This window comes from Patagioenas fasciata, chromosome 7 (assembly GCF_037038585.1).
Source record: "Patagioenas fasciata isolate bPatFas1 chromosome 7, bPatFas1.hap1, whole genome shotgun sequence".
In the NCBI taxonomy this organism is placed as follows: Eukaryota; Metazoa; Chordata; class Aves; order Columbiformes; family Columbidae; genus Patagioenas; species Patagioenas fasciata.
The window spans coordinates 6,526,510-6,587,457 of NC_092526.1; the positions used below are offsets into that span (position 1 = coordinate 6,526,510).

Here is a 60,948-nt window from a genome sequence, read left to right on the forward strand (position 1 = left end):
TGACATCTTAGGGTCAGTAGAAAATACAGCATTTAAGTATCTCTCTTTCCTGAATCCATAGCAGAAACCAGCCATCCCTTTGGGATAAACAAGCTGAGAGAAGACTCTCTTTTGTTCTCTTTACCATAACTGAAGCAAAATTGCTTGCACCACTGCAATATGACTTCATTTTAAAGGGGTTTTCTTAATAAATGGAAAGTAGGAGTCAGACTATAGAAAGACAGACAGCGGTAGAGAAGGAGATCTGCAAGTGGAATAAACTTCAAAAGGGTTTTCTCCTGCTGTGTGGATATCACATTCTAATTCTGACATATTCTTCCTCCTCATAGAGTAATTCTGCCTGCAAACTTTTTCCTATCAGCTCTTTTGAGTTTAATAACATTTTCACATACTACGTGATCTTGTGCATTCCAGCCCTTACAGTTTTGTCAGGATGCCTTCCTGTCTCATTTTATTAAATACCCCGGGGACAATATTAGTTGCAACACAAGTAAGGAAGAGAATGTGAAATGGAGTCTTAATTGTGAATTCCCTGACCAGTCTGGTTGTTCAAATAGAAATAAAGAGTATGGAAGAAATCCAAACAGGAGAAGGAGAACAGAGTTTTCTGTGTTTATTCAAAGGATAACGATGTCCTAAGGGAACCAATAAAAGAAAATGAAATTGTACAAAGGACACCTCCAGTACATCTAGTAAATCTGGTAGGAAAACACAACAACAAAAATCAATAATAAAAAACTCTTTGCAAGGATGCTAAATAAAGCAAGCTAGGAACAAGCCCTTTTGAAATGCATATATCGTAGGCTGAGTTCTAAGACTTCAAAACCATTATTCATAATCCAGGTTGAAATTCAATAAAGATGTTTACCCAGTGTTTACACCCTCTTTTATACAACCTGAGTTTATACAAATTACCAGGGAAAGAGGGAACACGGCAAATCTCTTCAGTATAGTACACACCACATACAATTTCTGCTCAAAACAATTTTTGCATTCCCTCAACAGCTGTATACGTGTTTAAGGAAGGTTTAATGTGCCGGTTTGCTCCATTCGCATAGATGGTTACTCCTGTTAAAGCTCGTTGTTTTTATCGAACAGCGAAACAAACAAATGAATTCACATCAACGAAGCAGCACATTGCACCTCTTCACCAACACAGTAAAAACTGCACAAGGCACAACAGTATTCCAAAACCAGTCTGATTATTCTATATAGCAGGCTTGACACAGTGTATTTTTTATATTCTGCTCACCTAAAGGGGATAATGTTTCTATTGAAAGTAAGCACAACAAAAAGGGTCTAAATGGGTTTTGCGTAAGCTGGGAAACAGGATGGGGGAAAGTCACCAAGGGAAGTAGAGCGATGCCTGATAGAAGGGCAGGAATGTGTCTTCAGATGTGCTACAAATTAAACTTATTAAAAACCAAACCAAATATCTCACTGTTGTTTTAAAAGACAAGTTCCTATGCACTTATCCAGTGCTTTGAACTCTGCAAAGTTTTCAAAGTGAATTGTTTTGAGTGAGACTTGCATACTTCAGCAATACCTCTGTTTTCAGGTAATCTGAAATTTATCTTGAAGATACAGAAAATATTGGCATTTCAAGTGGTTGAGTCTTAATCTACCAAATGATATATCTCAAAAATTACAGTAAAAGCCTGGTTTTAGTATATTTAAGGTCTGGTAATGCCTTCCAGTGTGTCGATATTAAAGAAGCTTGGCAAATATAGAGGCTATGGTTGAAGTTCATATTAATAAAGCACAAGGTCCCAAAGAAGACTTTGTATCTCACACAACACTTTCTTAAAGATTTAACTCCAAAAAATGTTAATGATATTGTAAGATTTCTCTACACTGGACCCATATTTCCTCTGGAAGAGTTTCCCACAGTTATTATTCAGGGTTATTAAAATGAATGCATATACAGAACATACAGCGAAAAGTCCTTTTTTCAGGACTAAAATCAGCATCGCATTTACATTTCAGAAAGTGTTGAATGATGCCAGTGATAACTCTGAAATGATTTACTGCAATCAAACTTTGTGCCGCTAAAATAACTCCTACTCTGAAATACGTAACGCTAAATTAAAGTACAGGAAAGGTTCGAGGAAAAAGGCCACCGAACTTATTGCGTCATATTTTATAACTAAAAGGCTCTCTGTATCCAAGTTTTAGAACACTTAATAATTACATTTCCATCTCTTTTTTCCCTTGAGGAGCGCTTTATCACAGGGGGCACAGCTGAGTAGGGATGGTCTCACTGACCTCTCCCTTCTCTTAAAAGTCCAAGATTCATTCCCATTTACTATAAGTGATCAAAGTTTTATGGACTAATGACAGTTTAAAATACTTTTTTTCCACTTTTACTGCAATGCTGTCATTAAGACTAACAATCTAAAGTAGCTAAGAGAATGAGTAAGCAAGATGATTTACACAGATGATAGTGCAACGGTAAGAAGTGGGGAAAGATTCTGTGAAATTTTTTGTAGCTGAACCATTAAAAAGATTTACACCAAGGTCTTTAAGTGAAAAGAGAGCATTGCCAAAGGAGTCTGGCAAGCTCTTCTATCAATAAAATACTCTGCCCCATAAATTTAGCCAAACTCTCAGCTTAAAACCTGCTTAAAAGCTTCAAGGAACTTGCTTTGTTACCAGAGATAGCCCACCAACCCAATACCCAAAGACACTGCCAACAAAAGTCAGTCAGGGTAGCAACACTTCGATAAAATGTTCCACATCCATTGCACCTGCTGTACTTTTTCATGAGCCCATATACAAAAATTCAGGAAATATTCAGCATGAGGGAGCATGGGTCCTAATACAAGACAAAGTTGTGTTGAAATTATTTAGGGTTGGGCATAACATTAAGACATTCAAAACCTCCTTGGACACCTTCCTGTGTAACCTCATCTGGGTGTTCCTGCTCCAGCAGGGGGATTGGACTGGATGAGCTTTTGAGGTCCCTCCCAATCCCTAACACTCTGTGATTCTGTGATTCATGGCAAGGCTTCAAAAAATCTTGCCATACAGAAGACTTATAAAATATGTATATATTCTTATAAGGTTTTCGGTTTAACCTCTTTCAGCATGTTCTTTAGTTAGTGGTCAATTTAGTACAAGCTTATATCTTTTCATATCCAACCTCCTACCATTTCTGTTCACTAGATATACTCTCAGGAAGCAATAATCAGATCTGGATAGAGGTGTAGGGCAGGTTCAAAGTCAAGGCTTGATTTTATGACTGTACAGAACATACATTTGCAATTTGAAAGCAGCAGTATTGATAAGGTTTTTGACAAAATTTCAAGAGAAAATAAAAGAAAGAATACAGGATATTTGCTGCTGCTCAGTATACCATAACGTTATTATTTGTTTGGTGCTAAAAATGGGCTTAAGGAGTGTTTTGACAGTCGTTGCTTCAAGATCAGCTGTTCACGATATTTCCATCAACTTGGACTACAGCCCATCCAGAACTAGAAAACAGATGCCAACTGATTTTGGACTTCGACCAAAATCAGAACAGTAGGGATGGGCACTCATGTGCCCTCCCCCTCCCCCTGAAAGTCTGAATAAAGCAATGAACATAATGTGGCGCACTCCAGCAATCAAATTCTAGCAGGCAGAAAAGCAAGGGGCCAAGGTGGTGGTGAAGGAAAAGAGCCTGTCACTTGCTTTGGCTTTTTATGACATGATAGTTCACGCATCTTTGCTGTCTGAGGACAGCAGGTTGCCACTATTTAGACATCCCTGAGCCAAATTCTTCCACCTCCAAACAGAAATAGATAGAAAGAAATCCACGGGGATGGTAACAAGGCCAGCTTGTTGACCACTGCGTACATCCTGTGCAATTTTATTCTGCCAGCTGATTCAGGACACAGCCTTGGATAACTGCACCAACATAGTAACCTTCGGTTTCTACGGAAATGTAAAATAAGCTGAATGTAAAATATGCTGAATATGTAAAATAAGTTGACTATCAAACAGGAATTGTTGTGCTCCTTAGCCAAGCAAGGATGGAAGGGAAAGACACCAGAAAGGGTGGAACAATCCCTTCCCACCCCAGCTCCATAACCAACACCTGCTTCAGATCATTGATGCTATTTGGCAGTCTATAGGCAGGCAGAAACATCAGGAAATTTCAACCACTCTGGTTACACAAAGGTTACAAACACTCTGGTAGTATTTACCTGCACGTCCTTGGAAAGAGGCAAAGCCTTTCCTCAGTCGAGCTTTGAGCACTTTGGGGTCCAGCTTCCACTTCTCCAGCATTTGCCCAGGTCTTGGACTACTCACTGGACAGTATCAACAGCCAGCTGTAAGTTAGTGACACAAAATCTAGTTATTGGCATAGTAAAATAATACAGAAGTTTCATAGAGACCCAACAGCGCATTATAGGAAAGTCAACCTACAAGTCGTATTGTCAACCTTTTATCTCCATCACCGAATAAACTCCTCTATCCAAACACAAATATTATCTATTGTTCTCCAAAGTACATTTAGTGTTTCTGGTGGTATTCTGAATGAGATAAAAATTGAAGATTACTCATGAAAGTGTTTGCCATTTTTTCCTTCTTTTTGGGTCAGAATTCTAAGTTTTAGCAATTAAACTAATTATTTCAAATAGCAAGAGAACCTGTTCTAGCATTACATTCATTCATTCAAAAAGAGGCATTCACATGTGCATATGGAAGACTTTAAAGACAGATATGGCCTATAAACAAGAAAGAGGACAGAATGCAAACTTCATCATGACAAAGTTTTAACTGAACACTGAGATTTTTAGCTGCTTTACATTTACCACAAAAGTCATTTATCAACCATCAACAAAGTGCGTGAATCAAGCAAAGCTGGGAAATGGGAGAAGATGACTCAGGGAACAAGAGGATGACATGTTTGGGAATACGTGATGAGAAACAAGTGGACACACAGTTCATCCACATTCGGGTATCATAGATAAGCTCCCAGCACTAGGAGCATGGGCTCACGTGAGATGCTTTGGACTACTTCTGCCATCTCACTCCTTAAGAGTCAATAATTGTTTCAAAAAGCAAAGAGACTCTAGATGTTTCTGTAGTTAGGAGAGGGATAACTCTTCTGCAAATGCAAATACATCAGCTCGCTAATGGCAGATGGTAAGCTTGGTCATGAACAGAATGATTTTACTCTCTAGTCGATATCCAGACATACGATCAAGCTGTCAGGATTTTTATATAGGTTCCTTTTTCACGGGAATGAGGAAAGAGTTGCATATATTTCTCTATACATACACAAAATATTTAGGAAAATTTAGCAGGCAACTTTCACAGAAACACAGAAACATACCCCCCTGCCTCTCCCTTAGTGTGTTGTACAGCAGCCTGGGAAACCAACACGGATTGTGCATGGAAAAGCAGTTTTCAGAGCGATTCATTAAAAGGCGTGAAGGATGCTTGTTGCTTATATATTCTCCCCAGGTGATGTGTTGACTGCACATATACAAACCCTCATTCCTTACAGACCTGGTCCCAAAACATTGAGTGAGAGAGTTAAAAGTGGAAACACACATTACTCATTCAAGTGTGTGAAGTTAAAGAGGTTCAGAGGGGATTAAAACGTCATTTTTGCTACCGAATCTTTTCACACTAAGTACTGCTTACTGCACACGTTCACACAACGTTCCCCTTTGGCTGCACAATCCTCAGCTTCCAGATTTGTAGAACCGTTTCAATCTCAAGTGTCTTACTTGAGGGAAATGCTGCATATTTCTCTTGTTTGCAGCGTGTTGGGAAAGACATGAAACTTGCTCGTAAAGAAGTAGTTTATTTTCTCCCACATTTCCCCTCTAATGTGAAATACGACTTTCACATACTGCATATTGATCACTTGCGTACTATTGTGATTTATAGCACTTGTCTCACTCATTTTCATAGCATTTTTTTGATTCTGAGCAATTTGGTTTTGGTCGGCTTTGTCTTTCAATTACTGGTTGTCTTCTACCGACATCAATTCGATAGGATTTGTCAGTATTTGTTCCGAGCACCTATAGTGCTTTTTGCCAGTAGATGGCAGCATGTGGCTGCTTAGCTCGAACTGTGCAAAATGCCTACAGGGAAACAAACTTCAGATAGAAACAATTGAGTCTTTTAAAACTCACATTCCTCTATATTCTCTCACAGCAAAATATTGTGGTCATGTCTCTTGCAAGTCCTTCGGGGGCTGAGTCAAAGAGTGAAGTTTTCCTTGATTCTTGGTTTGGGTTTTCGTTGTTTGTTTTGTTGGGTGAGGGGTTTTTGTGTTTGTTTGTGTTTGCTTTTTCGAAACTAAAGTTTTTCAGAAATCAAAAGATTTCTGGAAAGCAGAGATAAGCTGGATGAAGTCTCTTGGCACAGATATTCAGAAAGGTTCGTAAATTTGGAATTGCAGCCCTGTATCTGCAGTTCAGGACATCATTTCTAGCAACAAAACCAGCTCTTCCATCCCCGCTTTATCAGAATTCTCATTGACCAGACAAGATATTTTCCTGCTATCAAACAATGTACACACACAAATAGCAATTTCTCCCTTTTCTATGTGTATAAAAGGCAGCAGCAGTATACATATGTGTATATACCAAACAAATTTAAAATAACAAATTCCAAAATTTTACTACTGTCTTCAGTGACTTCCATACGATAATTTTAATAGAAACAAAACTCAAATAAGTAGCATTTACAGATTTCAGTTTTTCTAAATTCCTCATTCTTTGCATTTTCAAAACCAAAATGGGCTTGAGATAGTAAGCACTGCTATTTGCTACGGTTTGCTCCTACAAGTAAGCAATTATATTAAATACTGTGGGCAACATAACAAAAGTGCATTCTCCTCTCCCTTGTGTGCAAGTTTTATTTCAATTCCTGTGATGTGGTACTTTCAGGCTAGGAAGTTTGGGTTGTATTTACAGCAGAGTTTTCACAGTGTATAGGCAGCCTTTTCACATATTAACAGAACCCGGATATATCCTTTTCACCTTCTGACAATATTGGAGCTTAACAGTATATTTGACTGGTTATTTCATAAAAGTGCAAAGAATCAACAACCAGCTCATGCATCATGTCATGTTGACGCTATAGCCAGAATGACTTGGCCATTTCAAATTACATGTTAAGGAAACAAGAATCTATTTTGGATTGTTAGTGGTTTTTTCTTACCTGAAGTGATCTCTTTAGCTGCCTTCTGTCCCTCAGAAGCGCTAAAATTCCACATTTTCCACGTTGCCAGTAGCAGCTGCTTCGGCACTGTAGTGAAAGAAAGCCCTTCCGTCAAACAATATAGTGGTTTTATATTACAACGTATCACACACACAATTGATCTTAATAAAACAAGGTCTTGCAAGGGCCTTCTAACAAGTCAAAGCGTACGGATTTTTTTAAAGCAGTGAGTCCGTTGGTTTGAGCTTGTAAGGGTGGTTTGCATGGCTTCCATGCCAGAGGAATGGCTGGATCATGCAGCATTGATGGGAACACTGGTGGGCTCCTGGTGGGCTCATGTGCCGGAGTCACGGGGTCGTCCAAGCCTCTGAGGTCTGGAACCTCAGATCAGGGTCTCTCCCCACCCAGCTCCTGCTGCCCCAGGACCCTCAGCACCCCAGGTTTCTCCTTGCAGCTCCTTGGATTATTAAGTCTCTAAAAGTCCATCTGTCAAGGAGCAGAAGTTGAAACCAGCTGCTCATTCCTGGAGAACATCACCAGGCAATTATTGCCATAGACTATCTCAAAAAGTTCAAATTTCAATATGCCTTTAAGGTTCAGTGTGATTTGAGTCAAAATAGGTGAGATGCAAGGAAATATGTAAAAATCCTTTGTACTGCTAAGCAATATTAATGGAGTAAAATGATGATGAGATTTAAAGACCCCCAAGTTAATGACAATTTAAATGGTAAAAATGATAGTGATGAATGGCAGTAAAAGGTCTACATCAACCTGATACTGTAAACACAGGTCGACAGATTTTCCACTTCTCCAGCTACATATTCTGCTCTAATATATCCTACTTGCAACTATTGCTTCTCAATTTCCGCACACACCTTATATTCAGCATGGCAACTGATGACACAATTCTTAATCTCATTGATAAATACTCTTCTCATTCTCTGATTTCTGTTTTATGTTCTCTTCATTTCCTTTTTGGTTTACCATTAATCTCATTAATCATTATTTCCTCCCCGACTTCCCTTTCCCAGTGTTTCCTCCCCTATTTCTTCAGGTCTTAATAAGTTCGATGTACCATAATATTGGGGAGAGGGAGGAATATTCTCTGAAGTCGCACTTAACAAAGATAAGGTTAAAAGAGGAGCAGCAGGATCTGATGTCATTATATGTTCAAATAGTGCTAATAGTGCATGAGCAGGCATGCCAGAATTCACCAGCTGTCCCTAAAGGTACAAGCCAGCTTTCTGTCTCCTCACATCATAGCCCAGTTAAACCTCTGTTGTCACATATCTCAGCACACAAAGATTATAAAATCTGCTCCACTAGAACTGGAGCTCTACTTTATCTGCTTTCAGAAATTCATTGTTCTGTAGAGATAACTAACACAGCAGAAGTCTAATAGTATTATAGTATTTGTTGAAGCAGAGTGGATGAGCTTGCGTAACAGGACAAGATTCTTCACAGACAGATTATAAATATAGACAATGCAACCTATTTATATAGTGATATGCCTATATAAATATAGATGTATATAATAATATACATCTATAAATAATATTTTATATAGGGATGAACTATGATACTACAAAAATAAGCAGAATTTGGCTTAAATTTGAGTCATGCATGGGAAACAGTTCCGGACATAGAAAGAGGCAAGAAACAAAGCCACAAATTAGCAGGGGCAAGAAGATAATTGCGCTGCCTCCAGCTAATAGAACAGCCATTGAGTTGCAGCTAATAATATCTGATCTAGACAGTTTCAAATGTTTAGGTTAATTGGCACCTAAACGCAGCTAGAAAACAACAGATCAAAATTTATTAGGAGCTACACTCTCACTCCCTGGGCCCACTATTAGGACAAAAAGCAGGGCCAGAAATGACAAAGACAACGGGTTTCTAGGTAAGTGTGTGGATATAAAGAATCTGGATCCTTAATTTTGGCTATGTTCACCTGGGTGTGCAACTTCTAAGCCTTTGGCTTTTTCAGATTACCACATGTAGCATTTTTATTGATTAATTCAGTGTCAGAAAAGGATTTAGTCTTGTCTTGGACACCCATCCAGGACAAAATGCCCCCTGCCTGCCTGCTGTGCCTGTGTCTCCCCATCTTCCCGCAGACCTTCAGCCAAAGCAGTTTTACATTGTAAAAGAAGTTATCCAAAATTCTTCTCAGACAAGCTGGTATTTTGTTAGGGCTTTTTTCCACCCAAGAGAGATTACATGACTACTGACTTATACACATACTTTAGTTCTGCTGTCCTTATAATTTGTCTAGGTTGACAACATACGCTGTGTCCCACATCTTCAGTGAGCTCCCACAGCTGTGCCAAGTGCCACCAGATGATGGCAATGAAGGAGGCTTCAGGTCAGCAATCCAGCCAGATTCAGTAGCAAGTTCCGTTCTGGTGAAGTCTCCATTATAAACACAGAAGCCCCTGACAACAATTTGCTTTGGCAAATTTTTGGAATTCTGGTTTATGTCGCTGGCTGCTGTAGGCAGACACGTATTTCACACATTGTGCAATATATAACCAACATCACCGCAGCTAAAAGTTTAGAACTGCTGCACATTAAGAAGAAAATACTTCACTCTTCTCTTTAACCATTCATAATTTTACTGTTGAATAAACTGTCACAGATTTCATCTGGTCTTTCATAGTTTTCTAATGTTGCCTGCTTTAGGCAGCCCTTGTCCTTGTGTAAGCTCCTGCACCTACAAAACTATTTCGCTTAACTGTTTCTAAAACAACTTCTCAGTTCTGACACTGCCAGAAAAGTTTCAGATAAAGTATCTGTCCCTCTCGTTGCTTCCTTATATGCATCAATGTTTTGGAAATGAAGCCAATTCACAAAAATCAGACCTAGATTGTGAAGAGGCAGGACAGCTACAGAAACCAGGTGTGATGCACAGCTGAAGCTCTGACTGGACAAACTACAGCTGAACTTCAAAAACCTAAGCACGAAAGATCTGAAGATTTTTTTTTTAATAACCTGGCCTTGTTCTGAAGGAGAAGCAGGAGTTAGAAAGGATAAAAAGAAAAAGATGCGGGCAATATAAGCTGCACTCAGGTAAACCAAAGGTAGGATTTGATGTGGTTTTCCCTGCAGGCAAGTTCTTGGGTATGCAACAGTCCCACTCTGGGTCACTTTAGGCAACTTCTGCCATGCACAAAGAGATTCTGGAAGGAGGGTACACACCATGTAAAAGTACAATCCAGCTCACTATTGTCCAATACACAAAAACAATTGATAGGAATAATGAGCTACCAGTCCAATGGCTGAGAAGTTCACTGCTCCAGAGATGACACAGAACTAACATCTGCCAGCCAGGTAAATCACGTGAGCAGGGTTTTCTCTGTTTTTCCACAAGACAGGATGATCCTCAGTGCTGCAGACTTGCTGTCCTTGGTCTCCTTTTTTTTTCCTCCTTAGGACTGTTTATCTTTCCATGTCTGTTTCTCCTTTTGAATCCTTGAGCTGCCAACTGTACCCTTCTCAGCAACCTTATCTCTGCAGTTTCACCTTTCTCATGTCACAGGCTCCACTCCACATAAGCTTTTGCAGCTCTTTCTATCAGTTTACCAGCTTTCTCAGAAGTCTAAGCTGGGGGTTACAGAAGCATGCAGTGTTCAAGCTGGGGCTTGGATCACAGACAGCTGAACCGCTGCGAAGAGGGTTGCAGGTATGACAAGCTATTCTGGAAAAAAGCTATTGACATTACGTTATGAAAAGCTGTCTCTTTTATTGTCAGATCATGTCGCTGTCAGGGAGCAGAGAGCAACAACACACACTTAATAAAATAAAAGAACCTCTTTGCATCTCATTCAACTCTGACACAGCAGCGATGGCAGCAGAGGATTCATTGTTTGGGAGCGCTGATCACACAAAAGCAGATAGAAGTGCATAACAGACTCTCCATTTGTGCTAAGAAGTTAAGTAACAATAAGCCTACTTATGCCTGCAGATGGTTCAGTGCCTATAATGTTTGGCTTGGGTTTTAATGCAGAAATACCGAAACCTGTTAGTGGCAATGCTGAATGACCTCCTGCCTACAGTCAGTGATTTCCTTTTAATACAGAACACACACTACAGAGCGGCTGGTCGTATTTTGAGTCTCATTAGGCAGCCTAAATGAAAGGACAAGAGGCACTTGCTAACTGTTCCTGCCCTGATGAGCAATTAAGGATCCACCAGCCCTCATGGATAAGAACCTACACACTCTGGGAACACAGTAGCATAGGAAAGGTTGCTGTGTATAACCAGCCTATGCAACATGTGCCAGGTGTGACACTGCAGCAGAAGCACAGGAAGAAACAAAAGGCACAACAGATATTACAGCCTTGCATGTGGCACTCTGTGTCTTGCGAAATGAAGAAATGTCCATATCTTACCGCATAATCGCATCTAACTGTGTAAACCCACCACTTTATTGTTGAATAACTAAATCAGTGTTTTCTACCTTTTCTCAGTTGGCAGGCCCTTAAAAATGTTCCAATATTCCAATACTATAAATGCAAACCAACTTCTAATTAGCGTGTTTTTCCCAGTTATTCTTCTTGATCCCTGAAAAAAATTCACAAACCTTAGGAGAAGTCAGGAGCCACTGAACTAGACCACTTGGTATCAGCACAGATCTGCTCTTGGGCTACTCCTATTCACACATAAACAGGGTTGCAAAAATAAATGTACAGTAAAAATAGCTAAGCATTTTCAAAGTCCCTCCAGCTGCTGTGAAGAGAAATATAAATGACAAGCCAAGTAGACAGAAGCCACCTCACTATAATGCTGCTTCTTTTTTTAATGTTCCAGGGTCTTTCCACTTCTCACAGTAAGGTTTGTCTTGCCCAACACATTATATTAAGCAATTGAATATTGGCCATCCTACAAAATTAACTATGGTAAGTGTTTCTAGAAAACCGTTGGAAATGCTGCAAGCTTGTGGACATAGCAATTACTGAGCAAAAATTCCTGGTCACTTCAAAGCTTTCTGAAGTAACTTTGGAGGAGCTTATATATGTCAGACTCCACCTGCCTAAACTTATGTCCACTGTTGATTTGAAATGACTGGAAGCATCGCTACTGATGACAAGACACAGAGCATTATCTGTTTATACCAATGATTTTGACTCCTAAAATAAATACTGAGCTGTGGGCCTTCCAATGGGGAACACGCTGTTGAAGGTTTCTACTTGCTACACTTCACCGTTCACAATCTGGCTACAATGTGCCTTATGTGATCTGAAAATAAGGAGGGGAAATCTCAAGCTATCTTTTATGAAATATTGGATCCTACAAAACGTATTTCCCTTGATTCGTTACTTTATTGATGATATTTGCTGATTGAAAAGTTACAGTAGTACTTGCCTCCACTAATCATAAGATCAAAGAAGTCTGTTAGGGTTTTAATTTTGGTAACACTTTTGAAGAATGTCTTCTGATTGGAGAAACCTAACTTTTCTCATCCACCTGGGCATTTTATTTTCTTCCTCCCTCCTGATGCCACTCTCAAAAGAAAAGACAAATTAAACTGTCAAATCTTTCTTTCTCTAATTCTCAGACTTTTAAAGGTGGCAGAGGCTTTCATGGGTCTTTTCAACTTAGCCTTAGAACCATAAAAAATTGACAGAACCGTGCAAGCAAGACAAAGGAAGAGCATGATAGATTTCTCAAAGTCTTGGTGGATAAAAATCAATGTAACAGGACATATATATGTCTCTTGCCTCTGTAAGTGAAAGAAAACCTCTTCAGAGTCACCAGTAGGAACAGTTCATTCCTCATCTTCCAGTCACACCAGGTTTACGGTTTTGTGAGCAGAGGGATGATGTCTCCTGTTCAGTCCAGCAGTATCAGACCTGTTGATAGCGATGATGTCCGTTAATATCCAATTTTAGCCTCCTGTAACCTCAAGGCAATTGTAGACTAATTGCTACCACACTTTCCAGATCAGGGGAATCCTATCCTGTTCCAGACCTCTCAAAGGTAATGTAACATTCACTGTTGTATTTCAGTTTTCAAGTCACTGCTTATGTTGGAAATTATGTAAATAAATAAATACACTTTTTGGTCAATTTGGTCAGAAAAATGGTCTTTTTAAAAACCACATGGGACCTTCTCAAGGAAGAAAAAGGTATCATTTTCTCTATCTTTGAAAAGTTCACATGGGTATGTTATCATCTCTCTAAGCTATTTTATCCCCAACTAGCTAAAACTCTGAAAAATTAAAAATATTACATTTGTGTTGTCTTTTAGAACTACCCATAGTTCACCTTGATACTTAGTAATCGTCCATGTTCTATGCAGATTTTTTCTCCCCATATAAAAGTTGCCAGTAAAAAAATTGCATCTTTTTGTATAAGAGATTACAACTGAGTGTAATAAAGCTGAAAGTGAAGTGGATTTGAGTGTCCACTGAACCAAATATCACATTATATTTTCCAACACTAGATGAATCCAATAGCAAATTCTAATCTATGTCACAATCACCATATTAATGCGGCTCTGTGCTTATTTTTTCATTGTATTATGTTGGAATTTTTTTAGCAGAATCACACAGCAAATATTTTTCTCACAATGCAGATTTGCTTGTTTTGTCTCCTAGATCAAACATAAGCCACATGGTACAGGTGTGCTGATATGGTTTATTCATATTCTATGGAAAAAATAATTAAAATATTGCAACTCTTAAAAAAAGTCTTCAAAAAATGTTTTAGAATTTAGAATCTTAGCACTAAAGTAAATAGAGCAGCCACAGCATAAATGAATCTCACATGAAGGTCCATTCTAAATGATAAAATATGCCTTTGCAAGAAATTAACTGGTGCAATAATATATCCATTTATGATGACGAAAACATATTAAAAATTCTGAAGGAGGGGAAAAAACAACAACTGAGAATATTAATGCAAAGCACTCTGCCTTCAAATGTTACGATTGCTCTATGTGAATATTTAGTATTGCGATAACTCTAGCTCGTATGACTTCTAAAATCACTTTTATTTAATAGCTTTTTTTACTCAGTTACAGGTAACTCATTTTCCTTTAAAGAAAAATTTTCAACATTACTTTTTTTCATTATTATGTCTTCCAAAATCTTTTCCATATTCCTGTTTTCACGAGTCTAGCCATAGTTTATAAACTTTGGAAGTTTAACTCTTCTAGTAAATTATAACACATCTAGTAGATTTTAAAATAAAAATGTGGAGAACGTGATCAATCTTAACTTCTTACCAAGTGTCAAGCACTATCTTAAATCAGAATTAATCTATACCTTGAGTATCCCTTGCACTTTGACATAGGAAGATATGAATATGTTGTGAGTGATACAGTAGATTAAATAGATAACCTTGTTTCACCTGCCATAATTACTCCTATGGCTCCAGTTCAAGACAGTTTCTCTGTTGAGGATGTTTATAAGTGACTAAATCAATGATGTTTGGCTGATGCTAAAACACTTTGTTGAAAAACTCCTCAGCACAGGCTGCAGCACTTCCCTGACTGGGAACTCCTCATCATCCAAACCATGCGATTCACAAAACCAAATAGAGAAATAAAAACATAATTATTAAAAACATAACAAATAAAACCCAAACAAAACAAAAAAACTCCAAAAACAACAAAAACAACACACACACACACACAAATAACATACATTTCTTGTGACTATTACAGCTGAAATGCTACAAATTCTTCCTCACGTAATAAGATATTATTATTAATGGGAATAGATGTAATCAGGAAAAAAAAAAAGCTGAAATAAAGATCAGTCACCAAATCGTCCTCTGGGTCCTTTTGTATCAATTCCTTTAACATTTGCTCAGGTATTTTGCCTGGCATTAGACTTTGACTAACAATTACTTATTTCCAGATGTCCCTTTTTTATTCATAAAACATTTTAAATGTATTGATTACCACTACTGCACACCTCTCAGTTTTAATTAGTGACCTGTTCTCACCAATCTCCTTCCAGTAGTGTCAGCATGTCTACTAAAAGTTTGGCTTCATCAAAACATTGTATTTGTTTGTAGAATTTGATCTGGATGCACCTTTTAATGTACTCCCAGATCTGTGCTCATTGATGAGCTGTGTTATACTTCAGCTGCTTGGATTTTTAAACTTCTTTAAATATATGCAAACTCGAGGAACTCAAAAGGAGTTAGTAGGTACTGGTGACCCATCTGGCTCTCTTTCAAATGGTTTTGAAGACGACAAATAAAGTTAAAGTGTACAGAAGAAAAACAGCTCAACACATGGCCTTCTAAAGCCAAGCTTTAAATCCCTCTGAGGATCTGAACTAGAGTTTGTCAGGGCTACAGCACAGATCCATCACCTGAGTCAAAGCAGGAGCAGTAAATAGCAGCAGCAGACCATTATTCTCTATTTAGACTACTCACTACACAAAAACCCACTACACTAGCTGCACTGAGAAAAAGACTTGGTGTGTAAGCCCAAATTAACTGATGTGAGAGAAAATTCCAGTGGAAAGGCAATCTCTGCTTCAAGCCAAGCTTCCAGGTCAACTTAAAGACAACTGGGCACCTCAGATAAATGAGGGAACGATGAATAAAGAGAAATGAGAAGCGAAGAGGATGGAGAGCAAAGAGACAGAAAACGCTGCTGTTAATGCAGCTGTAGAGAACTTAAGGTTTTAAATTGATATGAAAGTCATTATAGGTAGCAAGAGAACAAACTAAAATATTCTGTCAGCAAGGTATGGATCCTGGAGAACAGAGGGACCCAGGAATACTCATGCAGAATATGTCAGCTTGCCAAGTCTTGCTTGGGGAAACAGCGCTACCTAATATTCCGGCATGGACTGGAGGAAGACTATTAGGTACTGCAATACAAATCAATGGAAAGTTGATATATGCTTATTTGCCTAGCGTGTAGCTAGGATATTTGGAGATGTCCATCATAGAAAATCAACTTGAAATTATTAAAAAACAAACCCAAAACTTCACATTGTTCAAATTAAATTAATGGGTAAATAAAAATAGGCTTTTAACTTAGCTGCCTGCTGTGTCAGAGTCAAGTGTCAAAGCCTAGCTAGATGAAAATTAACTTAATATTTTAAGATAAGCACAGATCACAAAAAATGGCAAAATGTTGATAACAAAAGCTAATGTATTAGAGGTCAGAAAGTGTAATAAAGTGAGAATCATAAAAATTCACATGAAAAAGTAGTCAAGATTCTTCAGCTTCCTACAAGGCCATACGGAAAAAAAACCACAAAGCACTCTCTCTTTAGGATGAAGAAAGAACTAAAGATAGTTTAGGTGTGCTCTCAAATTAATTTCCTGCTTTACTTTTCTATATGAATGAAAATTCTGAATGTTAAGTCAAATGTAGCTGATACAAAGGGCAGAAAAAAATGGAAATGGAAGTTATAATATCCATTGTAAAACCGAAGTCCAACAGTTGATTTATTCAGAGAAGCGCAGGTGCGGAAGCACTGGCAGGCAATCTTTACAATTCTGAAATAACCAACATGGGAAACTGCAAGTCAGGTAGAAGAGATTTGTAATAAATCTATAAAAATCAGGAATGGTTGATATGTAGAACAGCAAATGCAATTTATATCCCTAAGAATAGGGAAAGGAAGAGAAACACAATATCAGCAAACATGAGCTTTACAAATGTGCAAACTGCTGAATAAAATCTGGAGGGAGAAGACAAAGGCTTAGAAACATGGGTAAACAGAAAATGGGAGAAATTTGGTTGGGTTTTGGTTTTGATCAGTTTTTATTTGGTTGTTTTTCTCCCCATGCCCCCCCTTTTTTTTTCTTCAGAAAGGTAGATTATTCTAGCATGATGAATATTTCATTACCTGCCTTTGATTAGGCTACTAATTTTCTAGACAAATGAAATAGGGTCATCTATCAGGACTTCAATCAAAATGGGATTGGATGTCATGTGGGAAAACATTGGATAGGCTGGAGAAAGTGATTAGAAAACAGTTGTGAAGAAGGTTAGGTATGGTTTAACAGCTGGTATTCAAGGTCTGAAAGGAAATAACTACTAGAGTTCATCAAAGATTGATCTTGGCACTACTACTGTTCAATAAATAAATTAGCAATTCTGGGAAAAATGTAGGACCTTGCTATTGAAATCTGTTGCTGACACAGAATCAGTAGGCAGCCAGTAGTGTGAAGGGTCTGGCTAAAATATTGGAACAACTGGAAGAGTAGAAAGAGAGAAAATATAATTGTGATGTATTCTTGAAAAGGAAATTACAACATCAGCAGAGGATGTATGTGAGACTGCCTGGCTCACAGAATTAACAAAATTTGAAAGGGAATCTATGCCTTATAAATTTTTTCAACTACACGTTGTCAGAAGGCGGAAGAAGAGCCCATTAAGATAAAGCAGTGACTGCAAAAGGACAAATGTGTATAAACTCAGATATCAACTGGAAGTTAGAAGAAAGTTTTCAAACGCCAGAGGATTGAATTTTTGGAACAGCTTCCTAATGCACCATGGGACTCCCCCCCGCTCCTCACTAGCTAATTCTAGGTTGGATCATGAGTTTCCAAAAAATAATCTACATTTCACTGTCTGCAGTCAAGGGAGATGGACTGAATGACACAGGCAGCTCTTTCCAGTCCAGTTTTACTAATATTTGGAAACAGAGTGCAGAGACTTAGGATTTAAGCAAAGGTTGGTGTCAGAGTTTTAAACTAACTCAGAGGAATGAGATTTGAGAATTTAATTGAGGTTGAATGATGGATGGGTTTGATGCTAACTACAGGTTTTTCTTGTTTGTGCTTATAAATTACTTGATAAAGGAATAAAAATTACTATTGACTTTGTGCACAAGCATTAGGCATCATGTGTTAATCAGATATTTTTTGCTGTCTTGTAGTAGCCAAGATGGTCTAGTAGGACCCTGAGCTCAGAGTTTAGTTTTTTCACAGCTGGTTTATCAATGTCTTTCTAGAGAGATTAGGATTACTTCCTGCTGTACCAACCGCATTTCCTAAAATGAACCAACTACTTGCTATTGTGCCTTAAAATTAGACCAGAAAATTTTCCCTTTCCCATTTAAATGACATTTGAAGATCATGCTAAAACACCAAAGCAGGGGAATGCAAAGCTCAGGCCTTACATTCTGTTCTTAACCAATACTACCGTGACTTTTTTGGGAAGCGATACAAGTAAGAATAATACTTATCACTTGCTGTTCACTGTGCTTTTCATCTTCAAAGCGCTTTACAAACATTTACTGCTAGTTAATCTGGAAAAAGTATGATTTAAGACCAGCTTCTGATAGCTTGTGTGACAAAGTTAATGTCATTTAAATCGAGTCTGTTTGTATTTAATAGGATAGAACTACAGTAGTTTAAACACTATTGTTCCATTAAAAGCCAATTACAGAAATTCAGCCTTCCTTGAATTCATAGAGCACGGCTTTTCATTTTCAAAAAGATCTATCTAAATGCTTCATCCGAATTTAGTCTTCATAATTCTAACTAATTGCATAACAGTCTTTTCACCCCGCTGCATAATGCAATTCGTCATGAGGAACTGAAACCTCGGCGCCGCACTCTCCGGCAGTACCGCCTGCCAGCACCAGATCGCGCTCAAGATATTTTCATTTATTGGAAGGATCCCTGTCTCCTGGCTGGTCCCTGCGTGGGGTGCTCCACACCAGACCCTTGGGCACCTCCACAGAGAGTTTCCTTACAGTTAAGCCAATAACAGATTAATTTACGTGTGCAAAAATATAATTTCAGACCCATAAAAAAACGTTATTTTTTCAATACTAAACATAGGCATAGCAGCATTTACTTATTTTTCATCCAGGATGGAAAGGCAACTTTGGGATTTAAATTCTGATAGGTAATTCCTAATGTGGTTTATGCTGATAATTCGATGTTAAAAATAAAATTGAATGGTAGCACAACAGATTGAAGACCACTAAAGCAAACACTTAAAAAGGAACTTCTAAATATTGTTATGAAAAGTAACCATGTGGATTACATTATAATATATAGACTTAGTGACCATCACTGGTTTGGATAGTTCTCTCAATGTTTTTTAAATCTGATACAAATTAACCCATTTTAGATGCTTTCTGTTTGCATGAAACTTCCTTTACTACATCTTTCCTGAACCCAAATGAGAGAATGCGATTTGTGGCCTGATCGCATCCATTCATTTTATGAGATGCCAAGAAGCAGGGCTCGGAGAGGAACCAGCGGGGTGTAACAACTAAATAACCACAATAATTATCTGGGAAAATCTTGTCCGCTCTCAAGTGCAGCGAGGCTGTTCCACTGGCAAGGATTTTAGAGGCTGAAAGCACAGAGATAGTAAAAACGTAACCTGAACATAGAGTTAGTAAGAAGATGCAACAGGACAACCAAGAAATAGGAGAAAACTGATCTGCAAAGGGCGGGTAGGGTTTGGAAACTGAAACCACTACCTGCACCTCAGCACAGAGAGCTCGTATATCACAACGCTTGTGAATTATCCATCGGCAAACGCCACCAGACCTGACACAGGTGTCACCGTGACAGGTGAGGGTGCCACCGCCGCAGTCCCAGGCCGTGTGGGAGGCACATGTGCTGAACGTGGCCGGGTTTCCCTCTAACCCTGGCTCTGGTGCTCACAACTTTATTTCCCCTTTCAAGGTCACAGCGTTACAAGGTTGTCAATCCTGCAGCTTGGAAACGCAGGAACAAAAGTCTCATGCTGATCTTAAAAACGGGTCTGGAGCATATTCATTAATTTACGTTATTAAACTGATATAACGTCAGAATTCTTTAGAGACAGATTCTCCAGCCCTGTGGGTTCCCAGCACACTCAAGCACCATCACCCCAGGTTCTGCTCACCCCATGGTGCCCACAGCACCTGCCCAGCTCCAGTCCCACACAAGGAGCCCACTGGAACCTGACGCTGTCCCCACAGCCATTCGAGGGGACACTGTCCCCAGCTGGCAGCCCCGTGGTGTCCCCAGGGCAGGCCGGAGGCCCAGCCAGGGCCGGGCTGTCCCACCGTATCCACTCACAGCCGGGGAGGAGAAACACGTTGAGTTTCCCCACAAGGACCACGGCTTCCCACCCGTGTGCGGGTGGCAGATCTACCCGAGAGACACGGAGCTGCGACAGGGGGTTTCCTACAGAAATGGGACTGGGGGGGAACATTAAGCCAAATCCCTTCACCTGTCTTTCACACAGCAGAACTGGCGGCCATGACGGGGCCGGATTGCGGAGACTCCCTGAGGGAAAGGAACCCCGGGGTCGCTTCCCCACGCTCTGGCCCCGAGAGCCGCCGCTCCCCTCCGGGCAGGAGAGCAAGAGGTGGCTGCGGGCGGAGGAGGCGCCGCCGAGGCTTTAAACTCGCCGGGAAGGGAAGGGCAGGGCAGGGCTGCCCCGCCTGGGGCAGCGGGGTCTCCTCAGCGCCCGGCGGCTTCGCACCGCCTCCCCCTCCACCCCCCTCAACGGCTTCTCCTCAACTTTAGCCCGGCCGGACGGCTCCTCCGCCCCGGTAGCACCATGGCAGGCAGCGGGGCGGCGGGCTCCGGCTCTCGGGACGGGTTGTGAGGGGACCCCCCCCTCTCTGCCCCGCGGGGGGAGCCGCGACCGCCCGGCCCGGCAGCGCCGCCACCGCCTTTTCCTCCTTCTTCCCGCCTCCCGCCCGCCATGGCCGCCCGCGGAGCCGAGCGGTGCGGCGGTGCCGGGGTCTCTCCGCTGCCTGGCAGCGCCCCGTGAGGGGGGACAAGCGGGGCGGTGTGTCCCTGCGCTCAGTCCTGCCCGCCCCCCCCTCCCCACACCTCCTCCCCGGAGCGGAGATGTGCGAGACCCGTGCGAGGGGAGTCGCCTCCTAGACCGGCAGCCAGGATGGTGCACCTGCAGCCCCTGCCCCTCATCGTGGTTCAGGGCGTCCTCCAGCTCGTAAGTCTCCTTCCCCGCGTCCCTCTGCTCCCCCACCGCAAGACTTCAGGAGGAACAGGCACCTTTTCCCGCCGGGGATGCGCGGTGTCCTCCGGTGGCAAAGGCGCGGCTGGCTCCGAGCAGCCTCCCACAGCCCCACACCTACTCTTATTTCGGGTTTGATTTTTTTTTTTTCTAAGTGTGCTTTTCCGCGCGTTTGCTGCTTGGCGGGCTCGTTCGGAACCGCGAGGCTCTCGGTGCCCGAGCAAAGAGCGGCCCCGGAGAACCGGGGCTGCCCCGGCACGGCGGGCGGGTGTGTTTGTGAGGACGACACCCCGAACTGCCCGTTCCCGACGAGGTTTTCTTGCTGTCCTCAAGTGCCTCTTTCCGTGTGCGGGACACGGCGGGTTGTGTGGGCAGAGTCACCTGCGCTTTGCGAGCTCCCCCGTTAGTGCCGCCGTTCTGCAGCGCAGGCGAAGGGTTTTGGTGTAATTAGTATTATGAACTGCCGCACACGCCTGGATTAGGTGCTGCACGACGTGGGGGAATTGGGGGCTGACGTGAGAAGGTGAAATGCGGAGCTCAAACCTGTGCAAGGGGGAAGCAAAGCGCTTGGAGACAGGCGGAGAGCAGAACTTGTCTCCAAACCAGCGAATTATCCTGTTTGAGGGGCATTAATGCTAGAAAACAAATGATCTAAATCCTCGTTGCAATAGGTTAAAAAGAGAAAACTTGTATTTGCAAACAAGTTAGGCGGTCTTCACTTTAAAAAGTGTTAGTAAAATGCTGTTTTGAAATTGTTTAAGGAGGGTGTTTTGTTTTGTATTTTACTTCCATAATTCATGCTGCAAAAGTTATGCCTCCCTTCGCCAGCTGCCTTTTAGCTGAAAGTTTGTCACTGCAGTCAATGGGGAGTGTGTAATAAACCCTGAAGGGATTAAACACCCTCCTTAAGAACTGGAGTCTAATATTACAGCGTGAGTTGATTGATTAGTTTTTGAGGAAGCTTATGTCAAATTCTAATCCGGTTTTGGATTGTGCTTGTCGTGTAATGTTTTTTGCTCCAGCACTTTATCATAGGAATGAAGTAGCGAGCTGCAGTCCTGCGATAAGGCACACATTTCTTTCACACTCCTATCCTTTTGGACAAGAAAAGGCTGTTTACATTCTTCACATCCTTGCAGCCCAGTTCCCAGCTAAACAGGGGTGAGCAATGGGAAAGGAGAGCAGTAAATGGATTACAAAGTTGCTGAGCAGAAGGGTACTAAATAAAAACGCTCCTTCTTCATACCTACAACCTCTCTCTCACTCACACCCTCCCTTATATATATATATATATATTATTTTTTTTTTAAACAGATATCAAAGGGATTGATTGAAACTTGTATCAACAGGGATTGTGTTTGTCACACATTGTTTCCTGGATGATGTGGGGAAGTTGCTTGCTGTGGTCTTACATGCTTGGAGTGAAGGTTGGGTACAGAAGTGAAGCTGCTGTCTTGAATCAAATGAAAATAATGTGTAGTCAGTGCAGGTTTTCAGGAGGATGTGCCACTCAGCTCACCCAGGAGTGTTCTTTTTCTTTTCTGCATTCTTTATATACAAACCAGAAAAGTTTTGGAGTCAATTAGTTTCATAGCTTACATACATCAGCTTGAATAATAAAGCAAAATGAGAATGTGTGAGTTATTGTTTGAGCATTTTAGGCATACCTTTTAATGCTGATCTATTACTAAAAAGTTGTGTAAATACATTTTGGCATACTACTGCCAGAACTTATGGTTAACATCCGATTAAATTTTCAGCTGCTTATCAATTGAGTTTGGAAATATTTGATGCCAGTGGTAATGGACTGAATAAAAGTCTCTGTGCTATTCTTTGTTCTCTGGACAGTATTGGAGTGCCTGATGCCTTTCTGGAATCTAACTAGCAGTTTTAGCAGGCAGACGTTGGTGATACTAATTCTTGTCTTTTTAAAAAAATTACTTTTTAAAGCGAAGATCAACTTGGTTAATAATAGTACAACACTAAAGGCTCATCATTGCAGCCAAGAAAGAAAAAAATCTGGGTTTCAGTGCTGCGATTCAGCAGCATTCTAGTAACCTTCCTGATGGTGCAATCTTAATTTTTTATGAAATCAGGGACATTAGAATGCAAAATATTTTGGCACTGCATTTTAGTGAATGTAGAAGTACTTTTTAAACTTAAAAAGCTTGCTTGGCTTTCAGATACCTGAGTGTGGTATGTACTTACCTACTTTTTAAAGATACACAAATGTAGGGTAAAAAAAATGCGTAGAACTTCACAAATTTGAGGAGATGCTAAAGATCATGGCAGACAATCTCGCTGGATTTCTGAAAGCGGTGTTAGGTGATTGTTTGTTTGCTGTAGCTAATATTGTTCAATCAGAAGCTCATGTTTAGTACTTCCTTAATACAGTATGGATGTGTTTTTGTAGCGTATTCTTGGATTATTATTTGGATTAAGAGATGGTGTACCAGTATGCATGCAGTATGAGTATGTACAATGTTCTTAAACTGCTTTGCATGTTGGGGTGTATTAAACAGCAAGGAAGCCTGCTGTTGAGTCAGTCGAAGGTACCAACTTGCTTCTGTATAAATGCATTTATTTTAAAACTCAGGTTTACTTTATGTTGTCCATAGAGATCGAAACAATCAGTTGCAATGCACAGTCAGTACATGTCTGGGCTGTTATTGATAAGAAGACCAGAAATGGTTGTATTATGTTATATTAGCAGGTACTATTGCTTTACTATTAATTTTCAGTAAGCTCTTTCAATTGGCACATAATTGCTGAATGCCCTGTTAGTTGACTCTTCATAAATAACGGAGGTTATATGCTGGGGATTGAAAAGACTGAAGTGTTAGGGTTATATGGTTTATATTGTGCCTTCTAGTGTTTTGTTAAGTTAGTTTTAAGTGCGTTAAAGGGAGGGGGCTTCTGCTACTTCCTTGGGAATATTATTAGTAATTTTAAAGAAATCTTCTTTAAAAAAAATTGTTGTCAGTAACCAGCGTTTTCTTTTCACATTATTAATTAGCACCTTTAAAATGTCATTTTTCACAACATTGTTTAAAATGGCTTATGTGGGGTCTTCAAAATGTGTGAGATTTCATCCTTTCCCTCAAGAAAGAAAAAGGAGGAAAAAAAAGGGGCTGTATACAGGTTTTGAATCAAGAAGCAGGGTTTGCTTTAGCTGTAGACAATGTGTGCAGCCACCACTTTCCTTTTATCTTGGCAAGGTACAGTCACAGACAGGACGTGTGCTTCTGTGGGGTAATGGGGCACCTTAATTATTTGTTTATTCCTACATCTTTGCAGTCTGAAATTAATGAAGGATTACAGCAGCATTTTCTAGTGCCTATAGTTAAAGTTCCATCAGAATTCCTATCAAGAAACTGTCTCATAACACTATCAGAGTTGTCACCATGTTATAAACCTAGGAATCAATTATTTTACAAAGCCTTAAAAGCAATTAATTTTTCCCAGTAGTGTTTGTATAGATGAGAAATAATTAGAAAAAAGACAAAGTACATTATTTTAAGATTTTTTTTTTTTCTCCTTCAAGATTGAAGTATAGCATTTGGTATGAGGGAAATACAATGACAGATTATGTTTGTCTTGGACTTTTCAAGGACTGAGATTTTTACCCATAATGAAAACCAATTTGTCAGACAATTAAGCCAAATTTTTTACAGAGTTTTTTTTAAAATTGAGTTTAACAACTTGAGCTGAGAAGAACATTTATAACTTACTGTAGTACAAGATATTACTTCATATGCAGAAATAGCTTGAAAACTGAGATAAAGATGCATTTCCATTTAAAATATGTACACCATGTAGGGCATAGAAACACAGAGGTATGTTCCTCCTGGCTACTTTAATTTTGTCTCGCTAGCCCTGCAAACGTGGTCTATGTAACGTGCCCTTGCAGGGAGAATGAGCAATAAGCACCGTGCAAAACTCTCAGCTCCGTTTCAGAAAGGTAAACGCTTCCCTGAGGTCATCTGGAAGTGCATAGGTGTAATTCCATCCCTCTTAATTTCAGGGAGATCTTTCTCCTGAAATATACTGGGCCCAACATCTCATTTATTTTAGTATATTTTGTTATTTTTCTTGATGCTGTAGGCATTGTAAGCCTCCGTCTCATTCTTGTGTAATAACAGAAGCAACCCAAGGAATGCGGGCTGCTGGAAGTTGAAGACAGCTCAACAAATGCTGGTTTCAGCAGTTTGAGAGTTTATTATACTGAATGAGGAGTTGTGGCTTAAAGTGGATGGGGCTAGGTTTAGTTTACATAGGAGGTTAACATGCAACACTAAACCCAGCTTGTCCTGACGTCACGTCTTTTGACCTAGTTCTGTGGAATTGGTGACTGATATTTTTCAGTTTGTTTGTAGGTTGACTGGGGCAAGGAAAGGTTAGAGATCCCATTTTAAACCTCTACAGTGAGTCTGTTTGATGTCCAACAGACCGCGAGACACCCCAGGCTTCCCTTGCATACAGGGCATGTAAAATCCAAGTCTCAACCTTTCCATCTATAATGTTGAAAGTATTTTTCTGTATCTCAAAGTGCTTTACCATACACATCAGAGATGTGCTGTAAGTACTTCTTATTACTGGTAGCGCAATGTAGCGGGCAGGGAAGTGAACAGAAAGATTGGTGGAGCCCAAACACCAAATTGGGATGTGCTGATGGTCCCACCTTTCTGTTTTGCTCCCTTGGTTTCTGCAAGAAGGGAGCTTGAGCACTATGGGTGGAAAGGAAGCCACCATAGAAATCACTCACTGCTCTGGATTTTCAGGGCATCGAGACTCAGAGAGGTACAACTGTGCTCTAGGTGTGCAGAATTCCTCAGATACTGTTGAAAATTTTACCCTTAATCAACAGTTCACAAAGAAAAACATACAGAAGCAAGAGCTGCTTGACGTGGGGTGGGAAGGGAGCACTGGGCAGTAACCCTTACCGTGATCTGTGGGTGAGGGGTTAACTTGTATTTGGCTTGACTATTAAATAAGATGTGGTAATTCTCGGGCATTTCTGCACTAAGGAAAGATCAGTGCTAGTTTATGCTGAATGGTTTAAGACAAAAGGTGTAATTCCATAAGTGTGAGTTGTATTTTAGTCTCTTCTGCTACGCAGGGAAGACTGTTGCTTTCAGTCTTTCACGCACGCTTGTCCATGTATCAAAACCAAATGCAGTGAGGAAAAAGGAATAGTTTTTGCCTTCGTTACAAAATCACTGTGATAAAGTGACTTTTCAAAAGCAAGTGTACTTCACAGAACAGTGCATTTGCTCTGTTAGTCTGTCTTCTAGTCCTGATTTTTGCCCACCTCTTAAATCCACCCCTTGGCTATACCCACTATAAAGCAAAAATACCGGCCTTGAAATTTTTACTGGATCAAATCTTGCAGAACTGGAAAAGAGCAAAGTGAAAGTTCCCATTCATGTGACTATGATAAGTTCATCCTGGACTTGATTTCCAGATGTCCTATTTTAGGGCAGCTTTGGCGTTTCGCTTCAAATCTTAAATATGCTTTTGTGTATTTCCCCGACCCCATTCAGTGTTCCCATTCTGGTTTCATTCTCTCAGTTTCCCACCATGTTCATAGTTGTAGTTTATATAGTTTGGGTCGTTAAAGAATCAGAGTTGAAGAAAATAGTAGGTGGAGCTGGTAGTAGGTTCTGCTTCCAACACTAGGCTAATTAAGAATGGAGAGGGAATAAAGGGCTATGAAGATGGGCCCACAATTAAGACTAAGTAGTTTTGTCCTCGCAGCAGAGATTCCAGTGCTGGTATGATGCTCTGCTCTCCCTGCCATGGCAGCGCTTACTGTAAATACAGAATGTGAACGACTTGACTGTAATTTAATGTAGAATTAAAGAACATTAAGAGCTATAGTTCTTGAGATGGCTTTTGTCTTTGTTCCAAACGATTGGTAGTAATAGACGCTATTATTAGCAGGGAAGTGAAAATGAAAGAATAGGGAGAAATAAAAAATAAAACTAGGAATCTAATGTCTCTAAAATCAGTTTTTATGTGCATTGGGACCAGTTATGGTTATTGTGTCATTACAGTGCAGAGTTGAGGTTACTTTGAATGCCCTAATTCTGCTTTTCCAGATCTAGCACGTTTGGTTTATGTTCATGGTAAGTCAAGAATTTCATGACTTTATAATACTTGATTTTGCTGATGACCAGGTATTTCTGATACTATGAATCCACCAGGATAAACACAACTTTAATTTCTTCTTATTGTACCCATTACCTAGGAAAATACAATACTGTGCATAGAGATATTTCTATATTTTTTTCTGTTATTATGTAGGTATAATGGCTGTTTATGGTTTTAATGGAGAAGGAGCCAGCTGTGCCTGAGCTGACAAAACAAAGTGCTGGGACTTGGCTGAGGGAGTAAGAGGTGAATATGAAGGAGAAGAAGATGATGGAAACAAACCAGTTTCATAGGCAGATGGAGTGAGCCTGAGCAGTTCCTGCAGGAGAGGGACAGACAGACTGACGGTAACAAAGTATTCCCAAGTTGAATTTTCTCCTTACTCCAACCAGTTGAGTGGTTCTTAGAAGAAGAAATGTTAGAGTTTGTAGAACAGGGATAGGTACATAACAGTAGCTTTGTAGTTGGACTTCATGGTCCTTTATGGTCAATATGTATTACGTACATGCCATCATTATTTTGTGTAACTGAGGAAACAAGCGCTGTGTCAGTGTAACAAAATAGAGCCTCAGGGTACATTAATTGGTGTTAACTGATGTGACTTATGACTTAGGATTTTTAACCCATGACTACTAAGGTGATGCTGTATGTGTTTTTCCAAGTTGGATTAGTGCTGTACCACATGCTTTCCTCAAATAAAATTCTGATATATCTACATTTTTAGTACAATAACACGATAGTTTGGTATTTTTTTGTATTTTTTTGTATTTAAAGTACAATAAACTGTATGTGGGTTATAGTCATCTTAGAGCCGTGTATTTGGAAACTGAGTAAATTCAGGGTTTGTACTAAATAGAATATGCGAATGACATAAAGAAGGAGCTTTAGCCCTACCCTTAAGTAGCACTTTGAGGAGGAAAACATAAAACATGGGAAAAAAACCCTGAATATATTTATAATATATTTTTATATAATTTCAGAACAAAGTATAATTATATTTATTTCATATACTGTGAGGCAGAGGTCGCATTATGATTTTGTGATTCTACGAGGCTGTGGTCAACATGAGCACATGCAAACTCTGCTGTACTTCTTGGTTCATGGGGTTCGACCCTAAGTCTTGCTGAGACCAAAGCAACAAGGTTTAAACCTAAATATATAATCAACAAATGCAGATTTAAATACAGGGGAAACAACTGTACAGCTGCTGGTTGTAGGCCATGTAGCCATGTATTCTCATTTGTCATGAAGGTTAGTATTGCATGTGAGAAACTCGGCTCCATATTTCACAGATTTTAATGTTTAATTTGGAGGTAATTAAAACAATCCTCCTCTTGTGCTTTGTTCTGTTATGGATTCTTAAAATACACATTTAGTTCACAACCTCCTCAATTTAAAAGCAAATTAAAAAAATCCTCTAAGACATTCAGAAACATACCTTAAATAAGTTAAAGATGAAACTTCAATCTTAAAAACTATTAAAGCACACAGCAACTGGAAAAAAAGCTGCTGAATCTTGACTTGATAGGTTGGTGATGGGACATTTTTGTAGTGACAGAATGTGGGGCGAGGAAGGAACGAAGAGCGGTTCTTTGGTTTCTTGAACAAGCAGTGTGCCAGGGAGAAGGGTAAAACCTGTCTTGTTTTCCACTCATTAAACTAACAAAATGCTAATCAGCTTTGTGGAGCGATTCGTAGCAGATAATGTTACCTCTCACTGTGGTACCACTGAAGAGTGATCGGGTGTTTTAGCCTGGACCACTTCAAATTAGATGATTGAACACTTATATGTGACGATCACTAACGAAATTGCACCTTGCTTAACAGATGAAGTTTTGTCCACTGGCTGATTTCAGTTCTGTGGCCATTGAAGGCAGGGAAAAGACTGTTGCTGGACTACTTGTTGGGTTGGGACAAACCCTGTGATACAGCTGCAGTTTTATGCCAGACTTGGCTTTATCCTGTGTATAGTCATCAAGTTAGTTTTACAGTATTGGAAACATCCATTTTTGAGTTAATTTTCAATTGAACAGCAGGGTCTTCTGTTTGGAATGACCAATCTACCGCTCTTCTCTGTGTTTCCATGGCTTGTCTCTGGCCCTCCAAAGGCTTTTGGCAAGCTGCGAGCTCCCTGCTTTGTCACCTCTTGTTCTCCCTCCTTCCCTTCTTCATCCTCCCAAGGTTATTTTTCCACACAGAGAATTCTCAAATCCTCTGGCAGAAGCAGCGGCTCCCTCACTTTTCCGTCAGATCCAAAGTGTGGTAGCCAGGGTCAGGTAGAAAGACTGTCTTCCTTTCTACTGCTCAGTAGAAAAACATACTTCGACTTTGCCTTTTAAAGCAAAACTTACTGTATCTGTACATGAAACAAATTAAATATCTAGAGCCACCTTTCCAGAATCTATTAGTGGTCATTAGTTTGCCCTTTGTCTGTCCAAACTCTCTGGTAGTGGATCAATCCCAAGACTTTATTGGCTTTGAGTCCTAGGTTGTGTAACGTAGTTGTAGAGCGTTTCCATTTAAAATTGTCCCGTTTTAACTCGGTTGTTACAAGGTGAAATCTGAGTGGATATCCACTACTAAAGCAATAGGCTGGAACGTGGTTTGGGGGCTATCATACTACTTTTTTTTAAGAAGCAAGAACTGCAGGTTCTTTAGGCTGCGCTATTTCTCTAGGAAGCTTATTTTTCCCTTCTGTCACCCTCTCCCTGTCAAGGTCTTGCTGTGGCAGTGAGGTCTGGGGTGTAAAATTTAGATCAAGACCAGGAGATACAAGAAACTCCATTTCCACCACATCTGCATTCTGAGGGCACGGAAGGTTTTCAGTTTCTTTGCCTTTTCTCTTCCCTTTAGAACCCAAAATCCCAGATTTAATGTTTTTCTCTGTACAGCAGTTCTGGTGAAGTAATGGATGATGTTTTTCCTTCAAGTTCTTAAAAACTGGGAGAGCTATCATCATCCATCTTGTTCTTCAAGCCTCTTCTTGTTTTTCTTCTCACTAAACCTCAGTATCCAGTTCCTGGCACCTAACTGGAGCTAGCTTAAAATTATACCAAGGTAGCTGAGTGTCTGACAGGAGAATAAATTCATTGTTAAGACCTATTTGATTTAAAAGAAATGAAATGCCTCTAAATGTAAGAATGAAGAAACATGACATACGTCATACTCAGATCCATTTTATGGTATTCACCCCCTAATCCTTTTATTCATATAGGCACAACCTGTGTATTATCAGCAGTGGACAGCCTAACACTGCTGTGACTAGGGAATTTAAACTCCACATTGTATTTGACAAAACATTTTTGTGGGTATTGAATGGGATCTGTTACTCTGCTTGCTTAGACTGAGGGTTCAGTGTCACTGTTTTTAATACTTGGTGTTGAACAATGGGGGAAGAAATGAATTAAAAATAGCTGACTTTGTATTTATGATGACTAAGAAGAACATTCTGCAGGAATTTGCCTCTAGTGAGTTTGCAATATTATTTCAGTGAACAGTACAGTTATATTTTTTGGTGGAATAACAAGAATAATATAGTGAAAAATAGGAATATAATAGGTATTGTGTCTTTGTTGGGTTTTGATGGATTGAATTGTCTTGTCCAGTTCAGTTTAACTACTAGGTTTATTTTTAATTGATGTCACTAAAGCTGGTAACTGTGAGGAAGATTCAACTTGATGTTCTATTTAGATACTAAAACCGTAGTCCTGATAACACAAACCAGTAGTCCCTTACCTGACTTGTCCCATGCCAGTGATATTCATCTCCTGCTGTGCATTCAGGGAATATTGAGATAAACCGGACTGTAAGCACGTATCAATAAAGCCCGCTCTACTATGCATATGTGCCCTGTGCCCAAATTTTTGCCTTACCCACTACAATTATTTAATAGAAACCTGATTATGAGATCCTCAGTTCTGTCAGATGCGATTGAAGTGCACGGAATGGCTGAGCAGTTATTTGTGTGGGGTTGATGGGCGGCAGCATCATAGGAAGCTTGATTTTTTCTTAGAAAATGGGCTAGACCAATATTTCAAACAGAAATGAGCCTGAAAGCCAAACCACACCTGCATCCCAGTCTGAAGTTCACCAGGATTTCCTGGGGTGGCCACGTTTCAGGGTTTTGGTTGTTACTGTATAGACATGTCGAGGATGTAGAAGACATTTTAATCTTCCCTTGGCTGTAAAGAAAATGTGGCTACTGTATCATTAATTTGGTTCAGGCACCTCTTCAAAATACTCAATGGAAAAGAAGTAGTGATCAATTTTAGCGGGGCAAGAAAAGTACACAAGCAAATGTGTGGGGTTTTGGTTTTGTTGTGTTTCCCCACCACCACCACCCTCATTCCTTCACTTTGAGAATAACATCTTAACTAAATGTGATCAGGAACTTTATTTCTGGAGAATTCATAGTCATCAAAAGACAGCACGGGAGTTATCTCTGTCACAGCTTTGAATTGAACACCTGCAGTTTGCATATGGTGCCTGAGAAGGGGACTCAGCAAGCTCCCCGTGCAGAAGGAAGGGAGATACCGCACAAGGTCTCCAGAAGAAACAATCAGTAACCTCCAATACATCCCTTTTGGAAAGTTCAGAGCCTTCCTCTGGTCCTTTCACTTAGACTAACAGGCTTTTTAAGGGAAGCTGGTCAGCCAAAGGTAAAACAACTTTTAGTGCCTAATGAATAAGTTGGAGATAATATCTCCATTCTGACGGTGCAAATGTCTGCATGTATCCCCTAATTCAGGCAGCAGAAGGGAAAGCGAGCCTGCATCTCTCAAGGCAGTATCATGTTTGTCAAGGTAGACAGTATCTACAGGAGGGTGCTCAGTCCCTGCCCTCAAAGGGACTGAGCTGCTTGGGTCTACCTTTAGAGAAGAGGGAGAATAAGTACAAATTTGTTCATTTTTTGGTGGTGGGGTATGTGTGTTCAAATTCAATGGGAACAGGGAAGTGGCTTTCCTCTCACACCTAGCAGAAGATGTACTTGCTCCTGCAAGGAGACGTTAGATTTTTAAAACAAACAAAAAACAACTAAAAATTAAAAGAATTCTTTTCTTCTTTCTATAAGCTGAGTCACAGGTGTGTGAAAACCACCTCCTAGATTGGATCCTTCAGGGAAGAGATGCTTAGATTTGTATCCCAAGACAGCCCATACATGGATTCGAAGCTCATGTGCTCAGCAAAACTTGCTGCAAAACAAACTCAAGGGAATTTGCATTCTTAAAACACAGGGATGGCTTGGGTCATGCAATTTACAGGGGGGTTATATTAGATTTAGGACCCGGGCATCCGTTATGAACCTGTGGTAAACCTGTACTTGCTGTCTCACAAGCTCTCCCCGCTCTTTTGTTGTTGAACTCAGCAGCTGGATACCAGAACAAGCGACCCAACATCTTGCTGTTGTGTAGGATGCTCACGCCCAACACATCCTGGTATTCTTCGCTAGATTTTTTCAGAAGGTCCCATGATACTCCCTAGGAAGCTTCACAGCTGACGGTATCATATTGTTTAGTAAATTCTTTTCTAATACTATACACAAAGCTTTGCTAATTCCTTCCTGTTATGCTTAGCTATCTTCTCTTTTATCACTTGTGAGACACTTTGCTTTCAGCTGCATTATTTGCTGGTTCCTGGGGACCCTTTCCTCAAAAACCTACGATGTTAGCACTGTGAGTCACAGCAAGTTTTGCCTCTTTATTGATCTTTTCTGCTGATCGCGCGTGTTTGGACTGACTTCTATCTCTTCTCTTTCCCTCTTTCCTGTTGATTTTCACAGAATATCTTAATAGACGTTAACTGTAACTTGTTAGGGTCAAAAGATACCATCTAAACATATAGGACTCTCGGAGAATTTAGCAATTTTGCAGATGAAGAAAATGGGCAGGGTTCAGGAGGAAGGCTTTGTATTCTGGATAATTCTCTTGGAATATTTTTTCTACCCCAAACAGCAATGTGTTCACTACTGAATTTTTTTATCCATCTCTGGACACACTATATAGGCAGCTGTGTGCTTGTTTTCTTCTGGACATCAGCAGTCGGCCCGTGAGGATGGGACGCTGCATGCTGTGTGTGCGTTCTGAAGATGTGAACTATGTGACTAAACTAGCACTATGCACTAGTTAACAAACACAACACCAGAAGGTAGGATGAGTACATTGACGTGGTTTTGATCAGCTAAGAGCTCAAGGAGAACATTCCTGTTTGTACCAGAAACATTTCCAGTCTCCTGGATTTATAACTTCTGCTGCAAGCTCTTCAAGGGCGCCTTATGCTTTGCGTATGGGACTGGGCACACATCAGTGCTCTGAGTAAAGACAGCGGTGGCTGACAAGAGACATAACAGCAGGAATTACACATAAACAGATTGTATGCCTACATATTTTGCTCAGTCTCTAATTTCTGATTAAAGAAATATCCCACGAATTCCCGAGGGACACGTTTCTTTGCGAGCAGTGAGAAGCTCTGTAACTGTCAATGGGTAAGAAAAGCTTCTGTTGAAAGATGCTGTAAAGAAGCATCAGATGCTCTGTTGCTGTAAACATCATATTGCTCCAGATTTCCTGTTCCTGAAAGAAATATGTTTGGAGTAGTCTGTAAAATAGTCTTTTTACCTGGAACCACCACCTGTTTCTCATACAAGTCATCATCTTTAATAGATAAACTTTCCATGAAGAGCTAGACAAGATGCTAGTTTTTCTTGCAGCAGTCAGAAATAAGAACAATAAATATGTGGGAGAAATTCATCAGTTTGGTTAGGAACATCACAGTGTGTGCCTATCTGAAATAAAGACCGTGTGGAAACAGAAATAGGTTCAGGGGAGGCTCCAAGTATAGAGTTATTGACCCTGGAAGATAAGATACAGAATAACCTTCCTAGGTTGTACTTTGTCAATTTTAAGTAGTGTTTGCAAGATGAGCGTTTTAACAGTTTCATCCCCCTCAGCAAAGATTTAATAGTAGATGCATCAGAGCTTTTCCTTTTCTTTTTTCCCTTTTATAAATTACACTACTGTAAAAGTACACTAATATTCTATGCATTTACCAGTGTTCTGTAAGACGGTATAAATAAGTACTGCTGACTGATGTAGCTCATAAAAGTACATAAATGTGTCTGTTTTTCTAGTCTGGTTGCTCATTTTCTGATTGTGGTCTCAATTCTGGGACCAACTGGTTGAGCTCTCCCTGTGGTGTGTCAGTCCTCGAAGTGACAGGGGCTGCAATTCTACAGCCATGTGTAGGATGATTTAGTCAGTAGATCACAATGAATCTTTTTTTTAATCTTTGTGAAATATAAATATGATTATCAAAAGATAACTTAAGATAAATTCTTCTTTCCCACAGTGCCAGTCAGATGTCTGCACTGGGGTATTTTTAAGTCCATCAGACAAAATAGTTATGTTTTCTTCAAAATGCTTTGGAGCATTCATCCTAACCATCTATTGAAGAAGTGCACTGTCTTCCACACATCTCAAATATGACACAGTCTGTGTCTAGCTATATTACCAAGCAATCATCCTCTGACATGTTTAGTGTGTGTGTGTATATAATATATATATATATATATATATAGGACCATGTCCTGGGAAGTCAGCAGATGAAAGTTGTCCTTTAAGTCTACCACACAATGCAAATATGACTTTATTTCAAGGAATGTGTCTGTTTGAGACAAGGAAAAAGCTTGCTAAGTCCCTATATATGCTACCATTCAAAACCTATTATTGAGTTAATCAACTTGGAGCCGGCATGTTTAAAAAATAAAGCTGCTAGGATTTCTTTTTTAAACTGGCAGAGCAGGAGGAAGGCGGCAGCTCTGCCGTTTCTGGTAGGTGCTTGCTGAACCTGGTGAAGAAATTCCCGGTGCTGTTGTTCTGCTGGCATAAATACGGGTCTTGAGTGGTAAAAACACGCAAAGGTGAAGAGGTTTACTTAAATAATCAGCATCCATCAGTCTCTGTTGAATTGGAAGTTACGTTAATATGGAAATTCTGCGTGTTTAGTGACACCTCCAGACTCTTCAAACCCCATTGCAGCAACTTTCAACAAGATATTTTAAAAATAAGCTTATAATGAAATTGGAAACAAACAAGATTGTTTAAATCATCTTCTTTGGGAAGATTAGGTTTTGTGGGTTTTATTTTGTTTATACTGTTTTTTTTCCAGCAAACTACGTCAAAACTTTTCAGTAACGATAGTGATTATGAAAATTTAAGCCTAGAAAATCCCCTTGCGAATTCAGTCCATAGTCTTACAGAAAAATGAGACTGTTTGGTTTTGACCTACCATTAGAGTATGACCCATTAACCACTCACTACCTCCTGATTATGAACCCAGCTGCTTTTTCACCCAAACAATAGTTGGCTTGTCAATGTGGTCACGTCCCAGTGTGGGACAGAGATGCTTGGGAAACTGTATCAAGAAGTAGGTGATGTTCCTCTGCTTTCTCCTCATCCCCAGATCTAGTCTTTTGATAATTATTTGGCAAACAGTTTAGTCAAGCGTGGTAAATTTAGTAAAGCCATGGTAAGTCTATGCTGGCTGTTCCCAGTCATCATCTTCCCCTTCATGTGTCCAGATATGACTTGAGAGAGGATTTGCTCCATGATTTCCCCAGGGGCTGAAGTGAGTCCGAGCAGCTCGTCATCTCCCAGATTGTATTTAGCCTTTTTTGAAAAACAGTCACTACATTTACTTTTTTTCCGTGGTCATCAGAGACCTCTCCCAGTCTCCAAAACCTTTCAAACTCGACAGTGAACAGTCTCATAATAACACCAGCCAGCTCTTCCAGCACACTTGGGTGACACCCATCCAGCCCTGTGAACTACGTGTGGGTTCAGATTTCTCAGGGGATCCCTGGCTAAATTCTCTTCTGTGACTGGTAGTAAGGATTATGTAGGGAATAGTATCAAAACTTATATAATCATAGAACAGTTTGGGTTGGAAGGGCCCTTCCCAGCTCCCTCAGTGCCACCCCTGCCATGAGCAGGGACATCTTCACCAGCTCAGGTTGCTCAGAGCCCCGTCCAACCTGGCCTGGGATGTCTCCAGGGATGGTTCATCCACCACCTCTCTGGCCAACCTGGGCCAGGCTCTCACCACCCTCAGTGTAAAAAAAAAACCTTCCTCCCCATGTCTAGCCTGAATCTCTCCTCCTTTAGTTTTATACCATCACCCCTTGTCCTGTCATAACATTCCCTTGTAAGAAGTCTGTCCCCAGCTTTCTTATAAGCCCCTCCTAAGTACAGAAAGGCCACAATAATGTCCCCCCAGAGCCTTCTCTTCTCCAGGCTGAACAGCCCCAGCTCTCTCAGCAGAGCTGTTTCAGCCTTGGATCATCTTGGTGGCTCCTCTGGCCCCTCTCCAACAGGTCCGTGATTTCAGGGGACTCGAATAAGTTGCACCTAGTTGTACAAGAATCAGATTCGTCCCTTGGAGTTCAATATTGTATCACTGAAACAGGCACTGCTGTTTCTGTTTAGTGATGGATGCTAAATGATTGTTAAGCCCAAATTTAAATAACCATCTGCAAAGGAATAGTTGCTATTCACATTTTTTTCTTTAAATAAACTAGAAGGACCTGATGGTTCACTTCAAGTTTCCTGAGGAGATCTAAGCTTTACTTGCAATGACAGGTCTTGCGTTTGGTCTTCCAAAATTGCAGCAGAGAACGGTCTTGTAGAGGCAGAAGAAATGTGCTGTGGGGGCGCTGGAAATGATCCTTGTGGCTTAGGATGCTCGGGGGGAGCTGCAATGTGCATTCTCTATCCCTATATCTATAATAGTTTGAACATGGTATATTTTTCCCTGAGGTCTACACCAGCAGTGTACAAGATTCAGCAAAAACCCACAGCATTAGTGTGGGTTAGCCCTGTTTTTGGAGTAAAGACTCAAGACCAACTTGCTTAGAATACTGATGTTTGTATTCTTAGCAGTGTTATATTTTAGCAATACCCAAAGACATTGGAATAATATATGCTTAAGGCAGGCACAGGAAAATTATTTGCAATTCTTTGTAAATCTTGTATTTCTGAATTCAACTGGTGTTTTATGGTTAGGAAGGTCAGAGGTAGAACTGCCAGCATATGCTTCAAGTCAGACTAACAACTTTTGCTCCTGCAAAAACAATTTACATTTTTAATCATCTGCTAGTTTTCTCCTACGTATTAAGGGCTTGTAGATAAATTATTAAATTGAGACGTACTAGATAGGCAAATGAACCTCAGAGCAATTGTAACACCTGGAAAATGTATCAAGTGTAGTGCTATTTTTTCAGCTACAGACAGAAATGATGGTTAACATTGTCAGGCACTTGCAGTTTTCTACCATACGGGAACTTCATTCTCCCCTCGGTTTGTTATCCGAGGTAGTGACAAGCTGCAGAGAGATGACAGATTTAGCGAAGGATTTGGAGTCTGAACACCTGTGCAGTGTCATGCATTTAAAAATAGAACGTGACAACAAAACACATCAACCCTCCAGCATCCAAATGGAAACCACAGGGGTTTTTCCTTCAACTTTTATCCAGAGAAATAGCTCTCAGTCATTGCTGTCCAAGTAAAAACATAAAGCAAACGCTGTTTTGGTGAGGTCCAAATTAAACAGGAACAAATGGGAGTGGTAGGCATGGATGAACCGAAGCCATTCAGTAGTCAGAGTTTCTTTTTTCTTGCTGATGTTTGCATGTTCTGCATCTTTGGGGGGTGCAGATCCTTAATGTTCAGTAGGAGTTTCTTCAGGAAGCACTTGCTGGTGGGATAGAAGAGATCTGGCAACTAAAGCTGCTTTGCATACCTTGACTTCTCTGCGTCTCATCCAACCCTCCAATGAAGCTAACAAAAAAAAACAACCAAAACACTGTTTTGTTTTGTTTTGTGTAATCTTCTCTATGGGAGAAAAAAGCATAAACCAAGGACAGAAAGATAAAAACAATCGTGCCTGATGACTGGGTTAGATTTGCGCATTCTGCTCTCCGCTGAAGGAGCCAACGTCACTGAAAGCATTTGAAGGGAACATCTCTACTCCCCATCTCCTTTCATAGTAACCTTGAAATGTTAATCAAAACTAAAGCACGTGATTCTTATTTTTCTTTTCCACAGAGGGAAGGAGGTTTCCCCGTGTGTGAGATGCTGCCAGCGTGCTCTGCACTGAGCACCACTGCTGGCAATGAACCCCGACTGTCCCCTTGTCCCATTACAGAGTGCTGACCTTCCAGCACACGCTATTTCTTCAGCAAAACCTTTGGTTTTGAAGGTTATATGTTGGTTTTTTTTCTTCATATTCATATTCTGAGAGAAGTTTTTAGGTTCTCTTTTCTATTGCAATCCTATTAATTGTGTTAAAAAGGACATTTATTCCGTGTTTTGGGACAAGAGTTTTATGTGATTATGTGATGAGCAATTAAGGAAGGTCCATATTTAGCTCTTCTGTGCTCTCATTTGTGTATGAGAAGGACAGGAATCTACTTTAAACTCAGATGAAATGAGCATTTTGGATTATAAAAGCTATCACACATGAATGGCTTGCTTCTTAAAATCAATGCAACAAATAGACTCCCTGATTAGAAGCATCTGGCACCCTTAGAACCTAGTTCATATAATGATATCTCTGTTTATTAAAAAGAATTATATAACAATATGGTTGATTTATTTCAAGATGATTGGCTTAGCGACTTAATTGGACTATGTAGTATACCAGAGGAAAAAAATATAACAATTAGCTCATTCATTTGTGGATGACTGGAAGCACCGTGCATCACGCTCGGCTTGTTTAAAGGTGCAGCCCTTGGATCCTGCAAGGAACCGAACCTTTTCAGCTTCCACAGAAACCACCTTTGCATCCCCAGGACCATCAGCACGAGGCTGATGTTCGGGCATCAGGCTTCAGTTGGAACACACGGAGACCAGCAAGAAATGTGCTTTGTATGCAGAGAGCACTGGATGGCTCCTCGCAGGCACAGAACCTTCCTGGGGAGACAGCGAGGCAAAATTGGGCCTGGAAGAATAAAGCTCATTTTCCCCCACTGGGTCTCTCCTTTCCCTTGAGCTGAAACTCCCACCTTCCAAATCCCAAATACTATTAACATACAAGAAAATCAACATGCTGCATGCAAGTTCTGTATTCATCCCTGTGCAAATTTGTATTTCCTCTGTTTCCACAATGACTACTTAGATGTGAAAAACAGCCTCTTTTTACACCATTTGACTGCTTTATGAGGTTACCACCTCTCAGCTGAGACAGAACAGTAATATTTTTTATTATTATTAATATTATTATTGCTGAACCTCTCAGCAACACAAAAGTAACACAGTTATCTGTTGAAATGTGTTCAAATTACTTAATGCCCAAATAGTATATTCAGAATAGCATTTGACAATGGTTCAAATAACTTTGAAGAGCTCTCCCCTTCATTTCAGTTCCAAATGCAGTTTGTTGTGTCAGCCAAGAGACTGCTGTCTTGGGGGCTAATTCCACTTAAGTGGAGTTAATCACATCAGCATAAGTTGTTTCTATACTTTAGCTTTACAGCAATTTAAATAAAATTAGAGGTTTGGATGTTGATTTCTCTTGTGTTGTTAATTTAAGAGACTCTAAGTCCCAGATGATTTCTTGTTCCATTTCTATAACTGAACGCCAAACTCCCCATTTCTCTCCCACCCCTCAAAGCACACAGCATAGAAGACAAAAACCTAAATTAAAATGAGAGTAAGGATTTGACTTAAAACATAAAAGAAGAAATGGGGCTGAAATTCCATACTTATCGTACCCTGTTGTACCTAGATATTGCTGCACATCTGGCGTGTGAGATAATGCACTGTTTAGAGACCGTGGTACAAACACAGAAAATTGGAAATGGGTTTCAAGTCTTAACGCTACATTTCTTCGCTACTGGGAGCAAGTAAAGCCCTGGTTTTCACCCTTTTTGTAGGTTGTGTGATTTGATTCCCTCTGTTTGCTCTGTAAATAATAGAGGCATGAAGGAAATCAGGTTTTTTTATAAATTCCCAGAATGTATGCCATGGTTTAATTGTAATATTAGCCACAGCAAAAAATAGGAGATGCTCAGTTGAAGCCATGGGTGGAGCAGCAAAAACCACATGTATCTGGTTCATTAATTTAACAGGTAATATAAATAATTAAAACCAAAGGCAGCGGTTAGCCATTTTTGACCTGCAACAGAGCACATTCTCTCAGGACTACCCGGTGTTATAATTCATTTTTGTCACGATCACACATATCAGGTAATTGCACGAGTCTAGCCTGTAGCTATCAGGCAGGAGAAGTTAAACCTTCAGCCAATGTGTTTTCCAGTTACTTCTTGTGTGACTCGTGGATGGCTGCACGGGTCTGACTTACGATAGGGAATGTTTTCCTCACACAGTCGTGCAAAATGCAAGATTTAGCATTGGACTAAATGTACAGGAAATTGAGTACGTCTCTAAATGCAGAACATCAGACTGTATCTGACCTTTTCGTACTTAGATTCCGAATTAAATGCTTTCTTTTGGTTTTGAGTGCCCGTTTGCTGACAGCAGGGAAGGAGAAGGGTGTCCAGGAGGAGACAGGGTGTCTGTAACGCAAACCTGGTGTTGGTGACGTGCTCCCAACACGCAGCACCAGGTAGGGTGGCACCGGGGGACACAACGAGCAGGGAAGATGTTGGTGACTGAGCCCCCATTACTGAATCCAGAGCTGAGCGGGAGCAGCTCTCGGACATTGAGAGGAAAGGAGCAGTGGTGGGAACATCACGGTCTGGCTACAAGACCGGGAAAGCAGCATCCAAAAGAGTTGGACTAGATGATCTTGGGTTGGAGTAGGTGATCTCCAGCGGTCCCTTCCAACCCCAACCATGCTGTGAAACCAGAGAGAGGAGCAAACCAGCAGCGTAGCGACCTCTCCGATCCGTGCTACGATTATCCTGGGTACTGACCATGAAGACAAAGGGAGGAAGAGCAGCTGAGTGAAGCACACTGGTTGGCACCCCAGAAAAAACATCTCCTGAGTACTGAGCAGCAATGAAGTGCACATCAAAATTGTTTAGACATTTTGATACATACTCAGCCATCAGAATTTTGGCTGAAATTCAGCTGAGCCCCAAGCAAAGTCAAACACAAGCCATATACATCTTATCTACACTAATAAGGTGTTGCCCTTTGCTGACTGGAAGGAGATCTGCCAAGATTTTCTTTTCTGGAGCATGATTTGGAAACACCAAGTCTCTGTTCAGTGAAATAATGCATTCCAAGTCTTGTTCTCTGAATGGAGGCGATGATAACCCTTGTTTCTCGCTGCAAGTCCAGCCGTCCTACTCTCCTCTGTGCATGGTGTGTGCATGGAAGAAGTTGCTGTGTCTCAAGCAAGGGCTGGAGGGCTCCCTGCTTTAACCCCAGCCAAGACGAACAGAGAAACCAGATTTATTTACAAATTTCTGAACCAAAATCTGTAGCACGCTACCATGCATACACTGCCTAACGTAGCGGTCATGCCTGGTCCAGATTAAGTTTGTACCCATGGTACACGGTTCCGTGTCCCAGCCCCTGTGGCACTGCAGGCAGGTCAGACAGACAAACCAACCCGTCCTGAAATGGTTCATCACAGCCAGCTGGCACTTTCATAGATATCAGGAGTTGTAATGTTATTGGATGTAATGCAGTTTAGTGGTCTGATCATGGAGACTCAGATTCATAAAATCACATCTTTATTACTGATTCGGTCATGCACATACATATTTATAGGCTTCAGAAAATCTTTGTAATTGATCTAGTAGGGCAGCACATTCAATTTTAATACAAGAGATTACTTGCTGTCCCTGTGGAACCACCTTTTGTATCCACAGGAGGCAGTTTAAAACGTTTACAAGAGAGTTGCCTTTTTGTCTGTCATATGCTCATTACCGACTTTGGCTTAGGCAGCAGTTACATTTAGATTTGTTTCCTTCTTTGATCTCCACAATCTGTGTGAAAACACACATTAGAAACAAGACGGAATACATGACTTTTTAAGCCTGCCTTCACTTACACATCACCAGTTCTTGTACCTTCTGCTTATCAGCTCGTATCTCATATCTCCTGCTTTAAGAAACCTCGTCTTCCTAATCCAAATTTGTTTGGGTTTTGAGATTACTGATGCCACTTGCTAACATTCAGTCCCAAACCCATTCATAAATTGTGGTTAGGCTTCTTATACAGACTCAGAATTTTGCTATTTAATTAAAAAGCCCTTGTTTTGTATTAAACCTTTTCAGACAGTGCATGAATTAAGTGGTGACCTGTAAGTCACGTTTGCAATTATGGATTCTTCTGAACTGGTTAGTTCTGCTTTTTAAAAAGTAGTGAGAACTGATTACTGTAGAGTGGTTATTTTCAGAGTAAATTTTAAATTAGCACAGTCCATTTTGGGAGCAAACTCATTATCTGCCAGGGAGGTCAAGCCTGTGGTCAACTGAAGAAGAAAAATCCCCAAAGAACTTTGAATGTAGAACAAAAGGAACACTTTGGTTTTGTTGTTGTGTTTGGTGAAGTTCAGGAGCAGAGAGGAGAGTCAAAGGGGTTGTTAACAGGGAAATGTGGATAATGTAGACACTATCTAAACTGTTGGGAAAGATAATGTCTGTTGTGAGTGAAGCCAAACAAGCTGAGAGAGCAGAGATTTCTCATTGAATGCTTGTCTAGACTGACCTCATATTCGGGCGATTTGAGGTTTTGCAGTCAAAGGTTTAGGATCCAGTTGGCCATTACAGCCCATGCATCCTCTGATATTTGCATTCCAATTTGCTTTATTGGTGCTAGCGCAGGGAAGGCTTTTTAGGGTTATGCTTTTATCCAACCTTCCCTCTAAAACGCCTCTAGTGCACATCCGAAGAGAACACTTCTTACCATCTTAGTTGTGGGATTGTACATTTTTAGGGTATGTTTTAGACACGTGTGCCTTAAAAGCGGGTGGTTTATCAGCCTTTGGTGCTTGTTTCACCCACCGCAAGCACCCTGCTAGTGCGGTTCTTTCATACAACCTGAAAATGTTATTCTTTCTGTGCCAATTGAAATACACCACATGCATCGTGGGATGAGACCGAATTAATCCTTGGGGTTATGTGCACAGTAATTCACAGCAAAAGGAGGACTGGAAGATGTAACGCATTGAATGTGTTCCCTTTTTGTTTGATACAGATTCGGCAAATGTGGAGCAAATACGTTTGAAATGATATATTTTTTAATGCAAATGACAGCAATTTGTGTTAACTCCTATTGTGCTAGAACGTAACGTTTTCATTTGACGTGAGCCTGCCCTTCTTCAGATCCGCTTTCCATTCTTAAAGTGCAAGTACAAAGATCTCGGATATTAAATATCTCAGTAAATTACTGTAAGGAAACAAGCCACGCACGTGTGACATTCTTCCAGTTGAACTAGATAGCAAACTCGTCGCTTCTCCCTTTTTTAAACCCAGATCATGGATTTATTATCTCAGGACAGATGATTAACCAACCCTGTTAAAATGTACATGGTCACTGGATTTCAAATTTGGATCTTGTCATTTTTAAAGTGTCTCAAACCTATCATTGCATTTTGGAATTAATGTTTCATGTACATAGCACTGGGCTCAAATTGAACTAATTGTGGTTTGTCTGTTTTAAAAACTAATCAAAAAAGACAAGTTTTTGTGTTGATAAATAGCTAAAAAAATGCTAAGGAAGATGTTTCTATTTTAGAAAGTTTTTAATTTAGGTAAGATTTGATCAACTTATCTCAAGCTGTTCCCCAAACCTTCAAAGTGCAAACAAATTCATGCTGAAAGGAATTCCATTTTTCCTTTTCTCAGGGACATAAAAGATGGCTGAATAAATTAAAAGGGATTAAAACTGTATTTCAATAGGACCTTATAGTATGAAGTCACTATTAGTACACCATGATGCAGCTCACAGTGGCTGCAGGCTTGGCTGGCAGCTGCCGGCAAAGCCTAATATTGTTTTACCTTAAAACTTAATAATAAGGCAGCTTCAGTCAATGATTTTCCCTTCTTTAAGGGAGTAATTCATTTAGGAAAGCAGCATGTGTGCGTGTGTTTAGGCAGCAATAAATATCTCCAAGTGCCCCGATGTGCTACCGCATGCTAAGTGGTTTGAAAAGGAAGATTTTAATTTAATTTAGAAAACTGCTGTGGTCTTCCATGCGTTCTGCGGGGCGGAGAGAAGCCGGACAAGCCGGACAAGCAGGTTCTCCCATGTGTGGTGGGGAGGAAGCCGAGGCTCGGCCCGGCCTCCATGCCAGCGCGGCCCAGCCAGGCCCGTGTCCGGTGCTGTCCCGGGAGGCCGCTCAGCCCAGCCAGCCAGGCTGTTCCCAAAGGGCCTCTGCTTAGAACTGTAGAATCATTTCGGTTGGAAGAGACCCTCAGGATCATCGAGTCCAACCATAACCTACTCCAGCACTAAACCATGTCCATAAGAACCTTGTCTAAATGCCTTTTGAACCCCTCCAGGGATGGTGACTCCACCACTGCCCTGGGCAGCCTGTTCCAATGCCTGACAAGCCTTTCTGTGAAGAATTTTTTCCTAATATCCAATTGAACCTCCCCTGGCGAAACTTGAGGCCATTTTCTCTCATCCTATCACTTGTTACTTGGGAGAAGAGACCAATCCCTTCCATGCTCCAGCCTCCTTTCAGGTAGCTATAGACAGTGATAAGGTCTCCCCATAGCCCCTGTTCTCCAGGCTGAACCTCCCAGTTCCCTCAACTGCTCATCGGACTTGTGCTCCAGGCCCCTCACCAGCTTTGTCGCTGCTGTGCTTCTGGAGCAGCCTTGGTCCCAGTGAGGAGGTTCCATCTGAATATGAGGAGAAACTTCTTTACTTTGAGGTGCCAGAGCCTGGACCAGGCTGCCCAGAGAGGCTGTGGAGTCTCCTTCTCTGGAGACATTCAAACCCACCTGGACACCTTCCTGTGTGATCTGCTCTGGTGAACCTGCTTTAGCAGGTGGGTTGGACTGGATGATCTCCAGAGGTCCCTTCAACCCCAACCAGTCTGTGATGCTGTTTGTGTGCCCCTCCCCAGGCAGCCTGGCCCACAACACACAGCACGTCTTGGTGAGCGGTGGGTCACTTTTTTCCTCGGTATCAGTAACAATTCTGCATACCCTTGTAATTCCCACATGTTTCTATCATGAAGCTTTTAAGCAGAAATACTTTTTCTTAGGGACATGTTCCCGCAGTTTGCAGCAACTTGGGTCTGACTGTCCCCGTCTCACTGCCTGAACAGAAGTGCATGTGGGAATTAGGATTCCCAGGAAGGAACATCATGCTGGTGTTTTCTGGAAGAAAGCTTTGAACTTGAGATCACCAGTCATTCCCCCCATCCCTGCCCATCCCATTCTAGTCATTCTTGGATACATCCACATGTGTTCTTCAAATAGCAGGAGGATTCAGGAGGAATCGCCAAGTCACTGAACTACCCCAGTTAACCAGTTCTTCAGCAGACAAGCGTTGCCCAGGGACCTGGGGTGACCACAGCTTTCCCAGGACATCTCCACAGCTTTCCCAAGATGTCACCACAGGAAGCACAGTTTGGAAACTTGGAATTTGTTTCATCTCGCTCCCCTCTTGCTGCAGTTGTCACCTGCTAAAGGCAGCGAGTTTGCCAGCACACGGTGCCTTCCAGGAACAGGCTCTTTTAGTTATCTCCATCACTTCAGTGACAGGTTGTTGGGAAATGCAGCCTGCAGTGAAGCAAGACAAAAGTCTTACGACTTATTTAAATAATGGTGTTCATTGCCTATTAAAATGTAACTTCTTACTTTAAAATAGGATTAATTAAAATGTACGAGAATGCAATTCAGGTACATTTTATGCCTCAGCCCAGCGCATACTTTTCATAACTCATTCCCAGAAGTGATATTCAGGGCAGCATGGCATTCTCAGCTCTGCCATTAAAAGCACAAATGACTATAAAACCTGTTCTTTTCAAAAACTTGGCTCAAGTATCGCCATTGTTAGATTTTTCATAACATATTACTTTGGTCATTACTGTTTTGCAAGATAATTGTATCAGTGATCTAACTTTTGACAGTATCCAAAGTGGCTGAAAATAGTTTGCTGCAGCACCTTTGTCTTTTAAAGGCCATTTGGGGCTTGTTATTCTAATCCTCGTGCAGCCTGATTTATCACTTCAAACATCTGTCAGCTGTGCTTTGTCTTGAAATTGATAGTGATGGTGTTACTGATTTTTCAACAGCAGCTGTTAGAGGTTCATTAGTTAGACTCTCAAAGGGGGTAGATAACTGTAATATTTTTCTTTGTTAATCATCTCTTACGCCTTGTAATAATACAGAGCTTGAAATCCGCTAGAAATGCACAGCCTCTCTCTGTTCCTAACTTGTCAGAAGCATCCTTTTCTTCATTTAATCTGGCTCACTTATTAAAACTCTCTTCCTCATAATGCAGTGAAAGAATGAATAATGGCACGTGAGTGGTGAGATAGAGAATCAGCCTTTGCTGTGTTGTACTCAGCGCGGAGGGAGGTCACTCAGGGTCTCGGAGTTCACGTACAAATACAGATCAACTCCTAAGATGATATTAAGGGATGTTCCGTAATTGATTTTTAATTTAAAATACACAAGGCATACAAAACCTCAATGGCAACTTCAGCAAGATCAGGTTCATTTCTAACAGATACAGCAGTTTTGTGTCAGTGTGTATTCCATACCATATCAAATACTCTTTGTGGTTATTCTTAAAGCATTTCCCCCCAAAATCCTGAGGATCACAGGCAGTGATTCCTGCATGGAGCCGGGAGGGACCCGATTGCTGCTGAGTCTCCTGCAGCGGTGAGCGGATCAGCGCCACTGCTGCTTCCACCAACAGATAATTACAGTTCCAAATTAGTATTTTAATGAACTGATCTCAGCAAATGTAAAGCGAAATCTCCCAGGCATTCAAGAAATAAGCAGGAGGGAAAATTATTACTGTGAAGTTCAACAGACGGCTGGTCAGCAGGTGCTGGCTTGGCAAAGGGGTTGAGTGTCGCTGTCTCAGTGTGTGAGAGGAGGTCCGTTAGGGTTCTGGTCCTGCAAGGTGCTGAGCGGCGTCTGCAAGCGGCACCATCACTTCAGTGCAGATTGAAAACATCTGGGACATCATCTCACAAGCTTTCCAGGTGAATAGGAATATCTATTAAAAATAGCTAAATGCCAGATCATCTTTAAAAGCTCAAGTCTCAGTCCCGTAAGACGACACACGTGTCATAGCACCAGGGAAGCTCAGGGCAAAGCGGATCATGAGAGCGCAGCCTGAATTTCAAACAAATGTACACAGGGACTCAAAAAGCACCTGTAAATCAGTTCCTTTCTATACGTTATCACAGCATGAATTGTGTTTTCTTCTTCAGGATGGACAGGTACCTTGATCCAGTTTGCATCAGGCACCATGGTCATGCCAGGTCTGGGGAGAGGGTTGTGTAGAAGGAGGAACAAAGAAGGAGAAACGTTCCCCCACCAGCTCTGACGTGTGTTTAGATGGCCAGAAGTCATGGGCCAGCACCAATACTCGTTTTCCTTCTGCTGCTTCTTCCTCCCAATTCAGTTTCTTTAAGGAAGTGCCATTTTAGTAAAGTCCTATTTTGCTTTCTCACAATAATCGGAGAATTTTTAAAGTTTGTTTTGGTTTTGTTGTGTTTTTTCTCTGTAAAATATGATACTGAGTTTGAAGTACCTGTTTCGGTTAAAAATACGCAATGAAATTGTAGCCTGATTTGGAATTTCTCCCAACACACCCCTTCGTTTTAGATTTGTGTTTTTGTCTGTGGTTATTTGAATGTTATCATCTCATATTCTCAGTAAAGATTCCCGTTACCTTCCGCAGCCTTTGGGTATGCACGGATGTAGATAGAGCTCCTTTTCTCTCAGATCTTTGGAGGAAAAATGGCAAAGCGCCTTTCAGCGCTGTGCTGTGAACCACACTTCATTAGCTTCTCACAGAACACAAGAGGAGCTTACCATGTCATAGGATGGAAAAATAGTGCTGAGTTGCACACGGGCTTTCATGTTTCCAGTTGATGCTTTCTGACTCACCCTCTGTGACAGTCAGAAACTCCTGAAAGGCAAAAGGCTAAAAAGCGAGAGAAAAGCTGCAGGTTCACCCCTAGTGTCGTGTCTCTTTCAGGTATTTAATGTGTATTTCTGCTTAGTGCTATAAGTGACTTTCAGACAACGGGACCAGACTCCTGTCAGTGGTGCCCAATGACAGGATGAGGGGCAATGGGTACAGAGTGAAGCACAGGAGGTTCCATCTGAATATGAGGAGAAACTTCTTTCCTGTGAGGTGCCAGAGCCTGGACCAGGCTGCCCAGAGAGGCTGTGGAGTCTCCTTCTCTGGAGACATTCAAACCCGCCTGGACACCTTCCTGTGTGATCTGCTCTGGTGAACCTGCTTTAGCAGGTGGGTTGGACTGGATGATCTCCAAAGGTCCCTTCAACCCCAACCACTCTGTGATTCTGTGATATGTGGATATATGGCCTGGAAAAGTTGAAGGCCGGGCTGGATGGGGCTTTGAGCAACCTGGCCTAGTGGAAGGTGTCCCTGCCTATGGCAGGGGGTTGGAACTCGGTGATCTTTGAGGTCACTTCCAACCCAAACTATTCTATGACATGTCATAAAATATGAATATTCACAATCAATATAGTGATCTGTAGTTTTATTGTGTCATTCCTCGTTTTCTTTCTGCTACTCTGATGCTTTCCCAGCGGTGGCCTTGGAGGAAGCCCCGTCACCAGCGCCTGACCAGGACGCGGTACAACAGCCTCCGGTGGGGATGTGGGTACAGCATCCCTGTGCAGTAGGAACGTCTTTGTAGGATTCATTTGAAAGCATAAAATGTAATGGGCTGCAAGGTTCAATCGTGAAGGCTTTTCTATTTTTTTCTGCTGAAGCAGCTTGTCATTTTAGTTTTAACTACAGGAGACAGGACAAAATTGTTAAAGCAATCCAATTATGTTAGCTATTGAACAGGGGATTTCTGCCCACCTTTTCCGAGTGAAAGTAAGTAGGAATTGTGCATTAGCCTTTAAAATTTTGCAAGTTGTAACCTGTGTAACATGACCAGGGGACTTGGAGAAGTCTGGGTACTCTGCTGCCATCCAGCTCCAGGTCAGCGCTTCTGACGATCCAGCAGGTTCCCCGCAAAGGGCATCTGTGGAAATTAGAACAGTCCCTCTTTTTGATCCATTTAGAAACGAGACAGAAATCAATCAGTTGAACTCTGAATTTCCAACTTGATTTTATCTTTACACCAGAGTATTGCAAAGAGTCTGTCATCGCCCAAAGGCGAGAGAAAGCCAGTCAAGACAAATAGCTGGTATTTATTTATTTACAGTTTAGCGAGGGAGAGGCTGTACAGGTGTAGGAAAGTGTTTTGGGTGCCTGGAGAGCAAGGACATCCCCATTCTGACATTCACATCCCACTATCGCCATACACGGCGACATCAATTCCTGTGGAGTCTCTTCATTTACATGGGGAAATAATTAATTCTGAGCTTTTGACAAATGCGTAACGAAACTGGGATGGCTCAACTGATCAGGCCAGTGGGCAACACCTTCAGTGTTATCCAGGTCCCCTTTTGCCGGCGTGTCGCTCGCCCTTCTCCTCTCTTCCAGGCCGCAAAAAGCCACACAGGACACAGAATCCAACTCTCAACCTCCAGCTCAAACGTCTTTTGTTACTTCTTTTCAATTTTAAAATTCTGATAAATGTACCTTCCCTGTTCGCTTTTCCTTCCCACCAACTCGGTGCTTGAAGGATTATACAGGACGCAGCTCCTGGGGCTCCGCAGGGGTCAGACCCAGCTGCCACATCAGCGTCACCAGGACCTGGGGACCACCACGTGCTGGCTGCGATGGGGAGGGGACGGTCACCCTGAGCACCCCGGGGTCCCACACCAACTGCACCATAACCACGGCAGCAGAATTTGGCTCAGGAGGTAAAGCAAGCAGCCAAATAATGTGGCCACGTTCTGGAAGTCCCTTTGTCTCAAATATTTCACAGCATTTTTGTGCTTTCTTCACAACTGAAATAAGATACAGGAGTTATTTGTATTTCTTTGGAGCTCATTATTTTCCCAGTATAAGAGCCGCATACCCTGCTGCCAGGCCCTCCGGTGTTCACATGCGCTTTTTAGCTTACAAACCCGATTTCTAATAAGTAGCTTCTATCAACTCCTCTGTACTTATCTCACTTAAAATACACCTTGTGAGAAGAAACACAAACTCCAAACCATGGCAGGATGCTTCATGCTTCCCACAAAGCCCCGTGCACACTGAATTTTCCCTTGCTGCAGCTCCCGTGGTTTCATTCCCATTGGCACCGGGGCCAGTTGTGCTGATTGCAAAGGCAGGAGAGAGGAGGAGGAATCACTGCAAATCTTAGGACCTGTCTGGAAATGAAAGACTTTAAATTCAATGCAAAACAACTTGTTCCTTGGGGCAGGCTGACCTGCGCTATTTGGTTTTTCTCAAGGGGAATGCAAAAGCTTCCCAGCAGAATTTTTGGGAGAAGGGATTGAAAATCAAAAATGTCCAAGTGAAAACCTGAGCATGTATTTGTGCAGCTGAAGATCCCTAATGATTTTCCTGCTTGGCGACCCAACTTGTTAATTCACAGCTTTCATTCCCAGCAAAAGCTGCAGCACGAAATGAAAGTTAATCCACTTTACAATTACAAAACTATGTGGGTGTATAACATCCTGGGAAATAAGGCTGAGACTAGATGGCACAAACATGGCTCTTCCATACAGTCCCACTAAAAGATGTTGCTTAATTCCTGAATTCCTTGAAGCACTGCTGACAGCAATGGCATCTGCTGCCGAAAAACCCATCGCGGCCTCTGCCTTTGGGAAAAACGTATTTAATGATCAGCAAAGTTCAAGCTCAGCGTGTTTTGATGAATTATTAGAACCTGTCATCATTTTCTCGGGGAAAAATAATAAAAAAAGGGCTATAATGGAACACAATTTTACATTTTCCCATTTAATTGATGACGGGCTGAGTTTTTATTAATCATCCTGAGCTCCAGTGCAAGATGCTGAAAAAGCTAATATGAGATCATTGTATCTGGTTAATGTGTGTGCTTTGCAAAATTGATAAGGCCTATCAAGACATAAATTATTTAAAATTTGATAAATGTGTTGAAATCATTGAATTTTCAAACAGACAAAGCAGAGCCATTTCTCTTCCCCCTCCCGCCCCTTCGAGACGGAGGTATTTGTGCCGCCGCGTTATCCCTGCGGCTGAAATTACCGAGGGACACAGAGAAACGTGCGGCGGTGACACGAATATAGCCCCATGAGACACAGCCTCGGGGATGCAGGTAACCAGCAGTGCAGAGGCCATGGGGAGCCTCCCAGTATGAGTTTGTCACTGGTGAAACTGGGGGCGGGAGGAGGTTACTGAGAACCACCTCTCTCCTACTCGGCCAGTGGGATGAAAAGCTGCACCAGGGAGCAGCCGAGTGGTGTTTCCGAGCTGTTTATCCCAACAGACCTATTAATTTCACCTAATTGCTGGGAGTTTTTAAATGATTCCCGGCAGGGGTGAAGCTCCAGAAGTGATTGCTGGTGATTGATGAATAACCTGGGTGAAATTCCCAAAGCATCGAAACTATTAACTCCTGCACGGGTGTTTAGTGCCCGGCCCGCAGAGAACGGCATGGGGGCAAGTTCCAGATGAACCCCAATTTATTTGGGCAAATAGAGAAAATACAGCATGTGCTGATACCAGTGTCTCACCAACGCGGGCTCCTTTCCCAAAAATAGTTCACAGGGAATGTTATTTAACCTTGTGCTGCTCTGCCACAGGCAGGATTATTCATAGAAGAGAAAGGTTTGGAAGAGCAAGGTTTGGAAGAGCAATCATCTTTCAGAGAAAGAACCAATGGTTTGAGGTTTAATCCTACATAGGGCAACAAAGATGCTGAAGGGAGTGGAGCATCTCCTGCGTGAGGAAAGGCTGAGGGAGCTGGGGCTCTGGAGCTGGAGAAGAGGAGACTGAGGGGTCACCTCATTAATGTTTACAGATATACAAAGGGTGAGTGTCAGGAGGATGGAGCCAGGCTCTTCTCTGTGACAACCAGTGATAGGACAAGGGGTGATGGGTTCAAACTGGAACACAAAAGGTTCCACTTAAATTTGAGAAGAAACTTCTTCTCAGTGAGGGTGCCAGAGCCTGGCCCAGGCTGCCCAGGGAGGTTGTGGAGTCTCCTTCTCCGCAGACATTCAAACCCGCCTGGACACCTTCCTGTGGAACCTCAGCTGGGTGTTCCTGCTCCGGCGGGGGATTGCACTGGATGAGCTTTCCAGGTCCCTTCCAACCCCTGACATTCTGGGATTCTGTGAAATATCAACCACACCAGACTTTGGTTTGAGCTGTTGTGTGGTTCACGTGGCGAAAGAAACCAGCGAGGCGGCGTGGAGCCTGAGCACGGGTGCGAGATGATGTTTCCTACTGGAAAATATCTACAGCCTGATGGAAATTTTAGGGTAACTGGGTGACATTTTACAGCTTCTGTAATAGGGAAAAAGATGAGGTGATTTCTTCTGTTTGGAAATCGCTGGTTTGGAGGGAATGGGAAAATGCAGGTGCAGCAGAGAACTCCAGCAATAGCCATCTATTTAAATGTACACACCAACTTCCCTAAGCAAGTAATTTTCAAATAAACCTACTAGCAATAGAGAAGCATTAGAGTGAAATGGCAAGATGCTGAGGAAGTCATTTTTTTCAGCATGTGCTGCATTCTTTTAATATACATTTATTTTATTTCCTGGAAATTGCTAACCAAGGTGAATGAACAGCCGAACAAAGCGCATCAGCCCATCCTCGCTAACAGCAAAAAGTCATCATGGAGCGAAGGGCCTGTGCGATGTATGGAGAACGATGCATTAGAATTTGGTTCTCGTAAGTGCAGAAAGGTTTATTCAAAGTAGAAATAAAAATCTGCACGCACACACAAAGGTTTTACACGAAAAAAGCACAAATATTATTCACGTTTCTGAACAACGTGCCCTCATTCCTGCGCCGGGCGCTGAGCAGAACCGGGCGGTTCTTTGTTAGACACCTTATTACTAAACATTTGCAAAACACAAGGGATGTACGACCTCGAGCCACAAAGTCCCCTCTCCTGCAATACAGCGAGGTGACAGCTCTGGGAGCCGCGTTCCTGCAGGGAAATCACTGAATCAAGACAGCAGTGGGGTGAAGCGAAGAATTGAGGCTGTTTGAGACTGGAGAATCCTGCAGACTATTTCAAAGAAAGAAATAGGAAAAAATAACTGAGGTTAAGTGTAAGGTAGCACTTCCAGCCGTGGCTCGTGATCTCTAGGCCTTACACAGCAATATTACATCCTTGTAATCCAACATATTAATGATTTCATATTCCTGTTGTATGAAAGCGGTTTTGTTGCCACATGAAATAGCTCACATCACTGTAGCTCCAGGGACGTGTTTCATTATCGCATTAGTACACCCCACCGGTGTCGCACGTAGATAATTAGCAGTATTAATAGTAGTTTAGCACAACACAACCCTGCAAGTCCACCATCACGGTTTGGAAATAATTGTGCCCTAACACCTTCCTGGTGTGACAAACCCCCCAGGTTTTATCATGCATTAGTGTTGCCCACCCTTCAGCCATCCCAAAACTTCCACCTACATATTTCTTCCTTCTGTAACGGAGCCTGCCACAAAAAAAGCCGCTTGGAAAGCAATGCTCTGCCAGCTCATTTGGCCTGAGAGCCCCCCGAAGAGACATCCACTGAGTATTACCCAGAACACACGGCTCAATGCCCTCCAGATCTCTTCATAAAAGGAGAGGGGAGAAAAGCCAAAGAGTCACTGCAGGGATTTCAATAAACATCGCAAAAGAAAAGTAGCCCAGAAGGACAACTGTGTGTGTCCTGTGCCCTTGCTGGAGGACGGGCAGAGCGCAAGCAAAGTCACAACCTCCTGGGAACCAGGGAGCTTCGTTTTTATATATTTCTCCTTATAATTTCCAACTTACAGTTCAGTTACAAGCAGCAATACCAACTATAGGTGCCCAGTTTCCAGTGGCCATTGGCATTTTTGTGGCAGATCATTTAGCCACGCAGACACGCAGAAAAGTTTCCAGCAGTTCAGCACTGCTGGAATCTGGAAATACTGCAGAAAAACCTCTTTTTTTTTTGTGGTTCTGAAGGCCTCGGGTCAGTTTTGGGGTAAAGGATGGGTGAGTGTGTGCATTAGTTCTTGTTTCGCCTTGGCAGCACGAGTTATCTCACCCGGCCGGTCCTGAGCTTGTAGTCAGGCCCACAAGTGGCTGAAGAACCTGCAGGAACATGAGGTTCACAGAATGTCAGGGATTGGAAGGGACCTGGAAAGCTCATCCAGTGCAATCCCCCCACGGAGCAGGAACACCCAGCTGAGGTTCCACAGGAAGGTGTCCAGGCGGGTTTGAATGTCTGCAGAGAAGGAGACTCCACAACCTCCCTGGGCAGCCTGGGCCAGGCTCTGCCACCCTCACTGAGAAGAAGTTTCTTTTCAAATTTAAGTGGAACCTCTTGTGTTCCAGTTTGAACCCATTACCCCTTGTCCTACCATTGGTTGTCACCGAGAAGAGCCTGGCTCCATCCTCCTGACACTCACCCTTTATGTATCTGTAACCATTAATGAGGTCACCCCTCAGTCTCCTCCATCCCGGTGGGAGCAACGTGTCCCCCAGCAGCGTGACGACAGCGCTATTGGTGTTGGTACGGATAAGCATCCATCACGGGTTTACATTAGAACCTCTTGTTTTCCTGGGTTCACAGCTCAGCCATAAACTTGGTGTAGAGGTGGAAAGTGGTCACACGAGGTCTCGGGCCGAGCGTGATCGCTGTTGTTTCCCCCCCCACTTTCCAAGCTGAAGAAGAAAATAAGATATTTGTGCCAAGACACATGTGAGCACCACATTTGATCCAGACGCAGATTTCTGTAGCAACACAGATAGCCGCCTCTCAGCGTTCAGGTCATGAACCGTACCGGCTGCCCTTCAACATTCAGTCTCAATCATCACGTTAGGGATGATCAGGAAGAACACGTGGTAAGCGGGTTTGGGCTCTGGTTTAGAGCCTATTGCCAGAGAACAGGCCCTCAGTGAATATGAAGGGCTTCCAGTTGTTGATATTTGCCAGATGATGACATGAAAAATGGAAGATGATAGAAATAACATTTTGTCTGAATTACTGCAGGTGAGTTTTTCTTTGGACATTAGGGTGATGGTGTAAGACAGCCCTGAAGAGAAGAAAGCCCACAAACACATTCTCCAGAATTTATATTCAAGCTTTAAAGGACCTAAAAAGGAGAAGGTAGATGATCATTTCTAGCCTGTTGAAACACAGATCCTGGTTCTGACCTCTTGAGCATATGCTCAAATTCTGCATTTTCAACAGGGAGAAACACACACACAGGCAATGTGTTTGTACATTAAATTGGAAATCTGCTATTTACTGAGTCCTGCGTGTTTGACTCTGAAATCTAACGCTGGTCTGTTGCTACCAGAAGTAATTATTTGCCTTCTGATTGCTAACAGTTTTGCATTGGACTTAGCTTGGCCTGGTCACACTGTAGAAGCGAGGAGATGTGCCCTGTGGATGGGCCTTGCTAAATACAGGCATTGTAGCACCTGAGACCAACACACCGAAAACAGGGTTATTTTCAGAGTCTGTGGCAGCTGAAAAGCACAAACAAGCACGCTAAGTTTGGGAAAAAATAGAAAAGCAACACAAAAAGAGACAAAGATCTAAGAAACGTTTTGTACAGGTCAACACCAGAAGCACCCGAGTACAAGAGGACTTGAAGCTTAAAGCAGGTGGGAAGTTATGTGGGGAGAAAAAGCAAAAGGGAATGGAGAATTCTGCTTTTCTATTTCACTCCATCTTTCAGCAGAGGCGCCACTTTGCTGTTCAGGTTTTCCAGCATCATTAGACGTGTTTTTACCTCACAAACCTGTGAGCGAAGGGAACCTGTCCCCAGTCCTCAGCCTGTCCGGAGGTTTATCCGTTTGTCATGGTGGATGCAAAAAGCTTGGTGGGAGCCATCATCTGTAACCTACTTTGAGTACAATCCTTGAGCTTTCATGGGGGAGCAGAAATCCCCCATTACAGCAGCCCACATGAACAAGCCAGTTGGACCCTACTGGTATAAAACCATATGTGAATGGCTCCTTTTGTATCTTGACAGTTTTCACACTTCATACAGTTCTTTCTGTTTGGTAACAGGTGTTCAGTGAGGCCAGTCGAGCAGTACAAGCCACAGACGTGCTGGACTGGGAAGACAAGGATGCTGCAGAGACGCTGGTGGACACCGCGGTCCACTCCAGAATCATCAACCCTTTACGCCTGTTTGTGAAGCCATCTCCAGTACTGAAACACGGGCAGGTATCCTACTCAGACAGCATAGAAAACTTTTGGGATTGGTTGTCCAACATCACAGAGGTTCAGGAATCTCTTGCACGAACTAAACGCAGACCTATAGTAAAAACTGGGAAGTTCAAGAAAATGTTTGGATGGGGCGACTTCCACTCCAACATCAAAACTGTTAAGCTGAACCTCCTGATCACAGGGAAAATCGTCGATCACGGCAATGGGACCTTCAGTGTTTATTTCCGACATAACTCCACGGGTCTGGGGAACGTTTCCGTCAGCCTGGTGCCACCTTCCAAGGTGGTCGAGTTCGAACCGTCTCCACAATCGACGCTGGAGACCAAGGAATCCAAGTCCTTCAATTGCCGAATCGAGTACGAAAAGACAGACCGAGCTAAAAAAACTGCCTTGTGCAACTTCGACCCTTCAAAGATCTGCTACCAAGAGCAGACTCAAAGCCATGTCTCCTGGTTGTGCTCCAAGCCCTTCAAAGTTATCTGCATCTACATCGCTTTTTACAGCGTAGATTACAAACTGGTGCAAAAGGTCTGTCCTGATTACAACTACCACAGCGAGACTCCGTACCTGTCCTCTGGCTGATCCGGAACTACAGATACAGCATCGGGCATAAAAGTAAGCATTTCCATTAACCTTTTGGAGAAGAACATGTTTTCCTATCAGGTTAAAAAGTCTTTAAAAACTGTAGCTGTGTTTGTGCTGTATCGTAAATAATCCAACTATTTGTGTAACAATCGTTTTCATTTGAGGCCGTTGCGTTTTAGCACTCTCATCATTAATAAGGGAACTACCGGGCAGAAATGACAAAAATCAAACCAAATTATGTCTGGAATGAACGTTGATCTTTAAAATCAGTGTTTTAACTTGACTCGATGGCAGAGGGGTCCCTTTTACTTGAATCAGCCAGCGCTTAGCAGGATCTTTTTTCTCATTGGGAACTTCAGAAAATGACTATTTAAAAAAAAATGTGAAGGAGATCTCAGCTGCTTATGCACAAAAATCCAAATAAAATGCTCTAAAGCACTCCCACTAATTTCCTGAAGAATGCTACACACACAGGGCTCAAGGAATCCAGTCCAAATACTAAGAGAAAGTGCTATTTCTAAGACAAAAACAAAGGAATCTGCATTCCTCTGAGTCGTAGTTATTATCATCAAAGTGAAGAGTGAGTAGTTCTTCCTTCAGCCTTCTTACCCATGGATATGCAAGGATGTAATTAGACATTGACGAGCTTTAGTTTCTTAGACCCAGCGGGTGTGCGGGTTTGGTGGACATTTCTTCCTTCCACAGTCACCATCGGTTTTGATTCTTCTCAAACATTTACATATACAGCAGTACTAGTTTTATGGTGATAGAGAATAGCTATGTACACCCTGGTAAAAGATCATCTGTTTAATTTTGATAACAGGACCGGCTTCCACATCACAGAGTAATTCTCTTTACTATCCCGCCCTCTTAGCGCTGTAGCAAGGAAACAAAATGACAGTGGCAGCTCAGACAGACTCATAAGATTAATTCTGATTTCCTTGGTAAAGTCTCATACAAAAACAAATCATTAAAAATACACAAGTAACTGGTTATTTTGTTTTTCTCTTTAGGCAACAAATTTAAACACGTGGTTTAGTTTGATCAATAACCTAAATGTTTTCCTTCATCTCTTCTTCCGTACAGAGTCCCTCCTGCTCTAAATGATGTTTTTTAGTTTGTCTGTTACTGTTGATCCCTACAAGATGGTCCACTTTGTATTCTGTATAGCGTGTCCTGGTTCTGGCTGTACATAAGCTTGGATTTACTGCCGAGTTCAGTGGTTGATGCTTTTGTAACTTAGCTGTAAGCCATGATTTTATTGCCATGCATTTTTACTCAGCACTGTAGGCAATTAAGAGAAAACCCTACATGCTATTTATTGTAGAGTATGTGGAAATCATGTATGTATATACACTTAAATATGTGTACATATACAGAATATAAGTGTACATGTATTTGTATGTAAATAAAGAGAGTTTGCTAAATCTGGCACGCACTTGTGGCATATTTGATTTCTTTTAAAATGTCATGTATATAAAGACAAAGTAAAAGACACTGCAACACATTACAGATGTTTTTCTAGGTGATATTTCACTGCGTGCTGCAGTGACCTGTGCTACACGCCGCGGCAGAACAGGTTCAATAGCATTTTGGGGTATTTGAGAAATGAAGTGCGTGTTTTGGCAAAGCCAGTCATGAACTGCTTAACAACTGTGCAGCTGCACTGAGAGTAAAGGGGTTATAGACTACATTAGAAAACGTGTGCGAGTCCCTCCCAGGAACGCGGGGGGAGCGGAACCAGCGTTTCCATGGGGAGCTGGACCAGGCTGAGCTTTCCAGACCTCAGGAAGCTGAACCAGGACCCTGAGCGAACAAACACCTAGAGCACCTGGGCCAGCTGAGGATCCGCAGGGAAAGGCTGTGACGAGTCCAGCGACACAGATTTTCACAGGTTTGACACCCGAGCTGCTTAGCACTGAGAAGATGCACCAACCCGCAGCTTTGGCCTCCAGCGCAGCGCTGGGAAGAGCTGCTGTCTCTCATTTCTGTGTCCCCCAGGAGCTTTCCTGCCTCCAAACCTAAAGATATGGGAGCGACCACCGTCAAACCCGCTCGGCTTCCTCTGCACCTACAGAACAAAACAAGCTGGAGAAGCCAAAGTTTGCAGACAGACAGAGGCGCCTTTGGAGACTTTGCTTTAACACAGCCTGAGCGTTTCCTCAGGGAGAAGTGACCCCTCAGCAGCAGCCCTGGACCGTTTCTGGATGATCTGACACTGGGGCGATGGGGGAAGCTCCCACCAAGCGCTGGCACGAGGCGGCAGCTGCACCAGGAGCGGGGGAAGCCGTGGTACCAAACCCCATCCACGCCAGAGAACTCACCGCCACGCATTTTTTCCAATCACAATACTTTAAAAATCACCTTAAAAGTACTACTTTTTTAAGATTGATTTTGAGAAAGTCATTGCAAAAAAAAGAAAAAGGCACTTGCAATCTCCTTGCAGTCAAAATCAGATTAAGAAGAAATTCTGTTCACCTAGCAAGGTAAGCAAAATACAATCCAATGAATCGAAGCAAGTGACAGGCTTCATTAGGTCAAATTTCACTCTGCCCATGTAAACAGAACCCAAATTGATGTGATTTCACACAGAACAGGGCGTATTTTAAAAGAACACTTTCCTGTATAACAAGTGACTATTTTAGACTATTTCAGATGTCAGTGATCGTGCCTCTCGTGACTCTTATTCAAAGGACTTTAAAATACAAATTCGGAAGATTAAATCCCATTTTTAGAACGCGTCCCAAGTGTGCAATAAGGACTTATGACGCAGCAACTTAATCTAGAAGTTTTAAAAAGACATTTTAATCCAAATCTCACCAGTGTAGTTTTGCATGCACGGGTATCAATGCAAATCCGTATCTAAACTCCCGACTAAATACACTTCCTATTGTTTTCCCCATCTTATGTGTATACATATTAAAAAATGCCCATTCAGTGCAAACCTGCACCCTGTGCTGCCTTCTTTTTTGTTAATTATAATTCAAGGACATTAGAATTTGCTATTTGTTTTACACTCTGTTGACCAGCATAATCTGGATAATGTTTTATTTATAGTATAATAATGATTTGTCATTACCACCGTCCCTATTCAAATATGCACAGTTGAAAAGACAATAACAAGTCGCATAGGCTAAGTAGCTCAATGAAATACACATCACTCAAGTGGATTTTTAGCTGTAGGGCGTCTCATTTGGAAAACCAGGCTTTGCCGTTCCCATCTCTGTCTCTTGTGAACAGCTCTAACACGCATCCATCACAAGGAGCTTCCTTCGTTGTTTTAAAAGTAGCAAATCAAGTGATGTTTCTCATGTGTTGGCAACCGGCACCAACACTGTATGTAGAAGGTATCACCTGTACTGTATTCAGCTCGGACAAAAGAAAAACTGAGGAATTAATGTAAAGCACTCACAGCTTTACGAAACCAAAATCATCAACTTATATGGTGGATATGGGTGTCTGGAGTCAGTGAACAGAATCCCAGAATGTCAGGGGTTGGAAGGGACCTGGAAAGCTCATCCAGCGCAATCCCCGCCGGAGCAGGAACACCCAGCTGAGGTTCCACAGGAAGGTGTCCAGGCGGGTTTGAATGTCTGCAGAGAAGGAGACTCCACAACCCCCCTGGGCAGCCTGGGCCAGGCTCTGCCACCCTCACTGAGAAGAAGTTTCTTCTCAAATTTAAGTGGAACCTTTTGTGTTCCAGT

At 41.7% G+C, this 60,948-nt stretch overlaps 1 protein-coding gene across 2 annotated transcripts; it reads left to right on the plus strand.

Annotated features, from left to right (window-relative positions):
• The first annotated feature begins 20,607 nt into the window (after positions 1-20,607).
• Positions 20,608-58,675, plus strand: NXPH2 (neurexophilin 2). 2 transcript variants are annotated; one of them, XM_071810738.1, is made up of 4 exons: positions 20,608-21,060; positions 50,014-50,194; positions 51,423-51,579; positions 56,498-58,675. In XM_071810738.1, exons 3-4 carry the CDS (start codon positions 51,574-51,576, stop codon positions 57,239-57,241), a joined length of 750 nt encoding a protein of 249 aa, XP_071666839.1. In that variant the 5' UTR covers positions 20,608-21,060; positions 50,014-50,194; positions 51,423-51,573; the 3' UTR covers positions 57,242-58,675. The 2 variants fall into 2 exon arrangements, with proteins under 2 accessions (XP_071666839.1, XP_065697067.1); XM_065840995.2 differs by lacking the exons at positions 50,014-50,194; positions 51,423-51,579.
• Positions 58,676-60,948: the final 2,273 nt, after the last annotated feature.

What these genes read in the sequence shown, in the direction of transcription:
- NXPH2 (XM_065840995.2), top strand. Translation starts at nt 21,007, where the DNA reads ATGGTGCACCTGCAGCCCCTGCCCCTCATCGTGGTTCAGGGCGTCCTC. An exon ending in TTCAGGGCGTCCTCCAGCTC is followed by an intron (nt 21,061 to 56,497) that starts GTAAGTCTCCTT and finishes GTTTGGTAACAG; the next exon opens with GTGTTCAGTGAGGCCAGTCG.